This window comes from Psammomys obesus, unplaced genomic scaffold, assembly GCF_907164565.1.
Source record: "Psammomys obesus unplaced genomic scaffold, mPsaObe1.curated_primary_1811, whole genome shotgun sequence".
NCBI classification, from domain to species: domain Eukaryota; kingdom Metazoa; phylum Chordata; class Mammalia; order Rodentia; family Muridae; genus Psammomys; species Psammomys obesus.
This window is the reverse complement of record NW_026591816.1, coordinates 1,080,274-1,152,362: the sequence shown is the minus strand read 5'-3', so window position 1 is coordinate 1,152,362 and position 72,089 is coordinate 1,080,274. Positions and strand designations below refer to the sequence as shown.

The 72,089-nt window shown below is 41.5% G+C and overlaps 3 protein-coding genes and 1 pseudogene across 3 annotated transcripts in view; 2 read left to right on the top strand and 2 right to left on the bottom strand.

Annotated features, from left to right (window-relative positions):
* Positions 1 to 3,116, top strand: part of LOC129680384 (olfactory receptor 10H1-like) — a 14,223-nt gene extending 11,107 nt beyond the window's left edge. Inside the window, exon 2 of the mRNA XM_055612001.1 lies at positions 3,095 to 3,116. Within this exon, the coding sequence (XP_055467976.1) occupies positions 3,095 to 3,116 (22 nt within the window). The remainder of the gene's footprint in view (positions 1 to 3,094) is intronic.
* Positions 3,117 to 7,764: 4,648 nt separating this feature from the next.
* Positions 7,765 to 8,739, bottom strand: LOC129680383 (olfactory receptor 63). Its single transcript, XM_055612000.1, has one exon. It carries the CDS (start codon positions 8,737 to 8,739, stop codon positions 7,765 to 7,767), a length of 975 nt encoding a protein of 324 aa, XP_055467975.1.
* Positions 8,740 to 38,355: 29,616 nt separating this feature from the next.
* Positions 38,356 to 51,615, top strand: LOC129680382 (40S ribosomal protein S6-like; annotated as a pseudogene).
* Positions 51,616 to 53,729: 2,114 nt separating this feature from the next.
* Positions 53,730 to 72,089, bottom strand: part of LOC129680381 (zinc finger protein 709-like) — a 39,492-nt gene continuing 21,132 nt past the window's right edge. The window contains exons 6-11 of the mRNA XM_055611998.1: positions 70,653 to 70,752; positions 69,626 to 69,847; positions 68,794 to 68,894; positions 56,135 to 56,261; positions 55,880 to 55,934; positions 53,730 to 55,195 (exon numbers count right to left, since the gene is read on the bottom strand). Of these exons, the coding sequence (XP_055467973.1) occupies positions 53,788 to 55,195; positions 55,880 to 55,934; positions 56,135 to 56,261; positions 68,794 to 68,894; positions 69,626 to 69,847; positions 70,653 to 70,752 (2,013 nt within the window). The 3' untranslated portion in view covers positions 53,730 to 53,787. The remainder of the gene's footprint in view (positions 55,196 to 55,879; positions 55,935 to 56,134; positions 56,262 to 68,793; positions 68,895 to 69,625; positions 69,848 to 70,652; positions 70,753 to 72,089) is intronic.

Below are 72,089 nucleotides of genomic sequence, written 5' to 3'. Positions count from 1 at the left end.
GGAATATTGAAAAGAAAAAAGGTAGTTCAATTTCAAAACAGATAAATAAATGCTAGGCCAGACTACATTTTGGGCACAAGTAAAGCCCATGGATGCAGGAGGCAGACTTTAATAATTTTTTCAGGTCAAACAAGATCATATATGCTAAGTACGTTGGACATAGAACTCACTAGATAGTAATAGTTATTTAAAAAAATAACCCACAAGTATTATTATGACTCTTTTCAAATAGATTTATTTGGGTCTTGGAGAAGTGGCTCAGCCATGAAAGGCAATTGTTATTGTTGTACAGGAATTGGGTTTGTTTCCTAGCATCCCTGTTGGGTGGCCCACACATGCCCATGTCTCCAGTTCTAGGGAACTTGACTCTCTTTTGGCCTCTATAGGCACCTGCATACATATATACACACACACCCAAGCACACATGGACACAGAAATGAAATGACCAAATCATCTTTAAAATATTTATGTGTGTTCATGAGTGCATATTGTTCGTGGTTTGTGTGTGTGCGTTTCTGTGTGTGCACATCTGTGTCTGTACCAAGCAAAACTTTCAATCATGCTAGATGGAGAAAATTAAACATATCATGACAAAACAAAATTTAAGCAAATTTTGTCTTAAAAAAGTCTGCAAATCCTGCCCTACAGAAGGGGCTAGAAGGAAAACTTCAACATAAAGAGGATAAGGGCACCTGAGAAAACACAGGTAACGAAAAATCTCAGACAAGCAAGTAAGTCAAGAGGAGAAACACACACACACACACACACACACGCAAGTGCCTAGGGAATCCAGAAAAGGATATCAGATCCCTGGAACTGGAGTCACAAGCAACTGTGGGCCCCCCAACGTGGACACTAGGAACTAAACCTGATTCACAGTGAGAGATTCTATGTCAAGGCAATAAGGTCGAGAGTGACAGAGGACACCTGGTGTCCTCCTCTGGTCTCAGCGTCTGCACACATACACACAGACACACACCCACAGCACATATATACACAATAAGAGAAGAGAAGTGAGAGGAAAATGCTAAAAACTCAATCAAAGTGAAAAGTTGCAATAACTGAATGAAATTAATACAGGAACATTGAAAGGATGTTAACAGAAAAGGCAGCAAAATTTAAGACCTACAGTTTGTTGTAAGGTATTTTTATAGATGTTAGTAGTCGTGTAGTTGTGTTAAGATTGTGTGCAGTGCTGTCCAGAGAAGGTGGTGAAGGTCAGGAGACCCATGCTTGAATCGCAGCTCCCACACTGGGCTACCCAAACCACCTGTAAGCCAGCTTCAGGAGATGTGATTCCTCTGGCCTCCGGGAGCACCTGCAGTCCTGCGAACAGATAATTAAAAAGAAAATAAATCCTTAAAAATATAATAAAGAATTTCTTCTGTTTGTATTGTAGGTTTTTTTTTTGATGAATAAGAACAAAATTAGCGAAAAAGAAAGACAGTGAAAACAAAATCAGCAAAAATTGTTCAAATATGTAGAAAATAGTTTAATCTGAATTATAAAAGTCCTCCATGGAGATCAATTACACCTCTTAGGAGCAGAAAACAAGCAATTTTTAAAAACTGATGAAATTGTAAGACTAGTCCTGAAGAGACTTGATACTCTAGGGTCAGTTGGGAAGGGAGGAGAGCTCCCCATTGTCTGAGGACTAGGGGATGGGGATGTGGGAAAGAGGGAGGGAGAGTGGGACTTGGAGGAAATGAAGGAAGGAGGGGGCTACAGTTGGGATGTAAAGTGAATGAATTAATTAAGAAAAGAAATTGAAAGACTATAGTAGAAAGATGTTAATTCTGCCTGAAGTGAGCTAAAAATGTGCTCTCAAATCTGCAGTTGGATTATTTGGCAAAGTGAAAATTAATAAAACAAAAAAATCCCCAATAGAGCAGATCTACAAATAATTAAGTGAGCCTTGAAAATCATGAAGAGAAGGATCAGGCAGAAAAGTCTCCTCTCAGACACTGAGTCAGATGAGTAAACCTTTCCACTGAGGCACTAAGAATTAGAGCAAGACCAAACAGACTGGCCCTTCAGACGAGGCATCAGCTGCTGAGAAGTATGAAGATGGCTTTCCGAGAGCACCAGTTCATAGCCAAATAAGGAATTGTTTAGGGGAGGCCGTGGGTGAAAGTATCTTCCTGCAGAGATGACAGCAAAGCTGGACTCCCTGTGAGATCACAGTCAAAGAGAGAACGGAGAATATTCAAAAAGCTATCAAGATGGCTTCATACAGACACAGATACACACACACAACACAGGGAGAGAAAGATAGAGAAAATATAAATAGATAAATGTAACAAAACTTTAAAATTTAATATCATGAAAGCATAGTTACTCAAAGAAATGTTGGATGATCTTTATAGTTGAGGAAAGAACTTTTTTTTTTAACTACTGGGAAACAAATGCTCAATTTGGTCATGGTACCACTAAGGTGCCCAACCCATGTTTGATCCTGGTAGGAGAGGACTGAAGTTTGCAAGTTGTTCTCTGATCTCCACACACTACTGCACGCACACACACACAGGCACAGGCATATGCCACATGTTGGCACACACAGAAAATGTAGAAAAGTTTTAAAATGTCTTATGGTGGAATACGTTGAATTCAAAAGTCGACATTTTAAGTTTCACAATAATTAGTACGTGAATATTTTCATTCGTGCATGTATGTATGTCTGTCATGGACTAATTAAGCTGCTGTTTTGGTAACAGATTTTTCAAATACTCTCTGTGCAATGAGATTCACTCCAATACTTCAAACTTGACACAATACTTCAAACCAGACACAGAGGATTTTTGCTAAGTGTGACTTCTGATGCAAAGTTAGAATCCTGGAAAGCAAACACTTTAGCTTTACTCGAGGAAGAGTCACACCACACATGAAAGAAGCGCTCGTAGGTGACGGGAAACCCTTCCAGCTAAGCTCATCCCTGACACCAACACCAGGGATACCGTCTGCTTCAGTCTCCTCCCACACGTCACCGTTTCTGGACCTCACTCCCTGTATGTCCTCTACACGGCCTAGCCTGAGCACTGGCCGTGCGTCCTGTCTCTTGAACCTCGCCATTTTCCCTACTTGTCTTCTCTCACAGTGGAGGGGATTCCCTGCGCTGACTACAGGCTGTGGAATCATGCTAATTACAGCTCCAGTCCAGGTTTTAAATGAGTATTTTGATAACCAAATACATGACCTCGCTGAATTGCTGAGGGGATGCCTTGCCAGGTCCTCTGCATGAAGCCTACCAGTAGCCATTGTTAGACTCAGCCTTGTCTATTTCCGTTGCTGACTGATGTCTGTAGGCTGTCACTCACGTGCCAGGTGATCCAGAAGGGACATGTCAGGACCTCACCCGCTCTCCAGGCTAATTATTGCTGTGTCAGCATGCACTCTCCTGTCCCAGGAGTCCTCCTCCTAAATGCACCAATGTTACTAAAAATTATGGAACGGCTTTCCTGGCTCCCTCTCTTTCTGGTGTATGCTCCATTCTTTAATTTCTCAGAACACCTCCTTTGCAAGACTTATAAAGAGGGATCTTCTAGTCACCTACAGGAAACTGGTTCTTTGGGAAAAGATGGGCCATTTTCACAGACACAAAACTCAGGCAGAGACCCCCAATCCTGTCCCAGTGTCCTCCCTTTACAAGGGGAATGCCAGAAAAACCTATGTAGCTCTGTCTGCCTATGGATTTGTGTCATAGACCTAAAACTGTGAACACAGAGTACAAAAGTGGGAAAAGTCAAACAGAGGGCCACGCTCTGCTTCTGAAGTGCACACTGTTGGCCTTACCCCATAAACAGCCAGATGTGGAGACAATCACTCCATACACACCTACTGAGGACTTAACAGGCACATGGTGCTTATCTAAGAACTCAGTAAACTAAGGGCGAATAGCAGCAACACAACAAAGGGTTTTGTTTATTTGTTTGTTTTGATTGAACAATGTCTTCCAGAGGTTCATGTCCACAAATAACCGCACACTGTGACCTTATTTCGAAATAAGAGCTTTGTAGATTTTAACCAAGGTAAGGTTATTGAGAGAAGCTCATCCTAGATTATAATATGATCTCTATACAGATCCTGGCATCGTTAGGAGAAAACTGGAAGCTAGCAAGATATTTCAATAGGTAAAGGTGCTGGCTGCCAAACTTGATGGCCTGAGTTTGACTCCTACGACCCACACAACAGGTGAAAGGAGAGAACTGACTCTCACAGGTTGTCCTCTGACTTTTATGCATTATGGTGTATGCATGCCTACAGTCATACATTCACAATAAATAAATTAGTAGTTTCTAAAACTTAAAAAAATACTAGAAGTCAAATAGAAAAAAAAGCCATGAAGATAAAGGCAAGGATTGGAATGATGTTGCCACTAGAAGCTACAAAACACAAGGAAAGAATCTTCCTCAGTGTCTTCAGAGGATGTGTGTCCCTGTTGATACACTGGTATTAGGCTGATGGGAATCTAGTAGAGGTGGCTCACACAGACACACACACACAGTGCATATCCACACAGCCACGTGACACAAACACACAGGACAGGTACTTTCTATTGCCTTGTCTCAGAAATGCTTCCCTTCCACCCAGCATAAAAATACTCCTCACCCCAGAATGAACCCTGGAAACCATGACCAGCATGGGAAGGGGAACTTATGGACCATAAATAGATCTGGTGGGCCACTGAAAATCAGGACAGGCCCTCAGAGCTGGAAAGAGCTTCCTGTGTCAGCAGACAACCAACTTGACCCTCTTACGCCTTCTTTTTCTGCTCCAGAATTCAAGGGCTCTCTGTGCCATTTCTATCTCTGTCTTCTACTTTTCATCTTCACAGTACTTGGCTCATCTATCCTGGAAAGAAGGAGCCCCACTTACCGTAGTGGAGAAGTCTGGGGATGATCTATAGCGCAGCATGCAGAGCTCTGTTTATAGAACTCTAGAGCTATAACGGAGGGACAAGAGTTTTATCTCAGCAGGTGCCTTCCCCAGTGGCAGGTTCCCAGATGTGCCTTTCCACTGCACATGCCTGGTGAGGAGGATTCGTGGTCCTCTAAGTCCAGAGTAGCTAGGGACCTAGAAATGCACCACCCTCCTTCCTGTCAGTAGATTGTTTGTCTGTCATCTATCTATCTAATTATCATCTATCTATCTACCATCTGTGTCTATCTACCTATTAATATCTATTATTTTTCTTTCTTCTTCCTTTCTGCATAGTTGCCTCCTTCTCTCTGTTTTGCTTCCTTTATCCCCGTTTTCTGCCTTCCCTCTCTCATTCATTTACTTAGGGTACCTCTTCCTCTCCTGCTCCCTGTCTCGCTGTTTGTTCTTCCTTTAGATCTCAACTTAGATTTCATCCTCCTCAAAAACTCTCATCAGAGATCTAGGGAGATGACCCAGTGGGTAAGAACATGACACAACAATCATGAGGTCCTGAGCTCAGATACCCTACACCCACACCGAAATATGAACATAGTTGTGCATACCTGTAGCCCCAGAATTGTGGGAAGCAGAGACATGAAAATCGAGGAGGCATACAGGCCACAGCCATAACATCAGGGCCAGTTATGCTTTTGATCCCAGGTGTTTACATGAACATGGTTTATAAAATAAAGGGTTAGGAAGGATACCCAAAGTCCTCCTGTAGTCCACCCACACAAACACATCTACAACACACACACATGCATGCACACACTTAGTCATTCAGGCACACACAGAAAGAAAGAAAAGGAAAACTGTCAGCATTTCCTTACCCTATTCCATCATTATTGGGTATCAAGGATGAACTAGGCTTCTTACCATCTAAGCATTTTGAGAAATTTGATGCTTAGAACTTTGAATCAGATGTCTGATTCAGATCATTCCAATTTCTGCCTTTATGAGTTTCTTTAAGATTTATTTCTATTTCTTATCTGTGTGTGTGTGTGTGTGTGTGTGTGTGTGTGTGCTAATGTGTACTGTGAGTGTATGCTGCAAGTGTGAGTGTGCCTGAGAAACTCAGCAGAGGGCATCAGATACCCTGCAGCTGGAGTTACAAGTAGTTTTGAGACCAGTGTAAGTTGTGGAATCCAACCTAGGTCCTCTGGAAGAACAGCAAATGCTCTTAACCATTGAGCCGTCTCTTTAACCTCTTAGCAAGTTATGGACAATGATACAAGGTTTGATACATAAAGTCTTCGGACAGTGGTGAAATCAAGTTATTCCTTTATTTCTTTTAAGAAAATGTCTCATTATGAAATCCCGACAATGGGTTTAAATGCACATTCTCCTGCCTCAGCCTCCTGAATGTGGACATGATTGATAAATCTGAAAAAAGTTATAGTATTTTGATCTTGTCAAACATATATCCTCTCTAAGTACAGTCTGTGAATGTGATCTGCACAATAGCAGTGGCACGACACAGCCAGGGCAGCAGCGCTGGGCCCACGCAAGGTCGGCTTGCTGACTTGCTGAGGAGTTCGCTGGGGAGGAGGAGTTCATGGGACCCTATTCCTTCCTGATGAATTATCAGCTGCTGATTGATTCTGGGAGGGGAGGAATCACTTTTCACTTTCAGTTTGGTACTCAATAGTAACTCCACAGAGCTCCAATCCCGTGGTAGCACAGAGGGCCTTCGTTAAACTCAGTGTGTCAGAGAGCAAAGACATAAATGCAGGAATGGATTCCTAAGGAGGAGGTGGAATTTATGGAGGTTCAAGTTATGAGTAATTAAAGCACATTTTACACATGAATGAAAATGTTAAAGAACAAACTTAATAAAATTAATTAATTATTAATTAATTAAGGGAACTGGCCTGCTGATTAATAGACTCAGGTAAAGGTGCTTGCTGAACAAGCCTGGTGGTTTTAACCTGCTTCCTGGATCCCGTGCCAAGGTGAAAGGAAAACTTACCCTTCCTCACATCCACGAGGGTGCTGTGGTGTATGAGCCCCCACATCATGCACATACAAGTTTTAACAAATAAAAGAAACTAAAGTCCTACTATTTACCCATGTTTTAAGTGAGGACAGAACCAGGCACTGGAATAAACCAAGAAGGTACCTTCACTGCACATGTAATCTGCTGTCGTCAAAGCCTTGCCTTTCCCAACCTTCTGAACTATAAAATCAAATGCTTCCACTTATAAGCCACCCACTTTATTGTATTTCTTTTTCTGAGAGCTGGGAAGAACTAATAGAGTAGCATTGGAGACTTTTTTTACTATTGCTGTGTTACCAGGAGGTAGCCACAGGTTATGTTTGCATGTTCATTTAATCTGCATCATGTACACGACCATGGATGGTCACTGTATTTCCTTGTCTCCATGAATCTATACACCACTGGCTTAAGTATCAGAGACAAGTCCCCCCACAGGAACTGCTTTTCATTAGTTATCGTCAATTTGTTTATCTGAAGCATAACATAAAAATGTGGCTTCATTTGTAATTGAAGAGTTAAGAACTCACGGCCTATGAACATGGGGCAAAAGACACAGAGGGGTAGACATTGCACTTTGAGAACATGTGCTAAAAATTAAGGGGCTAACTATAAGTGCACACTATATCAAAAATGAAAATTTTAAGCACTCAAAAACTATTTTAAAAGCATGCGTGCATGACATCACCATAGAAGAAGATAGTTGAAGGAAAAGGATCACACCAGATCACAAGCAAGAGACCACAGCTTCCTGAGACTCAGGAACAAGTCTGGAAAGCAATCACTAGCGTGAACCAGAGACTTACAATAGTTAATCACTTCAAGAGTTCTAGGGAAATCTGCACCCTTCCATCTTATTTCACAACAACAGAATTGACTCTTAGGAACTTTGGACAGAAATTCCTGTAGAAGCTTTTATTTATAGCATTCTTCAGCTCCTTATTTCTGAGGCTGAAAATAATTGGACTAAGGAAGGGGGTGAAGACTGTATACATAGTAGACATGAGGGTATCAGTGTACAGGGAATGGGGTCCCCTGGACTTGAGGTAGATGATGGAGGCAAAGCCATAGTGAACAATCACCACAGTGAGGTGGGATGCACAGGTGGAGAACGTCTTGTGCCGGCCTTCAGGAGAGGGGATTCTCAAGATGGCGGCCACAATGAATACATAGGAGAGGACAATGAAAATCAGGCATCCTATAAGGGGTGTGACACACACCAGAATCACAGCGATAGTGACAAAAGCTGTCCTTTCTCCACAGGCCAACTTTAAGAGGGAAAACACATGACAGAGAAAGTGATGGATCACATTATATTCGCAGAAGGTAAGGTGGAAAATTGTTAATGTCACTGTTATCCCAATGAGTGAACCACCAGCCCAAGACCAGGCCAGAAGACGAGCACAGCCTTGGAGGCTCATAAGTATGTGGTAATGCAGGGGACGGCAGATGGCCACATAGCGGTCATAACCCATGACCATGAGCAAGAAGGAGTGAGTGTAGCCAAATGTGAAGGAGAAAAACAACTGGTTAGCACAAGCTGTGAATGTGATGGATCGGTGAGTAGACAGCAGGTCAGCCAGCATGCGGGGAGTGATGACAACGGTGAAGAGGATCTCAGAGATGGAGAGGGCACACAGGAAGAGGTACATGGGCGTGTGGAGTCTGTGCTCCGTCCAGATAGCAGCCATGATGAGCAGGTTCCCCAGGAGCGTGAACAGATACATCAGCAGGTACAGCAGGAAGAGTGCAGGCAGCACCTGGCGTGGAAATGCCGAGAAGCCAAAGAGGATGAATTCTGGCACCGTGCTGTAGTTCTGACCAGGCATGACTTCTGAGGCTGATGAGGTCAGAAATATATAAATGAAAACACAGCCCTGGCACAAGAGCAACAGCAATTAAAATTTACCTTTGTGTTTGAAAAACTTACTGAACATTTCTTGTTCTCAATCTCCCTAAAATTCTGACCCAGTGAGGTTATGAAAGAGTCCTATTAGTATTTGAAAAATCATTCAATAATTTGAATAGTTAGCATTATTCAAAAGTATAAAAAAGATGAGAAAAAAAGAAAACAAAAACAAAAAAAAAAGATGAGAAAGCATCCTATATCATCTCTTGTTAATTCAAGTTTCATCTAAATCCATGTAAGAATGTTGATGTGCTGCGGGCTGGTACATTCCTTTAATCTCAACACTCAGGAGACAAAAGCAGGTGGACCTCTGAGTTAAAAGCCAGCCTGGTCTACAGAGTGAGTTCCAGAACAGCCAGGGCTGCACAGAGAAGCCCTGTCTCAGAAAAGCAAATCAAATTAACCAACCAATAAACAAAAAGAAAGGTCAATGGTTGGAGCTGAAGCGATGGGCCAGTGGTTAAGAACGCATACTGCTTTTGCAGACGACCAGAGTTAAGTTCTAAGCATCTACATTGGACAGCTCACAACTGCATACAACTCCAGGAGTCTGACACACTCTCTGGTAACAATGGGTACCTGCACTCATGCGCACACACACACACACACACACTTAAAATAATGAAATAATTCTAAATAAAGAATGATTATGGAAAATAAAGAAAATGTTCATTTCACCAGGCATGCCAATTTTAAATTTCACAATAAAATATTACCTAGCTAATGAAAGGGGCATACCATTTTTTTTTTTTTTTGGTCTAGTGGTATTCTTTTGTCTCCTAAATAGCAAGGATGATTCAGTGTCAGAAACTGTGTCTTGGGACTCATGACATCAACCAATTTAATAGAAATATTATGTTATTATTTCAATTCTGATATAAACACATTTTGCAAAAATGTATTAGGTATTCCTCCCTTAAAGTCCCTCTGACTTTCAGTAATTATTTCTCACATTTTAAACAAATCTACATTCATTTTTCTTTAAGATATAAATAAAATAAAAGTTAATTTATACTGTGATTTCAAAGCATGAATTCAAAAGGAAATTCCTTAATTTCAGTTGAGCACATATGCAGTAAAATTAGCACATATGAGAGTAAATGTAGAAATGAATTATTTTAAGATCAAAATACTCACTTTCTCTGCTATTCTTTCACAGCGAACTAAGAAAGCTACATATGGATTGAGAAAGGAGACAAAATTAGAAATGGTAAAATAATCATTATAATATATTGTATAATATATCAATACAATATATCTTTATTACATAGTAATTTCTAAAAATAAAATATTTGTCCTCTGAGAATTTTATGACTGTATACATATACATACATACATAATGTATGTGTACATAATGAATGTATTTGTTTATATTCCACTCTCACCTTTTCCTCTAACTCATTCTAGATCCACTCCTCACCTACTTTCCTTTCAACTTCATCTGTTAATTTTTTTAAATAACCTACCGATTCCGGACTGTGCTCCCTACATTCTCATCCACTAAGTGTGGCTGATCAACCGGGACCTCACCATTAAAGAAAGCAAGTCTTCCTTTCCAGCAGCCATCAACTCTGAACAGCTCTTCCCCAACACTATGCCGTACCCATGTTTTATTTTTTTATTATTATTATTTTATTTTTTATTAATTATACTTTATTCACTTTGTATCCCCCATAAGCCCCTCCCTCCTCCCCTCCTGATCCCACCCTCCCCACTTCTTCCCACATGCCCCTCCCCAAGTCCACTGATAGGGGAGGTCCTCTACGCTTTCCTTCTGATCTTAGTCTATCAGATCACATCAGGAGTGGCTGCATTGTCATCCTCTGTGGCCTGGTAAGACTGCTTTCCCCTCAGGGGGAGGTGATCAAAGAGCAGGCCAATCAGATTATGTCAGAGGCAGTCCCTCTTCCCATTACTATGTAACTGATTTGGACACTGAACTGTCATGTGCTACATCTGTGCAGGGGTTCTAGGTTATCTCCATGAATAGTCCTTGGTTGGAGTATGAGTCTCTGGGAAGTTTCCTGTTCAAATTTTCTGGCTCTGTTGCTCTCCTTGTGGGGTTCCTGTCCTCTCCAGGTCTTATTATTTCCCACTTCTTACATAAGATTCCATGCACTCTGCCCAAGAGTTGGCCATAAGTTTCAGCGTCTACTTTGATAGTCTGCAGGGCAGCCTTTCAGAGGCCCTCTGTGGCAGGTTCCTAACTTGTTTCCTGTTTTCTTCTTCTTCTGATGTCCATCCTCTTTGCCTTTCAGGATGGGGATTGAGTGTTTTAGTCAGGGTCCTCTCTCTTGATTAGTTTCTTTAGATGTATAGATTTTAGTAGGTTTATCCTATGTTATATGTCTATATGAGTGAGTATATACCCTGTGTGTCTTTCTGCTTCTGGGACAGCTCACTCAGGATGATCCTTTCTCGGTCCCACCATTTACCTGCAAATTGCAATACTGAAACAGCATGGACACTTTAAACTTAGTAGAAGATTTAAAATCTTGAATTATTCAAAACCAAACATAATATTAAAAAACAAAACTTGGCAATACATATCAAGAGAAAGACATGAATTGTGTACTCATTTGTTGTAAGCAAATGCCTTCAATGAAGCTACATGAATCTCATTTGCATCTAATTCTATGTTAAGTCAGAATCCAGTCAGATTGAAGGTATGAAAATTAAATATCAAGATATAAAGTACAAAGTGTAGGAGAGTAAGTTTGCTCTTTTAGACTGTGAAAGACTAAACAAAATATATGAAATCTCCACATCAGGCAACTGTTAAAATTATAGTTCTCTGGTCAACAAGAAATTCAGATAATGTTAGCCCGCAGATGGAAAAATGGTAGGAGATTATTACATTGTCTAAAACTGACAAGAAAAGCATATCTAAAACAAGCAAGAAGCCAGTTAAACCAGCAAGCAGTAATTTTGATGCAATAAAAATGAATGAGAATATGTACAAAAGAAAAGGGGTTACTACAGCATTAGAGGAATAATTAGAAGAAAGGGAATGTAAGTAGGAAACAAGAAAGGAAGAAAGTGAAGCCAGACATTGAATTCACTGTTTATAGCAAAATTCCCTCAAGTGGAAAGTGCCCTGTGTTGTTTGGACTGGGAGGTATGGGAAATCCTCAGAAATGCTGCTAAAAGTGTAGAAATAGGAAATTGAGAATTTAAATAGTCTCATCCCCATACGATGGCTCAGAGGTAAAGGCACTGACAGCCAAGCCTAATAACTGGAATTGATCTCTGAGACCCACACGGTAGAATGAGAGTCTTTTGACCTCCAGATACAATTCATAGACTTCCCTGCCCAACCACCCTACACAGAATAAATAAGAAATTAAGTGGAAAGCTAGAAAAAGTAAAATAATAATAATAATAATAATAATAATAATAACAACAACAACAACAACACAGGCTCAGAATACATAATTCTGTAAACATTCTCCAAGGAGTGTATAATAGTTTTCAAACCTGTTTGTGAGTATGTTACAGAACGTTCCCTGTAGCATGAATTTTAGTGAGGGGGCTTGCTTTAGTGTCTGCTTGTTCATAACTGCACAGAGGGGAGGCAAGGCACAGCAGAGGCACACTGCTAGGAATTAGAAATGCACACAGCCATGTCAGTGGCTCTTAGAAATAATACTGAATGGATAAAGCAACACCAGGGTGAGCCCTGAAACACTGCTATAATTGGGAATGCTGGAATCACGTATCCCTGGGCCTCTTCTGTATGGTCCATATTGATTCAGCAGCGTGGAAGCCAGATCCCTGCAGCAGGCTTCCTCAACCTAGTTTTAGGAAATATGTCGGGGCTGACACTTTTTCAGACTGGATGATGTCTTGTGCCCTGTATGAGTATAACAGCATTCTTAGCTTTCACCCACAATGTGGCAGGAAATCTCAGCCCATCTCTGTCTCTCCTTCTGTTTGCCTGTCTACCTCTCTCTCTCTTTCCAGACGCACCCATGTTTTCCTGTGGATCAGTATCACCACTTATTGCAGGCCTTTAGTAAGTGAGCACCGGGAGACTGGATGGTAAGGCATTTTGGGGCAGTACTCCAGGCAGCTCTAAGACTCCCTGTTTCTAGCCCTACACCTCAACACCAGGCTAGGTCATTCTACAAAAATTAATGCTACTGTGCCCTTTCATCCCTGCTTCCTGATTCCTTGTTACCTGGGCCAGTCCTTCTGTGAGGTACCCAGAGTATGAGAACAGAGGATCTTCTCCTGCCTGAGACTTGAATGTGAACCCCACAGGAACGTTTAATGGCAAACACACAGGGTGTTTTGAAGTAATTCTCTGTCCCTTATCTATGCAATGCCTTCCTATAAGCCATTCCCATGGGCCTTTTCAGAAACCGAGCCCAGAAAAGTTTCACTCAACATCTGGGAATATGAAAGGACCTCAACGGGCCTTCAGGGACCAGAGGTATTGACTCCTTCCAACCCATAACAAACACATCCTGCCACCTCTTTCTCCTCAGAGATTTTTCAGCCTCTGCCAAGGATGAAGCACTCCCATTCTTTAGAGAGACAAGCTGGAGAGAGGTGACTTCAGGTCCTTCAGGTCAAGATAGTGTCACAGTGAAGACAGGAGCTGGAGAAGACCAGAGTGGAAAGCCAGGACTATGTTCTGTGGCGAAGGAAGTCTGAAGGCTTCCAAATGTCTAGGCAGTTTGAAGCACCGTGTGGAAGCATGCCTTTTGTTGTTGGACACAGAATTCAGCATCTTTTGGTCACAGTGCACAGACTGACCTCTCTCATTGGTCACTTTCACTACACTTTCCTAGTGATGACAGTAAGTCTAACACAAGCAATGTGCCTCTATGCTACAAAAACTTAAAAATAAATGAAATAGTGCTCATATTGGTTGAAGAGAATATCTTCTAAGACCCAGAGCAAATGTTTGAAACACTATGAATACTATGTTCTGACAAATTTTAATTTACAAATTTAGCACAGTAAGTTTAACAATATTTAATTTTTTTTAAAAACCACAACAGTTTATCAAAATACTAAAATAACAGCCCTGTAAACATGGTTTCAATCTCAATATATCATATCCTTCATCTTATTTTAATGTTTTATTGTATTTTTTGCATTTTAAAAATTAAAATATAATTTCATCATCCTCCCACCAATTCGTCCATTCAAACACTTTCATATCTCCTTCTTACTCCCTCTCAAATTTATGGCCTCTAATTATTGTTGTATATGGGAAGCTGCTTCTGGCATGGCTATTTTGGCTTGACTCTAGCTCAGCCACTTTAGAAGTCATCGCTGTTTTCTTTATTAACCAAGCTTAAGTTCCTATTTCTCTGCCAGCCAGGACTTTCTCATACATCAGATGACAGGCTGTTGCTGATGGGGAACTGAAGGAGTCTGGTCCTTGGGATTCTGCTTCCTGGCCTTGGCAGATATGAGTCTAATCTAAATCTCAGTTTCTCAGAGACTGGCCTTGGCAACTTCTGGGAGACTGACCCTGGCAACTTTTCCTGCGGTTCGGTTCCTGAAAGCCAAGTAGCTGGTGAACATGCAACCTTGAGTGAATCTTCGGATACCTTGCCAATTGACACAAATACTGGTATTGTGAGAAGATTTACTTGAGATTCTTTGCTATGTAAGTGTATGCTTTGCCTTCAATAAGAGAGACTTGATCAGACTCCTGTCTTGTCTCCATTCTTCGCATCTCTTGTCCCACACTATTCTAGCCCCCTCTCTTAGGGTCTCATTCGACTGACCTGCGGGACGGGTCAGTTGCATATATAAATAGAACTTGCTGAATTCATTTAGTGCTGCTTGTATATATGTGATTTCAGGAATGACCTCTTGGTATTCTCCCTCTCTCAGAAGTTGTACGTTGCCTGTAGCTCTTTGTCTAGGAGAAGGATCCCTTGAGATATCTCCCTTTCATGTTATCTTGTCTATTGGTGGTGTCATTGTTCAGGTCTTATATAGACAGCCACATTGTTGAGGTCTCATAGGTGTAGCTTCTTTGTTATTTCTAGTAAATAAAATCTTAGAGTAAACTTTCTGGTTTGTGAAATTTTTCCACCCCTCTTGGGAGATGATCCATGAGCCTTGGTGTTTCAGGTGTGTTGTAAATGGATCAATAGGAGCAGAAAATTCTGTAATCACTTGATCTCTGTATTTTGACCACCTGTGGCTTTCTGCAATGGTCTCCATCTGCTATAAAGAGAAGCCTCTTTGATTAGGAGGGAGAGTTATGCTTACCTTTGGGTATAAGACTAAGTAGTTAGAATGTAATTATCACTTATACTTATTTAGTAAGGTATTCCTTTAATATCTTTTGCCTCAGTGACCCTGGGTCGTTGGCTGGTTTTCCATTACCAAGCATGATTTTTCTCCTGCTGAACAGACCTGTCCAAGTAGGACATTGTTCTTTACTGCCAAGATATAAGTGCTGCTACTGCATCTTTAGGGGCTACCTTGCCATGCTGATCATATCTCTGATTCATGGGCATCACATATCGGTAGAACTATTGATTGCTTCTCTTTTAGGCAGCTTGTATAATACCTTCCAGTATTATGAAAGCCCATCCTTAGGGAAGCTTTCAGATGAGATCTAGCTTGAATCCCCAAGTCCTCTGTCTGAAGTGCATGGTATCCTCAGAAATAGAGACTTAACTTCTATCTCTAGGAGGAAACCAAGTGCAACAACAGTAGCCTGTTTTGTTTTGGGAGTCTCTTATATTTCGTTGACAACTAGAGAAGGAGCTCATTCCTGGCACTGGAGTTTCTTCCAGGAAGTCTATGTCTCTTGTGGGAAGTATTGTCTCCCCAAGTACAAATTCAGTGAAACTACAAATATTTGTATAAGTTTTCTATAATATATAATTTTATAATATATATCTTGTATAGTGTATAATATAATTTGCATAATATATTTGTAACATATCTTTTTAATTCTAAGTAAATAAAAATGATTTTCTATAGTTTTTTCAATCATTAAATAAATAACAATTTATTCCTTCTCCTTCTCTCTCTCTCTTTTTTTTTTGTATTGACCTTACTACTGCTTCCCAATAAAAATCTCCCATTTCCCCATTTCCCCATTTCCTGCTTCATTTCACTTGTATCCTATATTCCCATTTCTAGCACTCACCTCCAACCCTTTGGTCAGTTTTTAACTTTTTTTGGTTCTGTGGCTACTCCAGATTATATACTTACATGTGAAAACATAGGCTCCAACGATGAAAGAGAGAATGCTACATTTGTCTTTCTGGATCTGTTTTATCTCATACACTATAATATTTCTGGTTCCATCCATTGAACTGCAAAGTTTTATTACAGCTAAATAATAACCCATTGTTTTTATGTACCACATTTTCATTGCCCATTCATCAGCTGAAAGATATTTATGTTGTTTCTATTTTCTAGTTATTGTGGAAAAAGAAACACTAAACACAGCTGGACATGTGTCTATGGAGTAGTATGTAGAATCTTTGGGGCATGTGCCAGGGAATGGTATAGCTGGGTCAGATGGTAAATTCATTTTTAATTTTCTGAGAAGTTTCCACCCTTTCATCCATAATAGCTATGCCAGTTTGTAGTCTCATCAGCAGTTAATGCAAAATTTTCTTTCCCCAATCCTCTCCAGCATTTGTTGGTTGTTTTGTTGACCTTAGCCATTCTGACTGGGGTAAGAGAAAAATCTCAACTTTTAAAAAAATATTTGCATTTCCTTAATTGCCAAGGATGATGAGTATTTTAAATGTTTCTCAGATATTTTATTTTTTATTTATTTTAAGAACTTTTTGTTCAAATCCCCATAGACCACTTTTAAAGGGGCCCTTTGTTTCCTGACTCATTTCACAATGACAAATATATTATGGATATTAATCCTGTTAAATATATAGCTGGCAAAGATTCTTTCCCATTATATGGCATTTCTTTTCACTTGATTGTTTCCTTATGTGTACAGAAGCATTTTAGTTTTATGAGTTTCCACTTGTCGGTTGTTGTTCTTAGTTCCTGGTGAAATGGAGTTGTATTTAGACAATATTTTCTTATTTTCAAATACCCGTATTCAGTAGAGTGCTGCCTATCTTTTCTTCTAACACTTTTAACATTTTAGGTTTAAGATTGAGGTCATTTCTCCATTTGGAGATAATTTTTCTGCATAATAATAGACATCAGTCTAATTTCATTCTTCATGTAAACATCCAGTTTCCCAGCACCATTTCTTGAAGATGTTATTTTCTCACCAATGTATATGCTATTTACAGATTCAATACACTTCCAATCAAAATACCCATAACAATTTTTACAGAAATAGAAAAATTCTTTCTTTGTCAAATATCAGGTGGCTATAGTTGTATGTACTTATAAGTGGGTCTTCTGTTTTGTTCCATTGGTCTACATGACTCTGTTTTGAGATATTTGATCAATATTTTGAACCCCAAGATTTTAAACAAGAGAAAAACACTTCTTGTTGTGGTGTGGCTCAGCCCTAGCACACACCTTGGAACCAAGGACCTTCTGTTTATTAAAAACAGATGGTTGTAGTGTGACTCAGACCTTTAACCCAAGAGCTTTCTGTAAACAAGGGCCAAATAAAATCAACCATAGGTCAAGAGGTGGAGCAAGCAAACAGTTGACAAGCAATAAACATAAAACACAGAAAGGAGGGACATTGAGTTGAAGGGTATTTAAAAGAGAGTGGAGAAGGAGAAAGTGCTTCTCCTCATTGGCTGAGTAGGAGGGTCAGCTGGGTGCTTTTTCTCCCTCTCTGTCCTTGGGGGCTTTTCCCCTAGCATCTGGCTCCTGAGTCTTATTGGTAAAATCAAGCATTTGGGATTTTGTTTTAAAACATGCCTTTTTTGTGCCAGTCATTAACACACTCTAGCTCGTATGTAAATTACCTGGAATTCTGAAATGCTGGTCTCTCCAACTTCATTTTTCCCCTCAGAAAAAATTTTCCTATTTGAGGTCTTTTATAGTTCTGTATAAATTTTAGAATTTTTTTTATATTTCTATAAAAGTATTATGGGTATTTTGATTGGAATTGTATTGAATATGTAAACAGCATTTTGTCGAATTGCCATTTTCACAATGTTATTTGTAATAATCCATGAGATTTCTGGTTCTAATTTCTTTCTTTTTTATTTCTTGTTTGTCTGTGACTATTATCAAACAGCAACCAACCCTCCCAAATGAACAACAATGACCAGCGTCAGGGCCCTACCACTTATATAGCCTCTGAAAATTTCTCAGAATTCCAAATGTCACAATCATAGAAACTATCTGCAGCTGAGAAAAAACCCACCTCTGCTACAGAATGAGGTAAATTATAGTCAGATCCTGGGGATAATCTGAAGCAGCCCCATATCTCACATCTGGGATTAGAATAAAAACCCATTCTTAAAATATTTCTGCATTAAAACACACACACACACACACACACACACACACACACACACACACACAAATTTCTCCCTAAATTTTCTCCTCTTCTGTTTTAAGCCACCAGGTGTGCCATGTTTAGAGAGAAATTATAAACAGAAACATTTTTAATGAGATAAGTGCTTTTGAATCAATGGCCAAGGTTTTCTTAAAAGCTCTCCTGCTCAATTCTAATCTTTATTAGTTTGATGGTATTCACAGTTTTTCATTTCCTGTGAAAATATAGGCAAATATTTGAAAATTTTTTGGGTTTCCATTCTGAAGTTAACACATCCTTAGAGTGTATAGGCTGATTTAATTCAACAGTTTTTTTTTTCTATAACCCAGTGTCTCTAGGCTGCTGTTATTCCTTTCTCCTTTCTCATAAACATTCAGAAAACTTAAAATTAACAGAGCACCATTTAGTCTATCCCTAGAGGGTCTTTATTCTTTCTTTTTGTTTTATAAGCACTTCTTTTAAAATGTGATTAGCTCTTTCTATGAAGGCTTGTCTGTTAGTATAATGTTCTTTTAAAGTGTATATGCCTTACCCTTGTTAATTCAAATGCTGATTTCCCCACCCCCAGCTCTCTGGTTTCAATCTGGATATTGCATTGTGATACTCACTATAAGCATCCTGTCTCAACTTTGTGTAAACAGGACACAAATAAAACAACTAGATACAATGTTGTGCAATGGGAGGAGCCAGAGGACAGGAAAGAGGGGAGGAGCCAGAAGACAGGAGATGAGTGGGAGGAGAGAGAGAGCGAGGAGAGCAGAGCTGGTGGAGAGATCTTGGAGGATGTGGAGCATGAACCAGACCTAAGATTTCACAAAAAGCAAGTATAATGTGGAAAATCTAAATGTTAGGAAACTGAGGGCTTGGAGGTTTAGGAGGGAGTAAATATTGCCCAGCACTGTGGTCTAGGTTAACTAATAACCCAGTCTCTGTGTGGTGATTTGGTTTTATAGCCTCTGAGGATTAACAACAGCATTACCAGAAGGTAAACCAATAGTAAATATTAATAACTTCCTACAACACTTGTCTTATAGGATTGTGTGCTGTACCTGTAAGGTGCTTTATATACACAAAGACTTGCTTCACTCATCAGAGACATGCAGGGGCATTGTCAATCTTAATTTTCACAGGTATTCCAACAACAGCTATTACTTTCAGTAAATGTGTAGTTAGAGAATCAACCTTTTCAGAACTCGAAGAAGTTACCCATTGAAACCATGAATATGTACTGCTGAAATACCAACAGCCCTGCCCCTAAAATGGACATTAAACAGACTTATATGGCAAAAGCAATGGCCCATAACAAAAGAAAAATTACAAACGCTTGACCAATTGGTACAAGAGTAGCTGGAGTCTCAACATATAGAAGACTCTACCAGCCCATGGAATTCCCCTGTTTGTTGTAAAAAAAAAAAAAAAAAAAATCAGAAAAATTAAGGATAATGATAAGAACAATGAATAAAGTAATTCAACCATTGGTTCTTCTACAGCCTGGAATTGCTTTGCTATCTGGAACATGGTCTATAATAAGTGACTTAAAAGTCTGCTTTTTTAGAATACTTTGTATGAGCAGGATAAAGAAAGGTTTGTTTTCTCAGTATCTACTCTGAACAACAGTGCTCCAATAAAGAGATATTATTGGAAGGTACTTCCATAGGTAATATTAAATGGTCTAACCTTATGTCAAAATTTGTGCATCAACCGTTAGAAATATTTCATGAAAATTTTCTAAATCTATCATTTATTATTACATGGATGATATTTTGTTGGCTAAATCTGACACAGATACTTCAGAGAAAACGTTCAAGGAAACACAAAGAATTCTACAATGATGGGGTGACAGGTTGCTTCAGAAAAAAATACAAAAAGGAGATTCAATTAATTATTTGGGTTGTAAAATAAGTCAACAAAAAATTCTACCACAAAAGGTACAGATCCATAGGAACTAATTGCAAACTCAATGTTTTTCAAAAATTAATGGATATATTAACTGGATGAGGCCCACAATTGAATAAGTACTTATGAATTAAATAATTTGTTTCAAACATTGCAAGGAGATTCAGATTTAAACAGTTCAAGATATCTAACAGTCAAAGTAAAAAAAAAAATTAACTCGGTTAAAACAAAGACTATAAAATGCATATATGGAATTGATCCTAAACTTGATTGTATTTTGGTCATTTTGCCTTCAACTCATTCTCCTACTGGTCTCTCTATGCAAAGGGATGATAGAATTGTGGATTTTCTTAGCACATAAACAATTTAAAAATTGAAGACATACATAGAAATATTTCTGAATTAATTATAAAAGATGGAATAAGACTACATCAATTGTCAGGAACAGAGCTGGCCAAAATTGCTATGCCTCTTACTGCTGTTGAGATTATGTCGTTATGGGTAATCAGTGAAGACTGGCAAAGAACTTGAAGTAACCACCTGGGAGAAATTGATAACAAATACCCAAAAAGCAAACATACACAGTTTATAAAAAGAACTAATTGAATTCTTACACATATTTCAGAGGCACCAACATTCTATAGTGATACAAACAAAATGGAATGGCAGATTTTATTTTTAATAAAATCTTTTTCCTACCTCTTGAATCCTTTGTATTCTCTTGTTGCAGTGTAACTACACACACACACACACATACACACACACACCTCACATTACTTTTATCCTTTTTGGTGTGTTTTAATTTTCTTGCCTGAAAATGGACAGACTAAAACATAAACTTGAGAATGCCATGGACAGAAAAGCACAACTTGAGTTGAGACTAAATACAAGTGACTACGGCCTAGAAACACAGAATTAATTTTACCAATTTTTTATGTTCCAACATAAAAGCAGTTTATGACATTTTATAGTAACAGAATAAAATCATAAAATTAAGACACTTTACAAAATGCATTGGTGAAAACATTAGGTCGCCAGGTTATAGCGCAAAGGGAAAAAGCTCTGACGTGGGCTTCAGACGCCGTCAGCTCACTATCTTGTCTATCTGGCTGGTTAGAAAATTAGTGCTCTGTACATTCCGAATGATGGTCACAGTAGTCGTGAAGGTGTTAGGTCAGGTACAGAAGACAGCCACAGATGGCTCTTCACAGGGCTAAAAGGGGCCCAAGGTAATGGGCTTGTTACACTCCACACTGTCCAATCCCTGATCAGTTCATCAGCCTTCCAGAAGGTTCAGCTTTAGTTCGCACACATCATTGCTGAGCTTGCATGCCAGGTCCTTCTTCCTGATCCTGTGTCCACACTGACGGAGGGACGTCTCCTACCCTGTAATCATGTATTTTGTTCATAAGGTCCTGACTCTCATTACCACCACCAACCCCCCATCAAACTTGTGGCACTACTTGTTAAGTGGAAAATCCCACTGTGGCCCATTAAATACACCACCAGGAAAAGCTGCTCTAAAAACCCTGACCATACTTTTCTCAAATGTAAGGTTATCCCGGGTTGGATCAGTTTTATTCCAGGAGGAAAACAGAGGCCAGAACAGGGTACTCCTGAAATCTGTCGTTATGGCTGTAACCCAGCAGGGAAAGGAAGTTTTCCCGGTTATAAGATACTACCCCCTACTCCTCCACCCCCCCCACAACACCCCACAATATATCATTCGCCAGTCAAGGATTTCTTATGTCCTGCAGCCACAGGATGTGGTTTTACAGCGTAGTTGTGGTTGGTAGTCAAAAGCAATGGCAGTAGTTGTATTGTTTTGGAAATCCCTGGGATCTTCCAGACCCTTAACTCCTATGGAGGTATCTCTGAAATTTGTATTTAATAACTCATGTATTCTAGAAGCAACACTGTCCACACAAGGCAATTGTATTTGAACTTTTTATTTTTTAAGTTGTGTTTTGAAATCAGTTTACTAACAGGTGGGTTAGCAGAAGGTTTTTCATGCATTCTTAGTGTGGGTTCACCTACTGACTGACTGCTCCCTCCTCTTCATCCCCTTAGCCCATCACCACTTAATTCTTTAACTACCAGTACTGCCCCCGCAACACAGTACACACACACTTTTACATGTATTCTAGTATCCCTCCATTTTTTAAAATTTGGGTTTTGAGGTAACAGACTTCTCTATGATTTTCATACATCTTCGAGTTGGCTCTCATCTCCATCCCTGGATTCTCCCGTACTTACCTGCTCTTTGGTGCTTAAACCTTTTAACCACCATTACTTTCATCTTATGTATTGTAAGTCCCCCTTTAGCTTACTCCCCTCCCCCCCAAAAAAAGTGAGGCTTTTTCTAGTTTTCTAGCTTTCGCTTGTTCTCTAAGAAAAACACATAAAACAAAAGACTTAAAGTTAGGATGTGAATATGAGAGAGAGCATACTGTGTTTGTCTTTCTGGAGTTAACATCGTCCATCACTTTAACTTTTTCCAGTTCAGTTTACCCACAGACATCACTTAAGCTACTGACAGACGTCTGGGTTGATGCCGTTTTCTAGCTATTATGAATAGAGCTGCAATGAACATGGTTGTGCAAGTATCTTTGTAGTAAGATATAAAGTCTGTTGAGTGTTTGCCCAGGCGTGGTTATAGCTGGATCATAAGCAGTTCCATTTGTAATGCTTTGAGAAACCTCCAGATTGATTTCCAAAGTGGCTTCAGTAGTTTACACTCCCATGAACATCATGAGGTCCCTTTAACCACATCCACACCAGCATTTATTGATGTTTGTATTCCTGATAAAGGCTATTCTGATTGGGTGAGGTAGACACTTAAAGCAGTTTTAATCTTCATTTCCCTGATGGCAAGATGTTTAGCACTTTTTAATGTGTTTCTTAGCCTTGTGTTTCTTCTTTAGAGAATTTTCAGTTAGAGAATCCATTTTTTTTTCCCATTGGAAATTTTCTTTTTCCAAATGTCTGTTGCTTTTGTTTTTAAATTATGTGGCTGGGTGGCTGGGTGGCTGGGTGGCTGGGTGTGGGTCAGATGCACAGAGGTCCGTGGTGTTGGCTCTTTCTCCCACCACTGGAGCTGGGGTTAATGAGCTGCCCAACTAGGAACGGACCTTGGGTCTTCTGGAAGATCAGAAAGTAGTCTTAGCTGCTCAGCCTCTTGCTTTATTTTCTTAAGGAAGTGAGTGAGGAAGCCCACAGACTGTTAAAAATCTTTTTTAACTCTTCGATTGACAGGATTACTGTCTGGGAATTCTTTAGGTACTGGGAATTGAACCCTTGGGTCCCTCTCATTCTAGGAAATTCTTTACCTTTGAATTATACCAATCACTTAAATTTTTCCTGTTGAGGGGAATTTAAATTTTCTTCATAATTGATTTTTTTTTTGCACTCTCTGTTTAGCTTATTAATCTGAAGGTAAACTGGCATTTTTGGAAAGCTTTTCCAGCCTTGCTAAGTGTTAAAAAAAAAAGCCTACAGGTCTTCGAGAAGGGTTATCATGTAATTGTATGCTCACTTATTGACTATATTGTTCCTTGTTGCTTCTTCTGAGCTAAGGTGTTATTTTTTTTTAATTATTACTGCTTCAGTCTTGTTATGGATACGTTTAAGCTCATTGCATCTTTTTTATTTTATTTTGGTAGGTTTTATGTGTCTAGAAATTTAACCATTTTTCTACATTTTACAGGGTTCTTTGATAGCTTTTTCAAGGTATTTCATGGCTGTGTATATTTCACTGGGATTTGTTAGAATTTCCTCTCCTTCATCCCCCATTTTATAAAATTGTGTGGTTCTGTCTCTTAGTTTGTGTAGGGTTTGCTAACCTTGTTTTTTGGGATTTTGTTTTTGTTTTTACTTGATTGTATAAAGAAGCAACCCTGTGACTGACAAGGCATATTGTTCTCTGTATCTCCATTTCATTTTTCTGCTGTCATCTTTATTATTTCTTGCTGTTTCTGTTTTTGAAATTGTTCTCGTTTTTCTAAGACCCCGTATTCACATCATTAGGGCATTTATTTAAAATGTTTTCTCTAAATTATCTCGGCATTTTAATGTGAATGTATGAGAGATGTGGGCGTGTGCCCTCCAGAGTGTGCAAGTGGAGATAAAGGGACAAGTTTTTGGAGTCTTTTCTAACTTTTCATGGCTTCTGGGAATAGAGCGTGGTCATCAGCCTTGCAAAGCAAGGGTCTTTACACTACACATAGAACCATGCCTGTGCAGGCAGGCACCGCGTCTGTGACATCATGATTGCAGCAATTATGTCATGCCCAGACTGTAGCATTTCGGAGCCACGAGCCCTCTCTCTCTCTCTCCAGATTTCAGATTCCTTCTGCCTCCTCTCTACAGTGTTGCATATCTTGTTTAGGGCTGGTGACTCGTGTAACAGAACATTATTTTTGTTGTCTTTTTATTATAGAACAATAACCCCCCCCCAATTTCATTAGTTTTCTAAACATGAAAAATAATGCAAAATAATTTTTGACACACATTCATATACATTGATCAGTTTTAAGCCATTTATCTAATACTACATTTACTGATATTTTTAAGAAAAAAAATTTATTTAACCCAATTTTTTATTGCATTTATTTATTTTTATGTATACACAGTGGGAGAGGCCAGGGCTGCATAGTCAGACCCTGTCTCCAAAAGAATGAACAATAAAATAGATTCTTGCCGGGAGCCAAGGCCAGCTAGTGGAAAGTTACAGACAGCTGCAACAAGGTCGTAGATGAGAGATTTACATTTCAGGAACCTATGAGACATCTGTGCGTCAGGCTAGACATTTTGAGATATCTTAGCTGACATTCTTGTATCTCTTTTAGTAAACATTCTTGCGGTGTTCTGCATCATCATTAATCACCCTGTTATATTTTATAAACTATATTGCTGACACATTTTCCCTTCCTGCCTTCTCCCCATAAAGTTGTGTGAAAATTTTCAAACAAAAGAGAGCAAGATCAGATTATAGAAAATTTCAAATAAAGGAGAGCAAGATCAGATTATAGACTTTCTCTCATTCTTTGTGTCTCCTTGTCTCCACTTCATTCTTTTCACCCCTCCTTAGGAACTCGTTGAACTCCCGCTGGACGGGACATAATTGGCACCCAACGTGAACCTGATTGCATAGAGGTTGGTGTCTGATTACCCCTAACCACAACCTGCTGGGGATGCCCTCAGGTGTTAATAGGGTCTTCCTCTCCTCCCCCAAAAAGACACCCAAAAAGGCTGCAAAACGTCCTGGGAGGATCAGGTTTCTACTTCCCCCCTCTGGTTAATGCCCACTGTCTTCAAAAGACCTCATGGTCATAACCTACCTGCTAGCCTCTTAAATTAATTGAGAAAGGGAGGAGATACCGGGAGCCAAGGCCAGATAGATTCTCTTTCTATTAAGTAGCTAAATCCATTTTATCTATGTTATAGTTTAACTCAAGTTTTCTTCCTAGTTTTTAGTTTAGATAAACTACCTAAAACTGAGCATGGAGCCTTATGTTACTGGGTCAAGCTGTATCTTGAAGTTTTATGACCTTTGGTGTTTTGTGAATGAAACTGAGAGCTTCCGCATTTGCTGCATAGGTATTTATACACAATACATTTTGATAGATTGTTTCCTTTTTATGTAATTTTTTCTAACTATATTAACTCCTTTGTATTTGGGAGAGCTAATTTGGGTGTGTCTAATTTCAGTCTGGTGACAGGCTAAGTTTATGTGGTCTGGTTAGTTTGAATTGTTAATTCTCCACCCAGGCCAGAGATTTCATCCTCTTGACCAGAAAGAACCAGTTTTAGTTTTGTATTATCCACAACACACACACACATCGCTGCCACCACCACTGCCACCACCACCGCCATCACCTCTCCCAAAAGCCCCCAGATTTCAAAAAGAGAAGATGATTTCATTCTAGAGCAAAACCTAAGTACCCCAAACCTGAGAAACCTGGATCTGGATTACCCCAAGTTCCGTGCTTCCACGTGGAAGGAATTTCATGAGATTTTATAATAGCAGAAAAAAGTCATAAATAAAACCTATTCTACATTACATAGATGGGTGCATTTGAGAGGTGGTTATGGTGAAATGGGGAATCTCTTCTGGGCCTCAACTGCTCTCGATGATAATCTTATTTTGAGGCTTGGTAGAAGATAGTAATCTGCTACATTTATAAGTTTCAAAAGGGTTTTTTAATCTATTATTCACAAGATGTTAGTTCTGACATAGAGATGGACAAGGGCGCACTATGTAGGGGAGCTAAAGCTAGCACAGGATATGTTATGATTAGGCTCTGGTTCTCCACATCATTGTAGCTCCAGTCAGGCAGCCTTTGCAGACAGAGCTTCATTTTAGGAATTCCCACTCACGTCCTTATGGTCCTTTTCTAAGTTGCTGTGCTTTAAATGTCTTTCGTGTTTGTATGTCCATTTATCTAGATTTGCTATCCAGTTTCATTACGCCTTTAATCTTTGTCTTCTTCTGTCCAGTGAAATTTTCAGGATTATTAATTTGAATCTTCATCCAGATATGCTTTCTTCTGCTTGTTGTATCTTTTAATGATATTTCCCCTCCCCTCCTTCTTTTCCTCACAATCTCTTTCCTTTGACTTTTTCTCAATGTCACTGATGTTTTTATTCATGTTTGTGGTTTTGTTGTCCTTTTAATCAGCTCTTCCTTTCAAGGTGTTCTGGGCACTATTATTCTGCGTATTTGTATGCTCTCTGAAGTCATTGATCATGTCTGCTAGTAACTTTGAAATCTTTTTTTTTTAAAACCTATTTCAGTTTCTTGTAGCAGCTGCTGAATGGAGTGCAGCTAGGGCAGGAAAAGAGACACAAATGTAGGATGGTAGAAAGGATGGTAGAGAGCTGAACTCAAAAAGGATACAAGGCTGTAACACACTACAGAAGGAAAACTTTAAAAAGCAGTCATTGGAAGAGTTCCAGAGAGCTAGCAAGTGGTCAGGGCCTTGTGTTGAGGAATTCCAGTTTCCCGCGCCCACAGTAGAGCTGGAACAGCTGTACAGCAAAAGTCCCGAGTTCTGCCACACTTAGGGCACCACTGTGCACCACACTGAGTACCACCTGATGACTGCCACCACTTATTGATGTCAACCAGGGATAGAAGAATGCCAAAGACAAGTGGACAAAGACTTTTCTCTTGCCTGTTTATAACTTCTATTTAATTAGAGCAAATACACCCTACCTCAGTGGAAACGACTGAAAACTTAGTGTTGTATTTTATTGGTCTCTGTATCTTTAGGCTCGTCTATACTTCCACAAATATTTTAGCATTACTTTTTCTAGTTCTATGAAGCATATCATTGAAACTTTCATTAGTATTGCATTGAATGTATACTTTATCATTAGATAATTTTCACTGTAGATGTCTTTTACCACCTTGGTTAGGCTTATTTCCAAGTGATTTATGTAGACAGTATTTTTAATATACAACCTAACACCTCTCCCGAAACTGAATCCTTTCCCAGTCAAAGGCACATATAAGCTTTTTTTTTTTTTTTAAAAAAAAAAATTCTCTTTCTTGCTTTTTTAAAGATTTATGTTTCTTTTATATGTATGGATGTTTGCCTGCATGTGTGTTTGTGCTCCATATTAATACGTTGACTGAAGCAACTAGAAGAGAGCATTAGATTTCCTGGAACCGGAGTAACAGATGGTTGTGAGCCGCTTTGTGTGTGCTGGGAACCAAACCCTGGTCCTCTGGGGAAACAACCTGTGTTCTCAACTGCTGACCCAGCTCTCCAGCCTGAACGTGAACTTTTCTTTGTCTGCTGTCTCCTTCTATAAGGAGACATCTTCATTTCTCTACTTTTTTCACCATTTGGTATGTTTGTGCACTTCGGTACAGCTTTTCTTCATGCTGTCTTTAATCTTAATTTCAGTGTATGTACAGATTGTTTTCAGGCAGATGTTTTACTGCAACACTCAGCTGTCTTTAAATCTTGTTTTGTTTTACACTTATGGGGGGGGTGTGCACATCTTTTGGAGGTGTCAGAGAACAATTCATAGCTGTCAGTTTTCTCCTTCCAACAACTGAACACAGGTCATCAGGCTTGGAGGCAAGTACCCTTACACTCTAAGCCATCTTGGTGGATCCCTTAAAAAAGTGTTATGCAACTAATGCTTCAGAAAAATTCCAACCTTAATTCATTCCAACCATAGGACGTTATGCTTTTTTTAAGCATCCATGCGTGCACACATGTGAATGCATCAGAATACATCTTCCATGTGTCTTTGCACTGTGCAAGTTTGTAGGAATGAGCCCAGGTCATCATCCATGGAAACTCATGCTGTTATACAATAAACAACTCCCCTTGCCCAAGATAAAGATCCTTAAGGAATTACAGACCTTTTGAAAATGAAATGCTCAATATATCAAATAAAAGTTCAGTCAATAATAGACTCCACCAAGGAGAGTATGTATTTCTTTTTTTATTTTTTAGATTTTTATTTTTCAAAGTTAATTTTTTTTAATTAAAATTTTATTTTTTACATTAATTACATTTTATTCACTTTGTATCCCAGCTGTAGTCCTTTCCCTTATTCTCTCCCAGTCCCACACTCCATCCCTCATCTCCTCCCATGCCCCTCTCTAAGTCCACTGATAGGGGAGGTCCTCCTTCCCTTCCATCTGATCCTACTTCATCAGGTCTCATCAGGACTGGCTGTAATGTCCTGTCTGTGGCCTGGCAAGGCTGCTCCTTCCTCAGGGAGGCAGGGGTCAAAGAGACAACCCATGAGTTCATGTCAGAGACAGTCCCTGTTCCCTTTACTAGGGTACCCACTTGGATACTGAGCTGCCATGGGCTACATCTGAGCAGGGGTTCTAGGTTATATCCATGAATGGACCTTGGTTGGAGTATCAGTATCAGAAAAAAGACCACTGTGCCCAGATATATTGGTTCTGTTGCTCTCCTTGTGGAGCTCCTGTCTTCTCCAGGTCTTACTAACTCCCCCTTCTATCATATGATTCCCTGCACTCTGCCCAAAGTTTTGTTATGAGTCTCAGCATCTGCTTTGATACAATGCTGGGTAGAGTTTTTCAGAGGCCCTCTGTGGTAGGCTCCTGTCCTGTTTCCTGTTTTCTCCTTCTTCCAATCTCCATCCCATTTGTTTTTCTAAGTGAGGATTGATCATCTTAGCCCAGGTCCTCCTTCTTGCTTAGCTTCTTTAGGTGTACAGATTTTAGTATGTTTATCCTATCTTATAGGTCTAGTATCCACTTATATGTGTGTCTTTCTGCTTCTGGGATACCTCACTCAGGATGATCTTTTTTAGATCCCACCATTTGCCTGCAAATTTCATGATTTCCTTGTTTTTAATTGCTGAGTAGAATTCCATTGTGTAAATGTACCACAATTTCTGTATCCATTCCTCCATTGAGGAACAGCTGGATTGTTTCCAGGTTCTGGCTATTAGAATAATGCTGCTAGGAACATGGTTGAACAAATGATCCCGTACAACAACAGATCATCTGGAGGCATCTACATTCCTTATCACAAGCTGTACTACAGAGCAATAGTTATAAAAACTGCATGGTATTGGCATGGAAATAGAATGATGGATCAATGGAACCGAAGACCCAGAATTAAACCCACACACCTATGGACACCTGATTTTTGACAAAGAAGCCAAAACCATTCAATAGAAAAAAAGACAGCATCTTCAACAAATGGAGCTTGTCCAATTGGATGTCTAAATGCAGAAAAATGAAAACAGTTCCATATTTATCACCCTGCACAAAACTAAAGTCCAAGTGGATCAAAGACCTTGACATAAAACCAGACACAATAAATGAGTTAGAAGAAAAAGTGGGGAAGAGCCTAGAACTCATTGGCACAGGAGACAACTTCCTGAACAGAACACCAACAGCAAAGGCTCTAAGACCAACAATCAATAAATGGGATCTCATGAAACTGAAAAGCTTTTGTAAAGCAAAAGACACTCTCATCAGAACAAAATGACAGCCTACAGACTGGGAAAGGATCTTCATCAACCGTGTATCTGACAGAGGGCTAATATCCAGAATATATAAAGAACTCAAGAAGTTAAAAAGCAACAAATCAAGTAATCCAATTAAAAAATGGGGTATGGAGCTAAACAGAGAATTCTCTGTAGTGAAATATATAATGGCAGAGAAACACTTAAAGAAATGTTCAACATCCTTAGCCATCAGGGAGATGCAAATCAAAATGACCCTGAGATTTCACCTTACACCCATCAGAATGGCTAAGATAAAAAACTCAAGTGACAACACATGCTGGAGAGGATGTGGAGAAAGGGGAACCCTCCTCCTTTGCTGGTGGGAATGTAAACTGGTACAACCACTTTGGAAATCAATCTGGCACTTTCTCAGACAATTAGGAATAGTGCTTCCTTGAGATCCAGCTATACCACTCCTAGGCATATATCCAAAATATGCTCAAGTACACAACAAGGACATTTGTTCAACCATATTCCTAGCAGTTTTATTCTTAATAGCCAGAACCTAGAAACAACCCAGAGAATATGTATTTCAAATCTTGTTAAACAAGGTTGTTGTCTAGAAAAAAAAGGAAATGAAGATGAATAAATTGAAACTATAGCTTCCAAAACAAATGTCATGAGCAACCAAACTTACATGGTTTTGGGCATCAAAGATGATGTGATGGTACTTACTGAAAGAATAAAAAAAAATGTGATACAAAAATTAGAAATAGAAATTTCCCAAGAATACTGAAAAGGTGTAAGAGCAGTGTGCCAAATAATTGGTAAAGAAAGCATTTCTACAGTAAAACTTTAGGCCCTGGCATCAAAGAATGATGTACGCCAGTCTCCATACATCAAACAACTGCTATCCAGTCTTACCAAAATATCAGTTATCTTTTGATATCAAAGAAATCAAGTTTTCCCTCCTCCCAGCTTCATTTTGGAAGGCACAAGCCTGTATTACCTCTTGTGGAGGTAATACAAATACAAACAGAAAGTTGACGATTACCTCCATAGCTTTTACTGGTGACTTTTCCCCCTGAAACCTGCATAAGACCTTTTATTATGAAAGATAGCCAGGAGGGAAGAAGCTTCAACCATAACTGCAGCCTGATACACCCAATTTTTATTATTACAGTAATGTTTATAATATTTTTTATTATTAGCTTTTGTCTGACCTCTGTTACATTGTTTCTCCTCCTACCTGAAAAAAAGCATCCTGTGTCAAATAGCAGTATTATACAACTGGCCTAGCTAAACATCAGTGTGTTGGTATAATGTTCTTTTAAAATGTATATGCCTTACCCTTGTTAATTCAAATGCTGATTTCCCCACCCCCAACTCTCTGGTTTCAATCTGGATATTGCATTGTGATACTCTTGTGCAAACAGGACACAAATAAAGCAACTAGATACAATGTTGTGCAATGGGAGGAGCCAGAGGACAGGAAAGAGGGGAGGAGCTAGAGAACAGGAAGGGGGGAGAAGGAGGAGGAGCTCCAGGAGGGAGCACGAGGAGAACACGAGCGGAAGGAGAGAGCTTGGAGGACTTGGAGCATGAACCTGACCTAAGATTTCACAAAAAGCAAGTATAATGTGGGAAATCTAAATGTTAGGAAACTGAAGGCTTGGAGGTTTAGGAGGGAGTAAATATTGCCCAGCATTGTGTTCTAGATTAACTAAAAACCCAGTCTCTGTGTGGTGATTTGGTTTTACAGCCGCTGAGGATTAACAGCAGCATTACTAGAAGATAAAACAATAGCAAATATTAATAACTTTTTACAACATCAGTGCATGATTTGTTCAATTCTGGTATATATGTTTATCACTTAGTTATCTTTGTGTATGTAGTATATGTGCAAATCTGTGTTGAATTATGCAACCAAAAAGAAGTAAAACATTGTACTAAAATAGATTAAACACAGGATTGTACTGTAAACATATTAAACTAGAATCAGAAATGATTTATAAGGTATGTTCCAATCCACATATGGACTCTGGAAGAAATAAAAGACTTCAAAGTAGCAGGCGAAAAGTAAGTGGTAGCTGTTACGCTGGTGTACAGGAATTTTTACCCAGCAACATGGCTAGTCTGGCTGGGATACAGCCCTTTAGCCCCTTTGTACATCCGTACACTCCTTCAATCTCAAACAATTTTGTGTAGTAGGGAAGCAGACAAAGTGATGAATCAGAGAAAGATTTGACAGAGTAAGTCAAGAGATAAGGTGTGACCAGCACAGGAAAGAAGCTATTTAAGAGCATCTCAGGGAAAAGAGTCGGTTCACTCATCCAGTTCATGCAGTTCAGTTGAATACAGTTCAGTTTGGTGCAGTTCAGAATTCTGTTCAGTTAGTGCAGTAAAGTTGAGTTGAGGTCATTTGTGAGTTTGTGTAGTTCTATGCAGGTCATCAGAGGCAGGTTTACTGAGACAGGAAAGCAGGAAGGGAAGAGTAGGGATGAGTAGTCCCACCAATTTCTCTTTTGATGGAGAGTCCTATTTGTATGCTAAGAGAAACAAACTCTAACGGTAGCCAGAAGCACTGTGTAGTTGTGTCTTCCTCCATTCTCAACATAGAAATTTATCTTTTTAAATCTCAAAACCATTCCCTAAGAACTTTACTCTCTTAGACCCAACTTCCCTTTCAGACCTTATCAGTTCAGATGCTTGAGACTTCTCTGTCTGTCTCTGGCTCCTGCTTCCAGGGAAAAGTATTTTTTTCTGTCACCCTAACTGGATCTTGACCCCTTCCTCACTCTGGGAAGTTACTGGGTTCACAAATGTTTTCTCCTCAGGCTGACAAGACTTCCCTTCTCAAAGGGATTTTGCTTTCTGCCTTGGCTAGCAAAGTCTGCTTTGAGAAGCTTCCTTGTTAAAGAGCTACTTTTTTTTCTAAAGAAACTGCATCTCTGGGGTTTGTATGTATCAATTTTTGTTTTTCTGCAGTGTCCTGGAGGCCTTGCTGCTCTGTCTAATCAGGAATCTGTGAGCTAAAAAGCTGGTCTATAGTTTTACTTTCTATGTAAGTTCTTGCTAGATTACTGCAAATTCTGCCCCATGTTGGGCGCTCTTTGTTGTCAGTTATTAATATTTATTATTGATTTAGTTTTAATCAAACCAGCTGTATAACCAAATCACCACACAGAAACTAGGATTTATTTATGTAACCTAGAGCACAATGCTACACAATAGTTACTCCAGCCTAAAAACCTCTAAGCCGGCATAGTTTCCTCCCATTCAGATTTCCCATATTATACTTGCTTTTAGTCATATCTTAAGTCAGGTTCATCTCTCCTCCTGTTTCCAAGTCCTCTCTTCTCTGACTCCTCCTACTCGCTTTCTTCTCCTCCTCTCCGGACCAGGATGTCCTACCCCGGATTGTTACCTGCTGCTTTACTAGCAAGATTGACTAATCATTTCAGCCTCCTTAGCCCCTGATGTTAGACCCTGGCCTGGAGGGTCCTATGCTGGTAAGTGTCTCTGTCTCTGTGCAGTGTTTATATTTGCATCTACTTTCTGTTTGTTTGTTTGTTTTCCTAAAGGCCTCGAGCTGTCTGTATGAGCAGTAAGACATGGCTTGGGAAGACCTTACAGAAGGTCACAGCCACTGAAGTGGGGGGAAACATCCATGGCTTCATCAGTTGTTTTGTTTTTTTTCTTTCTTGGTAGGCACTCGAGAATGGTCGTACCGGGACGTAGTGGTTCATCTGAAGGCACGTGGGTCTGAGCTTAATTTGCAGAATGGCTACATGACCTTTTAATTGGTGCCTGCTTTCTTTTCTGTTTTGTTCCTAGTGTCTATGAGAAATCTTTATGGGGTGGAGACCATACCAGCTCCAGAGGGAAACCCCTGCCTCCCAATTCTGTTCAGGAGGAATTTTTGATAGAGGAAATGAGACCTCGTCAGCTCCTCCCTTCTCTGTACTGCTTTAGCCTTCCTCTCCTTGAGCCGTGGCCCAGTAATTGATTTAAGTTTTTTATCGGACCCAGGATGGCTATTATATTGGTGTTTGTCTCTTTGTGTCGTGTCTCTCGTTTGTGAGTTTGTGTGTGTACTGGACTGTGACAGACATCATGGGACAATGACTTCCCACCCTCTTGACTTGGTTCTCGTTCACTTTAGAGAGATTAAAACAAGAGCTCACAATCCTTTGGTTGATGTGAAAAAAAGGAAAATTAATTACTTATTGCAGCTCAGAATGTCCAAAGTTCAATGTCAGATGGCCCCCAGAGGGAACTTTTCATCTTCCCACTGTTTTGGCAGTAGAAGATAAAGTGTTTCAGAAAGCCCATGGGCATCATGACCAGGTTCCTTATATAGTAGTTTGGAAGGATTTGGTGAGGAATCCCCAACCCTGGATAAAGTCTTTTCTTCCCCCTGCCAGTGATCTTTTTCCTACAGGCACACCCCAGACTATAGATGCAGACATGGGTTCTGCACACTGGTGGCAGGCACAATGGCATGCCCTAAACCCTCTACCCCCCCCCCCTTTACCTTGTCCTACAGGATAGCATACCTGAGGATGATATTTTCCACCCCTGTCTTATAGGCCTCCTCCTCCACCCCAGGATCAACCAGCCAGTGCTGGCACCTGCTCCAGCACCAGCAACAACACTCCCTCCAGGGGCCACCATGGACCAACAAGACAGCCTGGTGCAAGGCACCAGGAGTCGACAGTAGCTTCCCTGCTTGGGGAACTAGAGGCAGACTCTACAGTTTTGCCTCTCCAGGCCACTGGCCCCACGGATGACCATAGGAATCAACCCCACCATTATTGGCCTTTTGTGATGCCCTAACTTTACAATTGGAAAACCCAAAATGCTAAATTTTTTGAGAATCCGATGGACCTATTTGATCTGTTTGAAATTGTGCTCTTTACTCATCAGCCCACTTGGGATGATTGCCAACAGCTCTTACAGGTTCTTTTAACCACAGAAGAGAGGGAACATATCCTCCTAGAGGCCTGGAAAAAAATGTTTCAGGGAACACTGGCATTCTGACCCAGAATCCAGCTGATACTGTCACTGGAGTTCCTCTCACTCAACCCACTTGGGACTTCAGTATGGCTGAAGGTAAGGGGCACCTCCTTGTCTACTACCAGCCTCTATTGGGAGGTCTCAAGGTGGCCACAAGATGGCCCACCAATTTTGCTAAGACAGGGAGAGGATGGGAGCCCAATGGCCTTCCTAGAAAGGATCGTGGAGGCTTATAGATGTTATACTACTTATGATCCTGAGCATTCTGATCAGAAGTCATTCGTAGCCCTTGCTTTCGTTAATCAGTCAGCACCAGATATTTAAAAAAAGTTACAGAAACAGGAGAGATTAGGAGAAAAGTCGCTAAGGGACTTAGTAGAGATTGCAGAGAAAGTGTATAACAATAAGGAAGGCTCAGAAGAGAAGCAAATGAGGGCAGAGAAAAGGCGGAATAGGGACCAGGCCAAAGTACTCCTGGCTGCCCCTGCCTCAGATCCAGGAGAGAGAAGACTACGATTCCAGCAAGTAGCAGGAAAAGGGAGCCTGAGGGATGCAACAGGCCACAATTAGGTAAGAACCAATGTGCCTACTGTAAAGAAGAGGGACACTAGATAAAAGATTTTCCAAAAAGAAATCCGTGCACTAAGGTTATGTTCATGGAAAAGGAAGAGGACTGAGGGGGTAAGGGTTCGGATCCCCTCTCCGAACCCAGGATAACCCTTAAAGTGGAGGGAAACCCTTGGACTTTCTAGTAGATACTGGAGCCCAACATTCAGTGCTCCTAAAGGCTGGGGTGGTACTATCTTCAAAGAAATCTTGGGTCCAAGGGGCCACAGGTACTAAACAATACCCATGGAGTACCCAGAGATCTGTGGACTTGGGAATGGGACAGGTAATCCATTCATTCATGGTCATCCCAGAATGTCCTTACCCTTTTGGGGAGAGATCTGTTAACCAAAATGAGGGCCCAGATACATTTTGGGTCAGAAGGAGCCCAACTACTTAAGATGATAAAGGGAAGCCTATCCAAGTCCTAACAGTCAACCTGGCCCCAGAATCTGAGTACAAATTGTATGAACAACCCCTTGCTCATGAGAAAAATCTAGATCATTAGTTGGAGGAATTTCCTCAGGCTTGGGCAGAAACGAGGAATGGAACTAGCCAAACAGCAGCCACCTGTGTTTGTGGAACTCAAGTCAGGGGCAAATCCCACCTGGGTATGTCAATACCCAATGTCCCTGGAGGCAAAGAGTGGAATAACTCCTCACATCCATAAACTACTCAACCTTGGGATTTTCAGGCCTTGTCAATCTGCCTGGAATGCTCCACTACTACCTGTTAAAAAGCCTAACTCAAATGACTATTGGCCAGTCCAAGACTTAAGGGAAATCAACCAGCAGGTGATAGATATTTCACCCCACTGTACCTAACCCATACTCGTTGGTGAGTTCCCTACCACTGAAAGAGACTGGTACACTGTCCTAGACCTGAAGGACACCTTCTTCAGCCTCCCCTTGGAAACTAAAAGCCAAGAATGCTTTGCTTCCAAATGGCATGACCCAGAGGCAAGCATCAATGGACAGCTGACATAGACACACCTACCTCAAGGATTTAAGAACTCACCCACCATCTTCGAGTCCCTGCATGAGGACCTGGGTGAGTACCAGGCTAACAACCCAGATGTTACCCTTCTCCAGTATGTAGATGACCTCTTGGTGGCAGCCAAGGATGAGGCAAGCTGCCTGGAAGGGACCCAGAGGCTCCTACAAGCCCTGGGGGACCTACGGTACTGAGCCTCAGCCAAAAACACCACTCTGCAGAACTGAAGTGACCTACCTTGGCTACATCCTGAAAGGAGGGCAATGCTGGCTCTCCAAAGCCAGAAAAGAGACTGTTGTCAGCATTCCAGTCCCGAACAGTCGCCACCAGGTAAGAGAGTTCCTAGGGTCAGCGGGATTCTGCACACTCTGGATCCAGGTTTTGCAGAAATAGCTACGGCCTTTTATGAAGTCACAAAAGAGACTGAAATTTTTCATTGGAACTCAGAAGAGCAACAGGCTTTTGAACAGTTGAGACAGGCCCTACTGTCAGCACCAGCCTCGGGGTTGCCAGTGATATCTGGCAACCCTTTAACCTGTTTGTGGATGAATGGAAAGGGATTGCCAAAGGAGTCCTGACTCAAACACTGGGGCCCTGGAAACATCTGGTGACTTACCTGTCCAAAAAGTTGGACCCAGCAGTGGCTGGATGACCCCCTTGTCCACACATTATTACAGCAATGGCACTGCTGGTCAAAGACACTAATAAGCTGACATTGGGGCAGAATCTATGGTGACCACTCCCCATGCCATTGAGGGGGTACTCAAACAACCACCTGATCAATAGTTGGGCAACATTCACATGACCCACTGATCAGACCCTATTGATAAATCCTGGCTGAGTTGTTTTTCAGCCCCCTGCCTCCTTGAATCCAGCAACCTTCCTGCCAGATCCAGAACTGGAACAGCCCCTGTATCACTGTGAAGAAATCTTGGCTCAGGTACACACCGGACCTGACTTAAAAGGATGTTCCTCTGTCAAATGCTGAGCACACTTGGTTCACCAGTGGGAGCAGTTTCATCCATGAGGGTCCGAGTAGAGCAAGTATGACCACCGAGAGTAAGGTAATTTGGGCTCAATCCCCCCACCAGGAACTTCCACCCAAAAGGCTGAATTAATCACCTTAACTTAAGCCCTTACCATGGGCAAAGGACTAGCCATCAATATCTATACAGACAGTATGCATTTACCACTGCCCATGTGCATGGAGCATACCAAGAATGAGGGCTCCTGATGGCTGAAGGAAGAACCATTAAAAATAGGGAGGAAATTTTGCAGCTCCTTAGAGCTTTATGGCTTCCCAAGAAGCTGGCCTTTATCCACTGTCCTGGACACCAAAAAGGAACCACTAGGGTGACCAGAGGCAATAACCTAGCTGATAAGACAGCCAAGGACATTGCACTGCAGGAGATGGAAACCACCATCTTAGTAACCATTTTGCCAGAGCCACCCAACTCAAACTTTCTGGAGGAACCTCATTACACTGAGGAGGAAATAAAATGGGCCAAAAATCAGCACATGAGCCAATATTTGAATGGCTGGTGGCACTCAACCGATGATAGGCTAATCTTGCCCAATTCCTTAGCTAGAGTTATTCTCAGAAAAGTTCATAGAGTCACTCACACAGGATCAAGAAGAATGGCGGGTGCAGTCAGACAATCTAGAGTGACTTTTAAGGACATGCATAAGACTATTGATGACATTGTGACTAATTGCAAGGCTTGTCAGCTGACCAAGGCCACCAACAATCCACAACACCCAGGATCACACCTTAGAGGTCAGAGGCTCAGAGCTGACTGGGAAGTTGACCTGACAGAGATCGAGCCTGGAAGGTGTGGATACAAATATCCGTTAGTGTCCACAAGCCAGACTCACTCTCCAGCTGGTCTCTGAAAGCAGTACTTGCGTGGGGACCAATCCCAGCACTCATAAGGGCCTTTGCAATCAGACTTTGACTGTGGGGGTAGGAGCAGACCAATTTCTAGTATCCCCCATTAGTGCCTAGTTGGCCTGTTTCTCTGGCTTGACCCCTTGGATATATGGTAAACTGCTTCCAGGTTCTTACTGTGTGCTAGTGCAGTTGGTTCCCCAGCTGATTTACCACAACAATGAAAAGTTCCTCCTAGCCTTTGACCCACCAAACCAAAACTATATAAGAAATAAAACGGAACCATAACAACTGTCACTGTAGTGATACTACTGGGGCTGGGAGCAGTGGGAGCAGGAACACGTATTACCTCATTGGTCCTCCAGGATAACCATTATGGACAACTAAGGGAATCTATATACTTAGACATCCAAAGATTGGAGGATTCTATTTCGGATCTAGAACAAAATGTTGATTCTTTAGCAGAGGTTGTCCTCCAGAATAGAAGGGGACTCCATTTGTTGTTCCTACAACAAGGAGGACTATGTGTAGTACTCAAGGAAGAATGTTGTTTCTGTGTCAATAGGTCTGGCATTATAAGGGAGTTGCTAGCCAAGGTTAGAGAAGGCTTGGAGCAGAGATGCAGGGAAAGAGAAGCCAGATCAGGATGATTTGAATCTTGGTTTAATATGTCCCCTTGGGAACCCTCCTCCACTGCTGGTGGGAATGTAAACTGGTACAACCACTCTGGAAATCAATCTGGCGCTTTCTCAGACAACTAGGAATAGCGCTTCCTCAAGATCCAGCCATACCACTCCTAGGCATATACCCAAAAGAGGCGCAAGTACACAAAAAGGACATTTGCTCAACCATGTTTGTAGCAGCTTTATTTGTAATAGCCAGAAGCTGGAAACAGCCCAGATGCCCCTCAACTGAAGAATGGATGCAGAAACTGTGGTACATCTATACAATGGAGTATTACTCAGCAATGAAAAATAAGGAAATCATGAAATTTGCAGGTAAATGGTGGGACATGGAAAGGATCATCCTGAGTGAGTTGTCCCAGAAGCAAAAAGACACACATGGTATATACTCACTCATATAAACATACAATATAAATTAACCCACTAAAATCTGTACATCTAAACAAACTAAGCAAAAGAGAGGACCCTAGCTAAAATGTTCAATCCCCATCCTGAAAGGCAAAGAGGATGGACATCAGAAGAAAAAGAAAATAGGAAACAACCTTGGAACCTGCTACAGAGGGCCTCTGAAAGCCAGAAGAAAACAGGAAACAACCTTGAAACCTGCCACAGAGGACCTCTGAAAGCTTCTGCAGTATAGACTGTCAAAGCAGATGCTGAGCCTGATGGCCAACTGATGGGCAGAGTGAATGGAATTTTATGTAAGAAGTGGGAAATAGTAAGAGCTGGAGGGGACGGGAACTCCACAAGGAGAGCAACAGAACAAGATAATTTGAACACAGGGAACTTCCCAGAAAATCATACTCCAACCAAGGACTATTCATGGAGATGACCTGGAACCCCTGCACAGGTGTAGCCCATGGCAGTTCAGTGTCCAAGTGGGTTACATAGTAATGGGAGGAGGGACTGCCTCTGACATAATCTGATTGGCCTGCTCGTTGATCACTTCCCCCTGAGGGGGGAGCAGCCTTACCAGGCCACAGTAGAGGACAATGCAGCCACTTTTGATGAGAACTGATAGACTAAGATCAGAAAGAAGAGGAGAATGTCCCCTATCAGTGGACTTGGGGAGTGACATGCATGCAGAAAGGGGAAGGAGGGTGGGATTGGGAGGGGAGGAGGGAGGGGCTTATGGGGGGATACAAAATGAATAAAGTGTAATTAATAAAAAATTAAAAAAAAATGAATAGAGAAAAAAAATATGTCCCCTTGGTTGACAACTCTGATATACATCCTCTTAGGTTCTCTTATCATCCTTTTGTTGCTGGTCACAATTGGGCCATGTCTTCTAAACCAGTTAATGGCCTACATCAAGCAGAGGCTGGGACTATTCAGCTGATGGTGCTCCGTTCACACTACCAATGACTGGCCATGGACGAAAACAACACCAACTTATGAACTCCCCTTCCCCCAATAATAACTCTGTTCCTAGTCTGTGTTTAGTCCTATAGGTTTTCACTCACTGGAACCCACCTGGAGAAAACACCTGCATAAGCTAATGGATTCACTGAAAACCCACCCTGGATTGTTACCTGCTGCCTCACTAGTTGGATTGACTAATCATTTCAGCCTCCTTAGCCCCTGATGTCGACGGGCCCATGGTCAGCACTGAATCAGATACAGAAGAAGAGACCTCTGCCCCCAATCCCACCCAATAGGCTGAAATGATCACATCTCGAGGATTTGAAGAGGTGTCCTCTCAAAAAGGGGGGAATGAGAGGTCCAAAGTTTTAAAAAATTAGAATTTTAAGGCAGCATGGCTGAGGTCCCCTGGTACAAGTTTAGACAAAGGAACAGACAACTTAAGACAGGCTGGCCCACACTGTCTTGGGAGTTATCGTTGCTTGGCAACTAGACCAGATGGCCAGCAGTCTCCCTCCCAGATAGCACCTATCTATGCATCTAAGAAAAACCATGAGATGTATTAATCACTTTCCCCTTCCCTAACTGCAGCCTAATCAGCATGTAACAGGACATCCCAGTCATTGCTCATGAGCAGATTATCTTCCAGATGGCTAGGCCAGGGTTGTTATGGCTTTGGCGCCTAAAATAGATCAAGGCTTGGAAATTCCCTGCTTGAGGTTTTTCCCTTTAAAACCCCTGTTCCACTGGAGCTGGGGGCTGCATTCCTCTCCTGCTAAGTCAGGGATATTTTCTGCCCAAGCTCAAGCTTGTATATACAATAAACCTTCATGTGTTTGTATTGGAGTTGATTCCTGGTGGTCTTTGGGATCTTGTGAACTGGGCACAACAAATGCAATGTCCAAATTGAAACCAGATAGTGGGGTAGAGAAATCAGCATTTGAATGAACAAGGGTAAATTCTATACATTCTATACAAGAACATTACACCAACACTTCTAATTGTTTATGTTTTCCTGGTTTTGAAGGGTTTATTCAGTTCATTCAATTGATTTGTTTCAGATTTATTTAAGGGATTTATCCATGTCCTCTTTAAGGACCTGTATCCTTTTCATCTAATTGGATTTAAGATCTTTTTCTTGTGCTTTAGCTATGTTGTAATATTCAGGACCTGTGGTAAGATAGCTGGGTTTTTGTGGAGACATATTACCCTATTATTGATTTTGTTCTAAGTGTCTGGGTTTGGAGTGATAATAGGTTTAGGTGCTGATATCTAGGTTTGTCTTTGTTGGATGGGTGTTTTGTTCATTGGAATTTGTTTCCTCTGGATTTTCAGAGTATGTTGGATGTGTGTTGCCTGTTTTACTGGCCTATTCAGCTGGTGTTCACATGGAATGCTTGTAGGCTGGCATTCTGGTAAGTATGGCCTGTTGTTGAGCAGGGGATGTCCTCCCCAGTTGTGGGCAGGGACACAATTACAAGGTAGGGAGGGGAAGGCATGGAGTGATAATCTGTGGGAGCCTCAGGAGGCTTGGATTAGGGTAAGAAGCTGCAGTTAGTGTTTTGTTGTAGAGCTAATGTGGACCCTGAGAATTGAGTCTGAAGTAAGAGAGAGCCAGAAACTAAATTTCTAATGCACCAGTACACATGGCATTTCAGGTTAACTTCCCAAACAATAACTGAAGTGAGCTATTGACAGATGATACTACTGCAACCCATCAGGTCAATAGGAGGTGAAAAAAAAAAAAAAAAACAAAAAAACTAATGTGCAAATAATAATTTGCATGCCAAAGACATCCACAAATTAGTTATCAAGTATATAACTCTTTAGTGTCTACACTGAATAAATAGTATATAACCTCTTGCATTTTTATGGGAAGAGTATTCTGTGTGCTCAACCCACATACCCAGACCCATATCTCAAATACAGAGATAATTGAGTTCATACCCTTGTCTTAATTTTAATTTTATTTTTTTCTTTGAAAATCTCATACATGTATCCAATGTATCTTGCTCATAGCCATCCCTCACATTCCTCCCCACCTGACTCACCCTCCATACTTTATACTAGTATTGTATTTATTCTTAACCTGCTGAGTCCAACTAGTAGGTACATGGCTACAGTATCATCCACTGGGGCCCAGGGAACCTATCAGTGGACAGACTCCTAAAGAAAATGACTTCTTTCTCCACCATTCTTCAACTTCTAACAGCTCCTCAAACATAGGGTGCCCCTTCCCAGTCTATGGTGGAATTCTTAACTGGTTTGACTTTACACTTATCTTGTATAGGTACCTGTTTTGAGTTCATGTATAAAACAGCCGTGTCGTGCCCCAAGGACAGCATACTGTTATACCCCACATCCGTGCCTTCTGAGCCCATACACCTGAGCAGTGTAAAACAATAACAAAATAAAAGGAGAAGTATTTTTTTTTTACTTATCCAATAAGGTACTTGTTGATACAAAATATTAGTAGTAATAAGGTCTCAGTAACATCCAAGTGCTCCAAGTACAGGAGTAGAAGAGCTCCTGCTCAAGTGCTTCCCACGGAGAAGTCTGTTCTCTGAAAGAATGCAGCCAACAGTGTGGGATCCTGCTACCAAGACTGAGGCCTATTCATTTCTAGATAACCTCTGAGCTACAAATAAGACGACGAACACCCTTTCTCATTGGGGTTCCCTCCCTGCCTGATCAGGGGTTCCCCAGATCTTTTCGGGATAGTCACATAGCCCTCAGGGAGAGTAAAAGCCCAATCCTTTCCCGATATGAAACCCATTCAGAAAGCAGCTTGGGATTCCTGGAAACACCCTCTTTATGCTACTGAGATGTCTTGGTGTCTTGTCTTTCAACCAGTGACCTTTAACCATACTTGGAGTTCTTTCCAAACCCATAGGATAATTAAATATTGTTTTCCCTCTCATGATAAGGCTGCTTTGTTACACATAAATCAAGTATCTGTGGGACCCCTAGCCCCAATGAATCAAACACATTCACCCTCAAAAGTCCTCTCACTGCCCAAGAGTTATAAGTCCCTGATTCACAAAATAAACTTTCTCTCATTTCATTCCTCCATCATGATTGCCTGAGATTTGCCATTTATTCTGGGGAAGGACACAACTTGTCTGGGTCAGGCTGAGCCCTCGTTGTTGCCTGACTCAGGCTTTGGAGCCCTAAGTGCCTTGCTGCCCTCTGGCCTGGGGCTGGCAGCTTAGCCTAAAACAGCATAACACAAGAGAAATCGTTTCTCTTGCCCAGCACTCTCTAGCTTGACCAGAGGTCTTCTACCTCAGAATGTCAGTTCCAGTTTTCATCCAATCATGCCTGTGCGCTGAGGTCAATCAGATCTTCAGACACAGTGTAGTCTGGGCCTTTCAGCTTGAAGAAATTCAGAACGACACAACAGAATGTATGCAGCACTTAAAGAGGAAATTATTAAATTGATTTATAGAATCAGGGCATAAAAAATGCACCAGTGCCACTTACAGGATGAAGAGATTGCTAAATGAGTATACAGAACAAGAGGAACAGGTGATACAAAAGCAGTCTGTATCTAGGGCTTGGAAGCCTCTTGAAGAGTTGCTAATACAAGTGAAGGATGAAGATCGATTCTTATTTTCAGACATTGGCAGGGAAAAAAAAGATGCAACAGTTAAAAAAAATTCTTCAAAGTGATCTTTGCTCTTCCTTCAAAGTGATGTTTGCTCACTTCCGCAATCCTGCCCATAGTATGATGTTTGTATAGAGACCAGGAACTCCAAACCTCATTTCTCTGATCCTCATGTCAATTGCTTCTAGGTAATTTTCTCAGAACCACATTGTAAAATGGGGCTGACATTATGACATCAAAGGTGACTTTAAATCCAACCACACTCAGGGTCAGGATTAACGAATACAATGAGAAAGAGAGGGCGATAAATGAACAATGCACAGGTGGGGACCTGAGCGTGCAAGATTCAACACCACTGCTATGTCGGCCTCAACCATCGTATCCCAAGCCCTCATGATTGCTGATTGTGAAAAGGAATTATTATTGTGAGTGTATGTGTGGGAAGCTATTCGCTGTCAGGGTGGAAGTCAAAGGACAACTTCTGAGAGTCGGATTCCTCCTCTTCAGTGTTTCAAAACAGGGTTTGTCTGTGTAGTGCTGGCTGTCCAGAAACTCCCTCTGCAGGCCTGGCTCACCTCAAACTCGGAGGTGAGGCCTGCCTCTGCCTCCCAGGTGCTGGGATTAAACATGTGCAACCAGCACACTGCTAAGGCTTTTCTACTCTGAGTCCTGGGGATAAAGCTCCAGGCACCAGGCTTGTGTGGCAATGACTTTTACCCTCTGAACTATTTCACTGGCCCATGAACATTTTTTTTTAACTTTTTTCTTTTGTAATTATACTAGGTGTCTATTGGTCTGGTGGCTGAATCATTTATATGCCTATTACAGTTGAAGCCTTTGCAAAGAATGCAATATCTATCCCACTCTTTTACTTTTGGTTTTCAATCTCAGAGACAAGCAACTTTGTCTCTCCTTTATACTTGTGTCTGTGTCTCAGGTTTTAAAAACTGGTTTATCTTTTTATGCACATCTGTGAGTGTGCATTCGATTATGTGAGTGCCCACAAAATCCAGAAGAGGGCATTCGATCTGCTGGAGTTGAAGTTATAGGCTATTTTGAGCCACCCAGCCTGACTACTGGGAGTTGAACTTGGCAAGTGCTCCTTCCAGGTGAGCCATCCCTCCAACCCCATGACTCAGTTTCTGTATCAAATGTGTACATGTGCATGCACACAGAAGCCAAAGGACAGCCTTGGATGTTCATAACTCAGGCGCTGTCCACATCTGTTGTTGCTGTTGTGACAAGGTCTTTCCCTGGCTCAAAGCTCACTAAACAGGCTAGGATGGCTGGCCAGAGTCCTAGGGTGCCATCTGTCTCCGCCTCCTGCAGCACTGGGGCTATAAAGTTGTGTCACTATGGCCAACTTCTTCTTTTTCACTCAAGTTCTGTGGAAGGAACCCAGGTCTTCCTCCCAGCACTTTACTCAGTTCCTAATCCTTGTAGTCGCATTATTTTTCTCCTGTGATGCCTTTAAAAGCTGTTTTTAACAATAATTTGACTGTGGCTATAATGTGAAAAACTAATAAAAGTCTGTCCTTGGTCCTGATGGTAAGGATGATACAGTGAAAAGGTAATCTTTACAGCTTTTGAAGTCAGGTAAATGTCCTGCTTGCTGCAGAATGCACCAGAAAAAAAACTATGGGATTTTTCAAAACTGGTCCAGGCTGTCAAAGACACTGACATTGTGCCCACTTGCGACCAAGTGGTGGTTTCCCATCTGCTGCTTTCCCACCAATCTAGGGCTTCTGAATGTGTCTGTGTATCTTAGCTGCTCTCTTGTTCATCAATGGCTTATGTTGTCATAGTTAAAACTATAGCTAAAACTCATAGCTTTTAACAGATTCATGGCATCCTCCCATTGAGCCTGAGCTAGTTTGCATCAACCTAAAATGTCTTAATTGGCAAAATTAGGGTTTATGAAATGTCTCATCAGGTGAATAATTCCTTTAAAATATTATTTATTTCTTGTAATAGACAGTATATAAAGTTTTGAAAGTGAGGCCAGAGAGATGGTTCAATGGGTAAAGGTTCTTGCTTCCAATCCTGAATTTGATCCCCAGGACCAACAATTAAGAGCATTGGTAGCTCTTACAGAAGGCCAGGATTTGGTTCCCAGTACCACTTGGCAGCTAATAGCTATCAGTAATCCTAGTCCAGGGGATCTGATGACTTCTTCTGGACTCCATATATACCAGGCACACAAGACACAGCCAGGCAGGGGAGGCAGATGGACCTTTGTGAGTTCAAGTCTATCCCGGTGAGCACAGCAAGTTTCGGGCCACCCAGGACTGCTACATAGAGAAATCCTGTCTTGACTGCACCCCCCACAAAAGATGCAGGCATACGTGCAGGTAAAACAACCATATACATAAAAGGAAATATTAAAGAAAGTGGACACATGGAAGGAGAAAATATATCTTAACAAGCCACTCAAAAACTATAAAATGCTCCCCTGAGGGGGGAGCAGCCTTACCAGTCCACAGAGGAAGCCAGTCCTGATGAGACCTGATAGACTAGGGTCAGATGGAAGGGGAGGAGGACCTCCCCTATCATTGGACTGGGGGAAGGGCATAGGAGAAGAGGAGGGAGGAAGAGATTGGGAAGGGATGGGGGAGGGGGCTACAGCTGGGATACAAAGTGAATAAACTGTAATTAACAAAAAGAAAAAGAAAAAACTATAATGTCTTAGGAACCTGTAGGTGTATTTCTACACCACAAATTCTCAACCTGGGGGGTCATGACCCCTTTGGGGAGTCAAATGGCCTGCACAGGGATTGTATATCAGATATTTACATTACGATTCATAAAAGTAGCACAACAAAATAATTTTATAGTTGGGGTCACCAAAACATGAGGGACTAAAAAGGGGTTGCGGCACTGGGAAGGTTGAGAACCACCGATTTAGACTTTCAAAACTTCAGCTTCACAGAATCTAGGAAATGAGGCCAAATCTTCAAAAAAAAAAAAAAAATCAAGAACAGTTTTAAGTTCTAAACAGATTAGAGTTCTGTTTCTCAGGCTATAATATTAGTATGAATTAATGTGGACATCATATACCATTTTCCTTAAAACTGTGAGTCAGCTCAATCTCTGAAAATACCTTCAGCTAAATAGCTCCTGTAGGTATGACAACTATCATTATTTATTGCCTAAAGTCAGGTTTCCACGAGCAGAGCGTCTGCACATGCTCACAGCATTAAAGAAGCAGGTTTGTACAAGGTCGACACGCGGAAAGAGAACCCAGGCTTCTGAAGCAAGATAATCCCGCAAAGCATTTTAATGCCATCAGGTTTTCTCTCCAGCCAACAATGAAGCAGCGCTGAATTCTTCCAGTGGACAACAGAGTTGCTTCCTCTTCTACTGGCTCGAAAGCATTAATATTTTTGTATTATTAAAAATAGTTTTGCGCCTCCTCTTCGTGGCGCCTCCCAGGCTGTCGGCTGTACCAAGAGGAAGCCGAGCATCTCCTTTTCTGCCACCGGCTGTCAGAAGCTCTCTGAAGTGCAGGAGGAGCGCCAGCTTCGCATGTCCTATGAGAAGCGCCTGGCTGTGGAAGTAGCTGCTGATGCCCCGGGGGAAGAGTGGAAGGGCTCTGTGGTCCGGATCAGCGGTGGGAACAAGGTTTTCCCATGAAGCAAGGCGTTTTGGTCCATGGCAGGGTGCGCCTGTGGTCGAGTGAGGGCCTTTCTCATTATAGACCAAGGAGGACTGGAGGAGGCGCACGTCTGCTCGTGGATGCGCTGTGGGCGCCAATCTGAGTGATCTCAACTTGGTTATTGTGAAAAAAGGAGAGAAGGGTATTCCTGGACCGACGGACACTCCTGTGCCTCGTCGGCTGGGCCCTAAAAGAGCTAGTAGAACCCGAAAGCTCTTTAATCTCTCTACAGAAGATGACATCGGCCAACATGTTGTCAGAAAGCCCTTAAACAAAGAATGTAAGAAGCCAGGACCAAAGCACCCAGGATTCAGCGTCCTTGTCACACCGCATGTCCTGCAACACAAAAGCCTCCATATTGCTCTGAAGAAGCAGCGTCCTAAGAAAAACACGGAGGAGGCTGCAGAATACGCTAAACTTTTGGCCAAGAGAATGAAGGAAGCCCAAGAAAAGCGCCAAGAACAGATTGCCAAGAGATGTAGGCTGTCCTCGCTGAGAGCTTCTACTTCTGAGTCCAGTCAAAAAGAAGTCTTTAAGAGTGAACAAATAAAGGCTCATACCTTGAAAGAAATAGTTTTTCATGACACTTTTCTGTTTCTTTAGGGGAACCATGGGTAAGATTTCGCGCCGGGACAGAACAGACGGCTGGGCAGGTAAAGGTACCGACAGCCCAGTCTGACAACCTCAGCTCAAGTCTGAGTCCCACATGGTGGACTCAGCTAACAGCTAGAGCAAGTTCCCCTCGGGCTTCCACATCCATCCATACGTTAAGTCAGAAGCTCGCAGGCACATGCGCACATGTGCGTGTACACACACACGCACACACACGTAAGCGTAAAACAAAGATGGAAAAGGGTGCCTGGCACAGCAGCACACGCCTTTAATCCCAGCACTCCCAAGGCAGAGGCAGGCGGATCTCTGAGTTTGAGGCTAGCCTGCTCTACAGAGTTCCAGGACAGCTAATTGACGTAAGTTGACAAGACAGGTCAGTAAAGTTATGACTATACAAAGAGTGTTTTTGTTTTATTGAGATAGTCTATGTACCCTGGCTGGTCTAGAACTTTCTATGTAGGGCATGTATTCAAAAACCATATAGATATTTGCTGTTATATACAAGGGAAACCAGGAAAACAATCACATTAGAACAGGGACAGGAGGGGCTGGAGAGATGGCTCCAAGAGTGGGAGCGTTTGTTGCTCTTGGAAAGGAAATGAGTTTGGTTCCCTGAATTCATACCGGCTGCCTCACAGCTGTCTTTAACTCCATCTACAAGCTGTCTGATCTCTACAGATACCTGCAGTTCTTTACATAATTCCACACATTTAAAAACAAAAAAACAAACAAAAAAACAAGCCAGGCACAGTGGCTCATGCTTTAATCCCAGCACTCAGGGAAGCAGAGACAGGTGGACCCCTGTGTGTTCAAGGCCAGCCTGGTGTACAAAGCAAGCCCAGAACAGTCAAGGCTACACAGAGAAACCCTGTCTCAACCCCAACCCACCCCAAAAAAAACCAAAACAACAACAACAAAAAACATCATCAGCTGGGTGGTAGTCGCCCACATTTTAATGCACTTGGGAGGCAGAGGCAGGCAGATCTCACTGAGTTCGAGACCAGCCTGGCCTGTAGAATGGTTTCCAAGACAGCAAGGCTACACAGAGAAACCCTGTCTTGGAAAACAAAACAAACACAGAAAAAATCCTCATCAGCAAGAAACCCTGCTGGAATAAACCTAAACAAGGAAGCAATACAGAAAAAGGTAAAGAGTGAAGAAAAAATGTTAAGACAGTGCTACAAGATGTGAGACTTCATGTTTATGGGCTGGCAGAATTAGTGCTGTGAAGACAGACCTGCTAGCATTAGATTCCATCCAATCTCTGTCAAAATTCTAGAAAAATTCTTCACAAATTTCTAGAAAAAGCATCTGAAAGAATGACTGAAAATTAAAGAGACTTTGAACAAATAACAACATCCTGGAGCATGCGGAGATGCAAGTCAATGGAACAGAGGACTGAGATATAAATCCGTGTGGCTGCAGCGACCTAATTTTAACAGATGCTACAGACATATTACGGAGAAAGACTCTTATACCACAAGCAGGTACTGCTTAACCAGATAGCTACAGAGAAGGTAGAAAGGCTTACCCTGCTTTTAAAACTTAACATCAGACCTTAAACTCCAAAACTGTTACAAGAACCAGAAGGAAAATAGTTCAAAGCAGATACAGGCAAATGCATTCTTTAAGATTCAGAAGAGAGACACCAAATATTGTGCCTGGCCTGGAAGCTGGAGGGGCCCAGGGAGAGTCCAGTCCGTCCCTGCTTCCTTTCGATCTGGAAGGACCACGGCGTTTTGCTCTGTGTCTGTGTCTGTGTGCCTCTGTCTGTCTGTCTCTCTCGCTTTCTCACACACAAATAGCAAGAATTCCAAGAACCCCTAAAACAAGAGCTGATCAAATAACTAAATAGAATTCTAAGCCGAGAGCTCCGAGTACTCAGTAAACGTATGAAAGTTAATCCCTCCACATATCAAGTCCCAAAAATTCAAATTACTTTACATTGTGGTGTTCTATATTTACCAACACAGTTTTATGTACTTCTTCTGCCCAGTTTATTATACATAAAACAGGATGCCAAAGGCCTAGAAAGTTTAATTAACTTTAATTAATTAATTAATTAAGTTTAATTAATTAACAACCTTTATTTTGATTTTTGCTTTCTGTTCTTGTTTTGGTTTTTTTGAGAGACGGTTTCTCCCTGTACCTTGGCTGTCCTGGAGCTCACTCTGTAGACCAGATTACCCTCAAACTCTGAGATCCTCCTGCCTCTGCCTCCTTCTGGGATTAAAGGCATGCGCCACCACTGTCCACGAAAACTGAATTCTAACCCTGTTTTTATTCCCATCTCATAAATAGTTTAATATTTGCATACCACTTCACTTTTTTTTAAAGATTTATTTCTTTTATGCATATGAGTGCTCTACTGCATGTACACCTGCACGCCAGAAGAGGGCATCAGCTCACTTTAGAGATGGTTGTGAGCCACCATGTGGTTGCTGGGAATTAAACTCAGGACCTTTGGAAGAACAGCCAGTGCTCTTAACCATTGAGCCATGTCTCCAGCCCACCACTTCACTTTTTTTCCACCAAAGAATCCACACCAGGCATTGCCACAGTAAGTTTTTCCATAACAGTGTGGAGAACAAAGGGTCCCTCTATACCGTGTGCTGAATTCTAAAAGTTCCTAATCTACTACGCTGACATGTGAAAGATATATGAAAAGCACAGTGTAATACATACTTTTTGAGAATTGCCATCTTGTTTGAAACAATGGTGCTTATGTCTGTCCATTGTTAAGCATCTGCTAGAAGCCTCACATATACATATGTGTACTTTTACAGTCATAAAGGACATAGCAGATTTTAAAACTGAATGCACTCAACTGAAATAAGAAAGATAACTGACTTCCAAGGGTCTGCCTTATGAGATAAGCAATTTGTTTAACAATGACACTGGGAAAACAAGCTAAAGATCAAGAATAAATAGCATACACTCTTAAAGCCTAATCCCATGCTGGGACCAATACAGTGAATTACACTTTCTGCTATAATGATTAGGGGCAGCCTTAATGACGCAGTGTGAAGACGACCATGCATACAAATACACAAAGCCAGCAAACACTACACAGCCCATTACAGCCAAATGAATGATTTATTACAAAATACACATGGTTGGATGTTTTTAACAAATGTTACACTAAGCAATTAAGGCAACTTAACAATGGAGGTGAAGGGTTAATGTTCACCAGTTTGGATGTATTAAATACACATCTTGTTCATTTTTTTTTATTTACCATGGTTTACTAGTATGCAGTTTTATGGAATCTAAGAAGCACTGGTATTAATGGGAAACAGAGCTCTATATTTTAATGAAATACTGAGTAGACAGCAAGCAACACAGTGAAAAGCAAGTCTACACAATTGTGTCAATGCTTGGAAAAGGGACACTTGAAAAGAAGGTAATCCTCGATAACTAGGAGAGATTAAAAACAGTCACATCTTGGACATCTGCTTGAAAATTCAAATAAAATTTGAATCATGAAAATGAACAAAACTGCCACCTTTTAAAAATGAGAATAACTAATATTCGTGAATTATTTCTTCCTCTCTATATCACAACTTTTCAGGAAGGACAATAATTACAGTTACAAAAGTAGGAACTATATTGAACCACAAAGTACTTTCAGCAAATAGAAACACCAAGCAAATAGAAACTACATTAAAATGTAATCAATTCCTTTAAAACAAGTATCAAACAGCGTAGAAATTGTATCTAATAAGAAATAGCACCACCATTGACCTTACTTGAAAGGATTCACTACGATTCATTCCTCTTTATTGGGATAAATGATACTGTCTCACTCATTTTTGACCAATGAACCACTTATATCAGCATGGTATACTTCTTGTAATAAAAGTTGTAAAAAAAAAAAAAAAAACAAACTTGTAATAAAAGTTGAGCAGCATAAGCATAAAGTGTAGTTTACACGTTAAAAACCAGTTCCAAACTGCTGAACATGACAACGGGTTTTAACTTATAAAGACATACAATTTAAAACCATGTTGACTATGAAAGGGTAACTGAAGATCCCTTCTCAGTAAATGAGGAAGTTAACATTCTTTAATATACCTATTAGAAAAGTTAACGAACATAAAAGAAAAAATGTATTAAAAAATTCCGTGGTGGCACACACACCTGTAATGCCAGCACTTGTGAGGCAGAGAGCAGGCGGGTCTCTGCAAACGCAAGGCCAGCCCGGTCTCCGTAGTTCCTGGAGAGACAATTCCTGGAGAGACTGTCCCACAAAACAAAAGACAATAACAGTACAAAATCCTATTTGGGGCTCGAGACAAGACTCAGTGAGCAAAAGTGCTTGTGGAGGAAGCCAGGCAGGGAAGCGATTCTTGAATATTGCTCACTAAACTCCATACCTGTGCTATGCCATACATACATACATACAAAATAAATAATAAAACATCAAAAACTTATTGGACGAAAGTACACATTACAGCTACAAAATATAAAATCTATGTAAGAATGTTACTCTGAGAAAAATCCAAGTATGCATCTAAACACGAGGAAACTGCCAAGCAATTAATAATAGTATTTTTAAAAGTGCCATAAAATAACAGCCAGAAAAATACTAAAACAAATACACAGTTTCAACTTCATAGGAAACATGATTACTCAAAATGTACATAAATATTAAGCATACTGGATTATTACAAATGCATCTGAATTCAACGAATTCAATATAGCTTTCTACTAAAAGAAACTGTATTGATTTAAAAACAGCAGCCATTCAATCGTAATTCAATTAATTTACCAAACAGACTTTGATCATCAAAATTCAAGTCGTTTCTTTATACAGTTGCTACTGTTGTTCCGTGCAGAGTATTTATTGTCATTTTTAGTGTATTTCAGGTTTTCAGTAATATTCTACCAAAAAATCGCTTCTGGTTCATCACATTTCTTGCTTATACCATATTCAACTACATGAGAAAATTTAACAACTCTTATTTGAAACATACAATTTTCTTTTTCTTGTCATAATGACAATTTCATTTGGTTAGAAATGGTTCTTCTTAAATCTCACACCATGTAGCCTAAGGTTTACTCAATATTGTTGTCCTCTAAACCTCCATAGCCCTGGTGTTGGAATACAAGGCTTCATCCTATGTGTACTTACATGCGAAAGTAAAAATTACACAGTTGCTGGTCTCATATGCTCTTGGTTTTCCCCCATACTTCCTTCATTCCTTGAAGTAACAGAAGGCTGGATACAAAGACTCTCATATGATTTACACTGCTCTGAGTTCTATCCACTGGATTTCTTTTCATTGTGAGTTCGTTCATGCTGGTGAAGATAGGTAGAACACGTGAACGCTTTCCCACACTGCTTGCACACATATGGTTTCTCTCCAGTGTGGTTTCTTTCGTGGATTTGAAGGGATTTTGAAAAAGTGAAGGCTTTCCCACACTGCACGCACACATACGGTTTCTCTCCAGTGTGAATTCGTTCGTGATTGTAACAAGCCCTGTGTTGGATGAAGGCCTTCCCACACTGCTTACATGAATAAGGTTTCTCTCCAGTGTGGATTCGTTCATGTTTGTGAAGGTACGTGGAACACGTAAAGGCCTTCCCACACTGCTTACAAACATAGGGTTTCTCTCCCGTGTGAATCCGTTCATGAATGTAGCAGGCACTGGAGTAGGTGAAGGCTTTCCCGCAATGTTTACACGAGTAAGGCTTCTCTCCAGTGTGAATTCTTTCGTGGATCAGAAGCTGGGAAGAACGAATGAAGGCTTTCCCACACTGTTTACAAACGTAGTGCTTCTCTCCGGTGTGAGTCCGCTCATGATTGTTGCGGGTGGTGGGATCGCTGAAGGCTTTCCCACAATGCTTACATAAATAAGGTTTCTCCCCAGTGTGGATTCGTTCATGTTTGCGAAGGTATGAAGAGCGTCCAAATACTTTCCCACACTGCTTACATGCATAAAGTTTCTCTCGGGTATGACTTCTTTCATGTTGGAGAAGGTGGTAAGAATGAATACATGCTTTGCCACACTGTTTACATACATAAGGTCTGTCTCCAGTGTGAGTGCGCTCATGATTGTAACAGGCCCTTGGATGGATGAAAACTTTTCCACAATACTTACATGCAAAAGTCTTCTCTCTAGTATGAATTTTATAATGTTTGATAAGGTGACTGGAATTAATGAAGGCTTCTCCACACTCCTTACACACAAATGGTTTTTCTCCAGTTTGGATTCTTTCATATGACTGAACATAACAGCATGTCATGAGAGCTGTTTCAAGCTGTTTATATTCACGGAAATTATCTCCAGTATGAGTTGTCTCACAATCTCGACCAGAAGCGAGACTCCTACAGGGCTCATTAGATGGTTTATTTCCATAGGGTTTCTCTCTGGAAGGATTCTCAAGGGTAAGAAAGGACTGAGAGTGTGTAAAATCCTTCCAACACTTCCTATGCTTAAAATGCTTTCCCACACATTGCTGATCCCTATATGGTTTCTCTACACCTGGACCTCTGAGGGGCACATCTGCCTGTGAGAGACCGACGCCATCATTTTCGCACGCACTGTTTTCATGCCCTACTCCAGGAGGCTCGTACGCATTGACAGCCTGCTCTCCAGTCCTTTGGTGGGTTCCTCCATACTGAACACCATGTTCAAATTCACGGAGTCCTTCAACCACGTGAATGCTGGTAAAAATAAAAAAAAAGAATATTACTGTAGTTTTATGTCCAGCCAAAAGAGGTGCGGGAGGGTGGGTATTGTAGCCCACACTTGTTACTGCATAGTCTTCTTAGTTTCTCTAACGTCTCTGCCCTCTCCTAAAATAATACACATAAATTTACAAGAAGAACGTGAGAAAACACTACAGATACACAGTGATTTGTTTAGCTTATTTCACGCTTAATTCTTTAAGTTTTTCCATTTCATGTTGGCTTATATTTGACAAACATAGTCCTTTCCAAAGGCACCAAAGTTGAATATTCTTTATGCAAAATGGTGTGCATCAGGCTTTATGGAATTGGGATAGCTAAATATTTTAATGCAATTTATTGAAGGTGGATCACAAAATATCCCAAGCACACACATATATTTTATAGTCAAAGTTTAAAGGTAACTCGATAAAAGCATATTAAATAATTTTGTACGGAAAGACTTTGTACGCCACAGAACTGGGAAAACGCAGAGGTGCATGACACTGCAACACTGCAGTACAGAGTTGTGACCCTGTGACTTTAAATGTTTGCGTTCAATGACGTTTTAAAATAAATCAATTTACATTTAGCTGTAAATTTGGATTATTTACTTGGGCCTCACTTTCTATCACTTTAAAGTATGTGATGTAAATTCCTTTTTCTTTGAATGTCAGTTACCTCAGATTTCTCCTCACATTTTGGTAATCCTCAATGTTTTCTTCCTCAGTTCTCCCTGGAAGGTAAAGCCAAAGAAAGTATCATTCAGCAGTACATAAAAAGCACTACATTCTATGCCCTCCCACCAGAATGGAACAAGGCATATAATGTTCACCAACATCTTTCAATATTTCAAATTATGCAACTACACAGATGAGCAAGAAACAGTTACTTTTCTGAATGAACAAAGAAAAGTACCATGCTGTATTTTTTTACCTATGGAGATCAGGTTGCTAAAGGTCTCCTTCATCACATCTCTGTAGAGCTCCTTTTGATAAGAATCCAACAAAGCCCACTCTCCTAAGGTGAAGTTCACAGCCACATCCTCAAAGGTCACTGGCTCCTAAAATGATCCACAGATATTTACAAAACTAATGGTGAAAAAACACTGGAAACTTAGAGTGACTAGATTCCTTCACTTCATGCTTTCTTCTTCGTATATTGCCTATACGTTATGGTTGGCATCACTTTTTTGCAACTTAGCATAGCAAATACACATTTACTATTCATTCTAACTCTCACACTGCCACACAATCCTGATGCTCGTATGGAACTATATGATGAATGAACACCAGAACATGACCGTCTGTTGGGATGCCGGCCTCAATACTCTCTGCACACTGCATCTTTATTAATCTGGAATCCACCTCTAGGGAGCCTGCATAGCTATTAGAAATGTCTATTTGTTAACAGTAGTTAATTATGAAGGCTTGAACAGTCACTGGGATAGAAACAATCAGCTTAAAGTGTAAAGGAAGAAATCGCTAGCGTGCAACACTTTGTAACCACAATAGGGTACTTTAAATACTCCCAGCACCTTTCCAGCTTCTTGCCCATTTCTAACATACGAAGAGATTTTCTCTAATCAAAACCCCAATGAAATCTGGATGAATTCTTTCTTATCAAGACTGTGACTGTTCCAAGCATAGCAGTGCATACTTTTAATCCCAATACTCAGGAGGCAGAGGCAGGTGGATCTTTCTGAATTTGAGCTCAGCCTGACCTAATATCAAATTCTAGATCAGGCAGAGCTAGGCAGTAAATCCTTGACTCAAGAAAAAGAAAAGAAAAAAGAAGAGAAAGGGGGACTGTGAATGCTGAATGTCAGCCTCAAACAGAACATTTTTTTTTTAATTTTTTAATCAGTGTCCCCCATGCTCGGGGAACATCACAGAGGAGGAAAGAAAATGATGACATATGGATACAATATGGCTATTGCATTTGTGAATTCACAGGAGCTATTCACACCAGCCAAAATTCTGGCATAAATAAGAAAATTCTCTTCACGTCTCCACCCTTACTTAGGAGCTAGCGGCAGTTGGTAGCTGCTGGGAGACAGACAATCACTCCTCTTTGGCTACTGGGAGTTTCCCATGCTCCGATGGATGGTACCATACTCATGCACATACGGGCAGTCCTGGTTGAGTTAGTAGTTTATGAGGAAGAGAAAAAGATATGAAGTTGCAAGAGAGACATCTTAGACCAGTGGTCCTCAACCTTCCTGATGCTGACCCTTTAGTACAGTTCCTCATGCTGTGGTGACCCCCAACCACCACAAAATTATTTTGTTGCTACTTCGTAACTGTAATTTTGCTAGTGTTATGGATCATAATGTAAACATCTACAATGCAGGCTGTTGAACAATCTCTGTGAAAAGGTTGCTCAACCCCCAAAGGGACTGTGGCTGACAGGCTGACAGCCCCAGCTCTGGATTATGGAGGCAGCTTTAGAATCTGGCTGTACAGTGAAACTTTTAAAAATAGCCAACTGACCTGTGGATATAAGAACAGAATTTCCTCATGAGGAAAAAAAAAAAAACCTTCTGTATAGGAAGTATGGAAATATATTAATGTATGAAAATTAAAGAAGGTGAAAGACAACAAAGCAAAAAGCTTTCAAAAGCCAACAAAATACCAAAGAATATGTGAAAATTCACATGGAAAAAAAAAAGATCGAAAAAAACATATTTTGTCAAATAAGAAACAAACAAGAAACAAGACTCAAAGCCCTGATTAAGAAAATCAATATACAAAAATAAAATTTTTGTTTTAAGGCTGTGTGTGTGTGTGCATACGCACACACTTTTGGTGGCCAGAAGAGGGTGTTGACTCTGATGTGTGACAACTGTGAACGGGATGTCTACTCACCCCTGGGAGGAAATGATGACAGACTGACATAAGGACATCACCAAAGTCTGACTTGAAAAGTCAGTGTGTTTTCTTGGGATTACTTACAGAAATCTGGGAAAGGAGAAATGAATGGAAGACCTCTGCATCGCCAGAGGCCCACCCCCAGCACGGTGATGACTCGCAGAACTGGGAAACCTGTAGAACACTGCACATGGCATACGCAGCTCAACAGTATCTTCTCTGGCATCTACTCATTTGGTTTAAGCCTCTTCCAGGCATCCCTGCTGGACTAAGGGTAGCTTTCTACAGTTTTTGCTGCTTATATAATCTTGGAGAGCAAGGGTCCTACTCAGTTTCAGGAAGTTCCTGAGGCTTTGAAGTTGTTTACTTATTTTAATTAAGTGATTCGCCTCTTTTCCGAACATGCTGGGTCTCAAAGAGCTTCCTTCCCTCAAGATGAAATGCTTTATCTCAGAGAAAATTGCTACACATCAGGATTCCCCTAAGTAAGCCACCTGATCTGAGCACTGGGATCTAACCTGTATCTTCTGCAAAAACACTATCAGCTGCTGACCTAGTGTTTCTTTTGACAACTAATGAAAAAAAAAATGAATTTATGCAAGAACAAAATTTGCAACAGTGTCATTTCCTATAATATGAACTTCATTGCAATCTACAGTCTAGGCATATTTCTCTACCGTCTACCAAATGTTTTTGTATTTGTACCTGTTACCAATGCATTATTTCTTAGCATTTATAACGTCACCTTGAAAATGTCCTAAATGGACAGGAGGTCCACAAGGAGAGCAACAGAACCAAAAAATCTGGGGTCTTTTCTGAGACTGATACTCCAACCAAGGACCATTCATGGAGATAACCTAGAACCCCCTACACAGATGTAGCCCATGGCAGCTCAGTGTCCAAGTGGGTTCCCTAGTAATGGGAGCAGACTGCCTCTGACATAAACTGATTGGTCTGCTCTTTGATCACCTTCCCCTGAGAGGGGAGCAGCCTTACCAGGCTACAGAGGAAGACAAAGCAGCCAGTCCTGAGGAGACCTGATAAGCTAGAGTCAGAGGGATGGGGAGGAGGACTTCCCCTATCAATGGACTGGGGGAGGGGCATGAGTGGCAAAGAGGGAGGGAGGATGGGGTTGGACGGGAAAGAGGGAGGGAGCTACAGGTGGGCTACAAAGGGAACAAACTGTAATTTAGAAAAAAAGAAAAAAAAAGAAAGAAAGAAAATGTCCTAAGAATAGGATGATAAACCAAGTAAGGAAACAGTTTAAATATAACTTCAGATATAAGCATATATGAAACGTTTTAAGGTAAAGAAAAACAAAGGGTGCTTTTGTTCTAAAGCAAGTTGAACATTACGATTTAAAGCTGTAGGAAGAATGCAGAGTGTGAGCGTAAGAAGACTTAAAAGATAGACGTGCTTACTGCCGAGCATGATGAGCAGAGTTCAACCCCTGGAATTCATGTTATAGGTAAGATGCAACTTCTGCAAGTTGTACTCTGACCCCACCATACACACTGTGGAATGTGCATACTCACAAACACGCATGACACGCACACACATTAATAAAGAGTTTTGTTTGTATTGCATAATACAAAGTCACATGTAGAAACCAGCACAAAAGCCATAGAAGGCCTTGATTTCAATTCCAGGAATCAGGGGGTGGAAGGAGAGAACCAACTCTCACAAACTGTCCTCTGACCTCCACACACGCACCCAATATACATACAAATAAGTAAATAAGTGAAGGTAATAACCAGGTTTTTAAGTCACATTTAGAAGACAGAAAAGCAGACAATGAAGAGTAAGGATGAATCGGGCAGGGCACCAAACGGTGACATGAGCAACTGCCTAAGGGCTAGACAGAAAGTTTACTTTTGAGGCAGCACCCTAGTGTGTAGCCCAATTTCGTGTCACATTAACCGCCTTCCTTCCTCATCCTCCTGAGCAGTCAGTGCGGACATACACAGCCGCCAGTCATTGTGACGAGAATTCGTAGAAAACTACTTCCTGATAAATCTTTTGAAGTGTGATTTCTTTTTAGAACACACAAACTACAGAAAGCAACGTGTTTCATTATGAAATTTTGAAACATACATACCACAGACGTGGGCACAAAGGTTTAGAATTCCTTCAGGAAACACATACACACCCACTTAGATGCCAAGAACTTTTGGTTCAGCCTTTTAATCATGCAAAACAGGTCTCAGTCATAATGGTTCTAATTTCTTTGCAGTCCTCCCTTACTTTCTGCTTAAAATAATCCATCAACCTTGCTTATAAGATCTGAAACTCTGTCTTTGGGTAGGTACAGTCTATGGCTGAGGTTTTGTTTCCGGTTTTTGGGGTGCCTGTTTGTTTGTTTTTAGGGTCTCACTAAGTAGCATAATTTGCTATGTGGACCTGCCCCCCTCAAACTCATTGCCTCTGATTCCAACTCTGGGACTAACGTTGGGTACAACCATACACAGCTATGGATACCATTTTTGACTATTATTTAAATTTTGTTTTATTGCCGGGGGCAGTGGCACACACCTGTGATCCCAGCACTCAGGGAGGCAGAGGCAGGTGGATCTCTGTGGGTTCAAGGCCAGCCTGCTCTACAAAGTGAGTCCAGGACAGCCAACGCTACACAGAGAAACCTTGTCTCGAAAAAACAAAGGAAAAAAAAAAGAAAAATTTTGCTTTATTGACTGGCCAGTTTTGAAATTTTGTTTACCTCTAAAGTTCTTTATCTCTAGGCTCAGGAAATGAATAAAAACAGCACTTGCTGTCGAAACATGAGGACAAAAACTGGTTGTAGTTCTAGGTATCTGTAACGTACCTCAGAATTGGGGGTGAGGGCTGGGGCAGATCTGGGGCTGAAACAGCAAGCTAAAGGTACAGAGATAGGATCTAACTGTTGGTACCAAAGAAGAGATGGCAGAAACTGACATACTCCTCTGGGCATATATACACACTCAAACACACATAAACTACATCACACACGCATACACACACACACACACACACACACACACACACGCAACCTTTTTTCTTTTGGAGAGTTATACTGCCTTCTTTTTCATATATACTGTCAAGTTCTAAATTTGCATGTGTACATTGTGATACTGTAAGGATGCAGCTGTCTGAGTCCAGCCATCTCAAGCCATCGCTTCTCCATCTTGCTGGTAGGGTCAAACTAAGTTCATATTTGTAGGCCCAGGTAGCCCAGATAAACTCAAACCACAAATGTCACTGTGGTCTGATAGACTGGCTCTAAGCCAGGGCCAAACCCACAAAGGCTTCCTGGCAGCCAGGAACCAAGAAACACCACAAAGTCATACCATACAACAAACCACACACAAGAGATTTATTAGGAGGGAAAACCCAGGAGGGCGACTGCCTCGGCTCAGTCAGGAAGCAGAAGAGAACTGGACAGAAGCCAGGTTTTGCATAGCGTGTCTCGGGGGACAAGATTTCTAGGAAGAGATTTCCTGGGTGGGGATGGGTGGGTTTTCAAGTTCAGAGCTTGACCACCTGCATCTAGAGGGACCGGGTTCTGTATTCTGTGGGTGGAGCCTGGCAGTTGGAGGTCCTCAAGGGCAGTGCTGGCCACGGCATTGTCCATGTTTATGTAAACAATTTATAAATGAGATCTCTTCTTGAGGTCTCCGTCTAGAATCCCTCCCCATGCATGCCATGGCACACATGCACACACACAAAATAAACAAATGTAATTATTTAGTTTTACAAAATTTAAACATGTAAGAGAAAAGTGCTAACTCCCCCTATACGGCACATATAGCGAAATAACATTGTATCTCTTATCAGCAACCCCAAAGGCCAGGAAACATGAAGCAGTGTATTTCAACTCGGAAAGTAATGAACTACCTACTGAATGGCTACATTCATGAAAGGTATCTCTAAAAACTAAATGAGAAATAAAGACTGTTCTACACATGCAAAAACTAAAGCAGCTCATGAGAACAAAACAGAATATACTTAAAGGAATATGATACACAGAGGATAAAGACAGTTTTAATAATAAGTGTATACAAAAGAATAAATTTCAGGCCAGCCAGATGACACTTGCTTTGTAAACATGATAGCTGAGTTTGATCACTGGACCCCACATAGGGGAGAAAAGACTCTCCTTTTGCCTTTACACCCACGGTTGGGCAGGCAGGCATGCACGAGAGATGATCACACAGACCACCACCTCCAAAGTCCTCAACTCACTGCTTATACCCAGCCACCAATCCAAGGGGCTTTCCCTGGAAACTCTCTGGCCAGTCTAGCCAGGGAAGCAGGTAGGCAAATAGCAGATCTTCATTTCTCTCTCTGCTCCTCCAAATCTAATCCACCACCTCACTCACTCTGCAGCAAAAAACCTGCTGTAGCCTCCCCCTCCTCTCTGTTCCCTTCTCCAAGGGATCACATAGATCTTCCCTTCCTAACTTCCTTCACAGCACTCATTGCTTTAGCCCAGTCCCCAAATCCAGCAGACATTCCCTGGGAACCAGCAGGCCACTGCAGCCAGCAGAGCAGGTAGGCTAAATGCACATCTTGACCTCTCCTTCCATTCCTCCAGCCCCTCCCCCATTCTTATCCCCAGCTTTGCAGCAGACTTTCTGCTGTGGCTCCTCCTCACTCTGTGCCCCCATTCCCAGGGACAAAGCAGATCCTAGGGAGACACTCTGCTTTCCACCCCCTGTAAAATCCTTAGCCCTACTCTCCTAGCTCACCCATCAACACTTAAATCTTCTTTGGAGACTCTGAAAGACAAAAGGCTACTATATGAAGCAAAACATTCAATCTTAATAGATGGAGAAAGGCCTTGCATGATAAAACCAAATTTAAGCAATATCTACAATCCAAGCCTACAGACTGCACTAGAAGGAAAACGGCAACACCCAGAAGTTATGACATCCAAGAAAACACAGGGCATAAATCCTAGACCAGAAAGCAACACACAAACCACAAGAAAATAACAGGAACCGAGAAACACTGCTTGCTGATATCTCTTACCATTAGTGTTCTCCAATAAAAACAAAGAGACAAACAGACTGGATTTGAAAATAGGATCCATTCCTTCTGCTGCATCCAGGAAGCACATTTAACATCAAGAATAGACATCACTTCTGGGTAACAGGAGATAACAAAATATTCCTAGCAAATGGACCCAAGAACCAAGCCAGCGCAGAAATTTTAATATCTGGTAAAATAGACTTCAAAACAAAGCTAATTAAAAGAGATAACTGTGAACACTACACACTAGTCGAAAGGGAAAACTTGACCCAAAGGACATGCCAGTTCTTAACATCTATGCTCCAACCACAAGGGCACCAAGGTTGTAAAGAGCCACTACCACAACTGCCATCACATGTCATACCTCACACACTGACAGCGGGAGACCGCAACACCCCACTCCTGTCACAGAGACAAGAGCTAAACAGAGAAACGTGGAAGCTAACTGAAGTCCTAAACCAAATGCAACTCACAGTTTTGGAAAACTTCACCCAAACACAAAAGAATATGCCTTCTCAGCACCTCATGAAACGGTCTCCAAAACTGACCAAGAATCTGGACACAAAGCAAGTCTTAACAGAGACAAGAAAACTAATTCCCTGCATCTTAGCTGACCACCATGGATTAATGCTGTATATCAACAGCAAAAACAACTGAAAGATTACAGAGTCATGGAAACTGAACCATGAATCAATGAATCAGAGCAATGGCTCTTTGAGAAAAATTAGTAAGATTAACAAAGTAGCTGGATATAAAATTAAGTCACAAGAATCAGTAGCCCTCCTATATACAAATGAAAAGCAAGCAGTCTGAGAAAGAAATCAGAAAAACAACACCCTTCACAATCGCTTCAAATAATATAAAAATATCGTGGGGTAAACCTAACCAAACAAGTTAAAGAGTTGTATGATAGGGGCTCAGAGGTTAAGAGCACTGGCTGCTCCTCCAGAGGTCCTGAGTTCAATCCCCAGCAACCACATGGTGGCTCACAACCATCTATAATGCCATCTGGTGCCCTTTTCTGGCCTGCAGGAAGAACACTGTACATAATGATTTAAAAAAAATAATAATAAAGAAAAGAAAAAAATACCTGCAGGCAAAACACTCAAAACACATTTATTTGTTGTATCCGCTGTCTGGTGCCCTCTTCTGGCCTGCAGGTACACATGCAGGCAGAACACTGTATACATAATAAATAAATCTTAATAAAAGGAGTTGTATGATAAAACTTTAATTGAAGAAGATATTAGAAGATATGAAGAACTTTCATGCTCATGGATCACTAGGGTTAATATAGTGAAAATTGTCATCATACCAAAATTAACCTACAGATTTAACCCAATCCCCACCAAAATTCCAATACAGTGATTTACAGATGTTCAAAGAACAATTTTCAGCTTCATATGGAAACAGAAAAATCCCAGGATAGCTAAAACAATCCTGAATAAAAGAACTGCCAGAGGTACCACCATCACCAATTTCAAGTTGTACTATAGAGCTGTAGTAAGAAAAACAGCATGATATTGGGACAGACACAATGATCAATGACATCACATTGATGTCAGACCCCACCCGGCCCAGACAGACAGGACTGACAGATTGCTAGCTCTCTCTCACTGCCACACCTGTATTGTCCTAGCTGGGGTTTCCCTGTAGTCACAGACCCTAGGACACTGTGACCTGCTGCAGGAGCAGCGTGCAGGCAGACACGGTGCTGGAGGAGCATGGAGTTCTACATCTCGGTCCGCAGACAGCAGCAGACTGTGTGCCACACTTACTATAGCCTGAACACAGGAGACTTCAAAAAGCTTGTCCCCACAGTGGCGCACTTCTTCCAACAAGGCCACGCCTTCTAAATAGTGGCGTGCCCTATGGGCCAAACATTCAAAAAATAAGTTTATGGGGGCCATACCTATCAAACCACCACACCTATGGAAACATGATTTTTGATAAAGAAGCCAGAAATACACAACGGAAAAAAGAAAGCATCTTCAACAAATAGTGCTGGTCAAGCAGGATGGCTGCATGCAGAAGAATCCACACACACTCAAACTCATCACCGTGCACAGAACTCCAAATAGATCAAACACATCAGCATAAAACCAGATACACTGAACCTAATAGAGAAAAAGTGGGGACAGCCTGGAACTCATAGGAACAGAACACCAACAGCACAGGCACTAAGATCAACAATTAATAAATGTGAATCTCATGAAACTGAGAAGCTTCTGGATGACAAAGGACCATCCTTTAGTAAAGCAGCATCCTGGGGTATGCAAAAAGATTTTTTTACTAACTGCACATTCGACTAATAACCAAAATATATAAAATAACTAAAAAAAAAAAAAAACCTAAAAAATCTTAAACTAAAAAAGTTAGATATCAAGAAAATAAATAACCCATACAAAAATTGGGGTACACATCAAAACAGAGTCCTCAAAAGAGGAAACTCAGATGTCTAATGAAACACTTAAAGAAACATTCAACATCCTTACTCATCAGGGAAATATAAATCAAACTATGGTATTCTCCCTTAGAATTCTCAGAATGGCTAAGATGAATAAAACAGTGACAGGACATGCTGGTGAAGATGGGGAGTAAGGAGACTACTTATCCATTGCTGGTGGAGTGCAATCTTGTACAGCTACTATGGAAAACAGTGTAGTGCTTCCGCTCTTGGGCATATAGCTAATGGACACTTCATCCCATAAAGACGCTTGCTAAGTCATTCTCAATGCTGTTCTAGTCCTAACAACCAGAAACTGGAAACAACTAACATATACCTCAAGAGAAGAATGGATACAAAAAATTTTTTTTACACTGACACAATGTAAAAACTTTAACTCAGTCGCTAAGAAAAAAAAAAAAATTCACAGGTAAATGGATGGAATTAGAAAAGAAAAAATTGTCCTGAGGGAGGTATCACAGACCTAGAAAGAGAAATATGATCCGGTGCCTTGCTCAGCCATCATCAGAGAAGCTTCCTTCAGGGAGCAGATGGGAGCAAATACAGAGACCCACAGCCAGACACTGTGCAGAGAATGAGAGGCTTGGAACACTCAGCCCTATCAAGTCCCTCCCCCAGAGCACAGGAAACCCTTTGGAAGTGCAAACAGAAAGAGCGTAAGACCAGAGGGGATGGAGAACACCAAGAGAACACTGTCCTCTAAAAGCAACCTGAGAACTTGAGGAGACAAGGCCTGCCAGGTCTACATCAGGTCCTCTGTGCATATACTCTGGTTCCAGGGGGGGTTGTTTGTTTGTTTGTGTTCGGCTTTTTTGTTGTTGTTGTTTACTGTGCTTTTTGTTTGTTTGTTTTTCAAGGCAGGGTTGTTGGCTTTTTGTTGTTGTTGTTGTTGTTTTGTTTTGTTTTCTGTGCAGCCTTGGCTGTCCTGGACTTGTAGACCAAGCTGGCCTCGAACTCACAGAGATCTGCCCGCCTCTGCTTCTCCGAATGCTAGGATTCCAGGTCTGCGCCACTGCGCCCAGCTTGGTTTCCAGTTTTTAAGTGGGAGTCCTCTGTGTGCAAATGAGTGGATCCTTGTGCCTTTATCTTGGGCTCTTTCCTTTCTGTTTGTTTTATCTAACTCAGATGTATTAATTTTTTTTATCTTATATTTCATTATTATCCCTTAGAAACCTGTTTGTTTGGTAATGAGAGACAGAAAGGGAGTGGAGAGGAGGTTAGGAAGAGCTGGGAGGGGTAGAGGAATGAGAAACCATAATCAGGATATATTATGGGTGGGCGGGGGAATCTTTGCAATAAAAGTGGGCAAAAAAAGACAGTAGCAAGAGTTAAGTTCATAGCTACAATGTTTATATATAAATTCAAAATAGGAGTTAAAAAAAAAAAAAAGCTATCTGAAGATATATGAAAGAAGCCAGTCTAAAGAGGAAGACCTGAAGCCCTTTCTTCCTGGGACTTTTACTAAAGAACAGAGCATGCTCAAGAAAAACTCGGTACACAAACTTCGGAGAGGCAGATGTTTTGCAAATATCTCTGAAAATGTCTCAAAAAGCAAGGACTGCATTTCCTCCCTCAGCCCTTGGGTGCCCCTTCCTCAGGTCACTAGTTGCTGCTATCCTTGGGAGGGCCTTTCCCTTCTCATTAAGATGTCTGTATTTCTAACTACGTCTCTCTAGTGTAACCCTTCAGTCTAGGAAACAAGATTTTGTGAACAGCCCCTCTACTCACACCCAGGTCTCAACACTTAGAAAGTGTGCTTTCCTGGATTCCCTGGGCTTGCTCACTGTTTCTCTGCTGTCCATGCTGAACTTAAAAGGCATTCTGTTTTGTTTTTGTTTTTGTTTTTGTTTTTTGTCCTCTCTCCCATCTTATGACAAATGCCAATATTTAAAGCTTGCCTGTCCTGTTTTCTTTTCCCCCCTCAAACTCGATTTGGTTTCCTTCTAAGTTCATCTGTCATTTTTCTTCTTTTAAGTTAAAGAAACCCAAGAGCCAAAAAAGTCATCTCAGCTTCCCTGGAGACATACTGAGAACTCAGACACACGTCAAATAAACATCTGTAGTTAATGACGCAAACACAGGTCTTAGAAAAACAAGAACAAGCCAGATGCAAAAGCAAAAACAGCAAGAATTTTTTAAAAAAAAAGATATGGGAAGAAATAAACAAAATAGTGACAGAATAATACATTCAGCGATCTCAATGTCAGAAGTGGTTCTTCAAAGGAGAAAAAAAAACAACAGTAAAACAGACAAAACTCTAGTCAAACTAGAAAACGAGGGAAGATACAAATTAATAAAATGAGTCACAAATTAGGGGAGGTTACAAGAGATTTAGAAATGCAGAGAAGCAAAGTGGTTAAATTCCGAGTCCCATACAACAAGCTAAAATTAAATCAAGTGTTACAAACAACTCGAGCATTTGTAACATTGAAGTGAAACAGGCATAATAAAAAGCCCCCCCTTCAGACTGTTCCAGTCCAGAGCCAAACAAGCCACGTTTCTATTTTCACAATTAAATTCACCTTATCTCATGATTTTTTCACAGCCAGCATGCTAGAAATATTTTCCAATAATTCCACTTTTCACCGATTCACAATCAGTGAAACCAAATAATTTTGAAGCAAACTAAAAATCCTCTCCTCCTTGCATGTCTGGGCATTTTCTTCCACTCTCAGCCCAGAGGGAGCAAACAAATCCTCCTGCAGTTAACACCGAACAAGCAAATACGAGGATGCCTGGACGGGGTTGCAGTTCAATGATAAAAGGTCTGCGAAGAATGAACAAGACCTGAGGGCCAATGCCCAGCATATATACACATATACACATATATGTGTGTGTGCGTGCATGTATATATGTATGCGTGTATGTGTATATGTATATATACATATATGTAAGACTGTATATATATGTACGTGTGTGTGTGTGTGTGTGTATGTACGTATCCATACATCGTGCGCTCATCGCTGACGCTCCTGCCCAGCCACCTGAACGCCGCAGAGCATCACTGGCGATGCAGTGGGTGAGGAGGGGAAGTCTCACCCTGAAACCACAGGGGACTAGGGGACACAGCTTCGGAAGGGCAGGACGGGGCAGGGTACGGCCTGACCGACAGGACCGGACCCCAGGCTCCGCAGCCTGCTCTGCCCGCGATACCCTCTGCAGCGCGGCGCCGGGGGAAGTGAGGGCGGCGGCGCCCCTCGGTGACACGCCCGCCGCGCACGCCTCCGGGAGCCCGGGACACACTCACTCACCATTGCCCTTTTCGGACGGGAACCGCGGTCTCCCCGAAGGGCCCGCGGTCCGCAGAGGGCGCAGCCGCCGGCCGGGCCGGCCCCGCTGCAGCTCCGCGGGACTCAAACCGGGCGGCGATGGCGGCACCCTCTGACTGTCCGCGCTCCTCATTGGGCGCGCCGCGCGCCGGAGCAACGCTGTCCCTGATTGGTGACCGGCGCCCGCACATCTGCTCCGCACGCCCTTCTGGCACGGTCAAGTGGAACTCAGCAGACAGACCGACTCGCGGTATTCCGGCCAGCGACAGGTCCTAAAAGTCTGGGCACAGGGGTCTTCTCTGAGACTGATACTCCAGCCAAGGACCATGCATGGAGATGGCCTGGAACCCCTGCACAGAGGTAGCCCATGGCAGCTCAGTCTCCAGGTGGGTTCCATAGTAATGGGAACTGGGACGGTTCTGACATGAACTGATTGGCCTGCTCTTTAATCACCTCCCCCTGGGGGGGAGCAAGCCTTACCAGACCACAGAAGAAGACAATGCAGCCAGTCCTGATGAGACCTGATAGACTAGGGTCAGAGGGAAGGGGAGGAGGACCTCCCTATCAGTGGACTGGGAGAGGGACATGGGTGGGGAAGAGGGAGGGTGGGATTGGGAGGGGAGGAGGGAGGGTGGCTCGGGGGGATAAAAAGTGAATAAACTGTAATTAATGAAATAATTTAAAAAAAGAAGAAATAGAGTATTAAAAAGTGTGTGTGTGTGTGTGTGTGTGTGTGTGTGTGTGTGTGTGTGTTTCGGGACGCACTAACTTCCTAGTGTACTCAGTGGGGTCCTCGTGCCTTTTCTCCACTTACACCACTCTAGCTGTTCCGAACATTCTGGACTCGGTGGCACAGGACAAACCCGAGGGCATCGTGCCTCCAGCCGCACGGAGAGAGGCTTGCCCGGCTTTGGGTTCCGGGGATGCAAACGCGAGTCCTCCCGAAGGGTGATGAGGCATCGTACCAGCCATCCCCCCTCCCAGCCCTTCCCTCGGCCTGCGACGCGGGTTGTCACCGCTCTGCTTCCTGCAGTGTCTGAGTTTTATAGCACGTGGGGAATGCTGAATGCAGACTGGACGTTCAGCGTGACGGACTTCTGTGGTGGTCAAGATTATAGATGCATTTCACCAGACCCCCTGGAAATGGTGTGTTATAACGTCAGGGTGGCGGCGGAACACACTGCCCCACTTCTTGATATTAAGATGTTGAGTTTCTGTGGTGAAGGAAGCAATACAAGGCCGGTAAACTCCTAGAGTTGAATCCTTAGGGTCTCTGCCTCCTCACTGGACTGCACTACACAGCTGGGGGAGGTAGAGGGCATCCCCAGCAACCAACGCATGTTTTATAACTCTGGAGTACTTGGGGAATGCTACCCCCATGTAACTATTTCCTCTGTTCATTGAATAATCGTATTTCCTTGTTGGTGCGATTTAGTTCTCCTGACAAGAAACGGATATATTGAAACAAAAGATATGAGAAAGCTTGATTATCTGTACCACCCCAGAGTCTGAAATCTGTGTATCTAGTCTACAACACCTCCTTCTGCCTGGGCTGCCTCGTGGGGACAGACGCATGGCGTACCTAGGCCGCTTATTGGCCAGCCAGTTTTGACAGCTGAGGAGCTTCAGGTTCAATGAGAGAGTATGTGTCAAACACAAAGGTAGAAAGCAGTCAAGGAAAACACGCTGCGTGTCCCTCTGGCCTCCACATACATGAACTCACAAGAACGCATGCACATACCCACAGTAACGAGTACATCTGGCGCGCACACGCACGCACACACACTGTTTGTCAGGTGATGGGTAACACCTCTGTCTGTTTTTTTTCCACTTTCTAGTACTTGGGAGTAAATGCGTGCTAAGTGAGCGTCGCCTCTCCTTAGACTCAAGGTAGGTCCTCGGGTTGGAGTCATCGCTGGCCAGGCACTCCAGGCCACTGACCTGTTCCACACCAAACCTCACTAAGTTAAAAGAGACAAAGGTGTTGAATCTAAGTTCTTGAAGAAAGACCACAAGAGTCCCCAACAGTTTGCTTATAAAGAAGATAATGAAAACTAACATACTGTACATGAACCCCAAAACTGGTAAATATTATTTGAATGAAAAATAACATCCACGAACCACTTTTTATATATATATATATATATATCTACTATATCTGCTGGCAGAAAACTAGGCCCAGCAGGCGCTCTGGAGAAGAGTTTGATGAAAGAATGTGTTGAAGGTTCTTTCTATCTCTCTCTGTCTCTGTTTGTGAACATGATGGGGAGGGGGACATGAGCATCACACCAATGAAAACTTTCCTTCCAGACTCTGGGATTATGACACTTGAGTTAGAAAGCAGAAGAGCTGGAGTCCGTGGTCATAGCATTGTGGTGGAACACAATATTAGAAAAGGCTTTATGTTAGCTAAGTACAGTTGAATCAATGTAAAGCTCAGAAATACATACACATTTTTCTACATATAAAGTGCTACAGTAATGTGAGGGAATTATTGTCACAAATGTCAGCACAAAAATACCCTGTGTGGAGAATTTTGGACAGGATGTAGGCTTAGGTTTTTCACCTAACCTACTTTTTTTAGGGTTCTTAAATGCTTCTACCTCCCTTTTACCACTAACCAGAGGTAGGGGAGAAAGGTTATTTGGTAAAGGCGGTTGTAGATCTTTTTAGAAGTAGTTCCTTGGGCTGAGTCCACTCTTCGTTGTTTGGATACCAGCAGTCCAGTCCAAAGGCCAACACCAAGCAGCAACATGAATCAACACGATTCAGAAGATCGGGACAAGTCAGCAAGAGCCACAAAACTCAGCTGAATTGCCCTGAAAAGTTCTCTGGAACATTTCTTTCCACAAAGCCAAGTGTCAAAGCAAAGAGATCAGCACACGATGTCGATCCAAAATGCGATGTCTCGCTGTCCATGGGCCTCTATATACATCCTCTCCTCAGAGTTCAACCATGTGTTGTTGTTCAACCATGTGTTCAACTACGTGTTCTCATGACATGGCCAAAGTCATGCTGCTTGCACGGGACAACTCACGGCAAAACATCATGGGCGCTCTCACAAGACAGCTTCCGGCAAAACACCACAGGACTCAGCTCAGTCTTCAAAGAAACGAGAAATTCCCACTTCAGAAGGATGAGGGTGCACTCACTAACAGTCTGCGATGCTAAGCGTTGTGACACAGAGGATAAGCACATGGAGTCCTTTTAAATATACTCATTACTAACGACATTTGAGGGGCTCAGCGGTTCAGAGCACTTATTGCTCTTACCAAGGA

Bases quoted from the DNA above. Each gene is read 5' to 3' on its own strand.
- LOC129680383 (XM_055612000.1), bottom strand. From the start codon at position 8,739: ATGCCTGGTCAGAACTACAGCACGGTGCCAGAATTCATCCTCTTTGGC.